The 60948-nt window shown below is 38.4% G+C and overlaps 1 protein-coding gene and 1 pseudogene across 1 annotated transcript; both read left to right on the forward strand.

Annotated features, from left to right (window-relative positions):
- The first annotated feature begins 37040 nt into the window (after positions 1–37040).
- Positions 37041–41618, forward strand: Nr0b1 (nuclear receptor subfamily 0 group B member 1). Its single transcript, XM_005080060.3, has 2 exons — positions 37041–38280; positions 40558–41618. The coding sequence occupies exons 1-2, from the start codon at positions 37095–37097 to the stop codon at positions 40800–40802; spliced, it is 1431 nt and encodes a 476-aa protein (XP_005080117.1). The 5' UTR covers positions 37041–37094; the 3' UTR covers positions 40803–41618.
- An 18514-nt stretch (positions 41619–60132) lies between these two features.
- LOC101828126 lies at positions 60133–60616 on the forward strand (annotated as a pseudogene).
- Positions 60617–60948: the final 332 nt, after the last annotated feature.

Genomic DNA, 60948 nt, shown 5'->3' on the forward strand with positions numbered 1-60948 from the left:
AAAGCCAGAAAGTCCTTGACAGATAGATATGCTGCATACACTAAGAGATGTGGATGCCAGCCCAGACTACTATACCCAGCAAAGCTTTCAATCACCATAGATGAGAAAACAAGATATTCCATGAAAAAAGACAGATTTAAACAATACCTATCCACAAATCCCACCTTACATGACTTACTATAAGGAAAACTTCAACCCAAGGAGGATAACTACAGACACAAAAACACAGAAAATAGATAAACTCACGCCAAGAAAATCCAAATAAGGAAAATACGTACACATGCTCCATCACAGTCTCTCAAAAAAAATAAAAGGAATTAACAATCATTGGTCATTATTATCTATCAATGGACTCAATTTCCCAATAAAAAGGCACAGGATAACAGAAGGATATGAAAAAGACCCATCTTTCTGTGTATACAAGAAACCCACTTCAACACCAAAGACAGACACTACCGCAGAGTAAAGGGTTAAAGATTTTCTAAGCAACTGGACATAGGAAGAAAGTTGGTGTAGCTATTCTAATATCTAACATAATAGACTTCCAACCAAATTAATCAAAAGAGATGGAGGACACTTCATATACATTAAAGGAAAAAATTCACCAAGAAGACACTGCAATTCTTTGAATCTTTGCCCTAATGCAAGGACACCCACATTTGTAAAAGAAACATTACTAAACCTTAAATCACACATCAAACCTCACACATTAATTATGGGAGACTTCATACCCCACTCTTACCAATGGACAGGCCATCAAGACAAAAGCTAAACAGAAATAATGGATCTAACAGAAGTTATGACTCAATTAGGTTTAACAGACATCTATAGAACCTTCCACCAAAACACAAAAGAATATACCTTCTTCTTAGCACCTCATGGAACCTTTTTTAAAATTTACCATATACTTGGTCACAAGTCTCAACAGATACAACAAAATTGAAATTAACCCTCTTTGGGGCTTGGTTGTGCCTCAACATAAAGGACAAGGCTTTGTTGACCCCACCCATTGGGAGCCCTTACCATGTGGGAGAAGTTGATGGGGGTTGGCTGAGCGAGAGGTGAGGGGGCTAGAGGAGAACTGTGGTTGGAATTCAAAATGAAATTTTAAAAATCTTAAAACAATAAATAACACTCTGTATCCTATCAGACCACCATGGATTAAAGCTGGATTTCCACAACAGAAAGCCTACAAACTCATGGAAACTGAACAACTCTCTACTGAATTATCACTGGCTCAAGGAAGAAATAATGAAAGAAATTAAAGTCTTTCTAGAATTTAATGAAAGTGAATGCACAACATACCCAAACATATGGGATACAATGAAAGTGTTGCCAAGAAGAAAGTTCATAGCACTAAGTGCCTGCATAAAGATATTATGGAATTCTCTTACCAGTGACATAACAGCTCACCTGAAAGCTCTAGAATAAAAAGAGGCAGAAACACTCAGAAGGAGTGGATAGCAGAAAATAATCAAACTCAGAATTGAAATCAATAAAATAGAAACAAAGTGAACAATACAATTAATCAATGAAAGAAAGATTTGGTTCTTTGAGACAAATCAACCTAAGAGACAAACCCTTATTGAAACTAACTAAAAGGCAGAGAGAGAATATCCAAATTAAAATCAGAACTGAAACTAGGAGCATAGCAACAGACATTGAGGAAATCCAAAGAACTGTTAGGTCATACTTCAAAAACATGCACTCTACAAAATTTGAAAATCTAATGCAATGGATAAAATTTTCTCAATAGATACCACTTACCAAAATGAAATATAGATCAGATAAACAATTTAAAGAGACCTATAATTCCTATGGAAATAAAAGCAGTCATTAAAAGTCACCCAAACAAAAAATGAAAGCCCAGGGCCAGAAGGGTTTAGCAAAGAATTTTACCAGACCTTCAAAAAAGAGATAACAACAACACTTTTTAAATTATTCCACAAAAGAGAAATAGAAGGAACATTGCCAAATTCATTTTAGGAAGCCACAATTGCTGTGATACCCAAGCCATATAGACACTTAACAAAGAAAATACAAACCAATTTCCCTCATGAATATTAATGTAAAAATACTCAATAAAATACTTGCAAAACAAAGCCGGGCGGTGGTGGCACACGCCTTTAATCCCAGCACTCAGGAGGCAGAGGCAGGCGGATCTCTGTGAGTTCGAGGCCAGGCTGGACCGACAGCCTCGAAAACAATACAGAGAAACCCTGTCTCGAAAAACCAAAAAAAAAAAATGCTTGCAAAACAAATCCAAGAACACATCAAGAAGATCATCCACCACTATCAATCAAGTAGGTTTCATCCCAGAGATGCAGGGATGGTTCAACATATAAGAATCTATTAATGTAATCCACCATATAAACAAACTGAAAAAGAAATAACACATAATCATCTCATTAGACACCAAAAAAGTATTTGACAAAATCCAATACCCCTTCATGATAAAAGTCTTGGAGATGCAAGGAAATTATCTAAACTCAAAAAAGGCAATAAACAGTAAGCCCATAGCCAACATGAAATTAAATGAAGAGAAATTTAAAGAAATTCAAGCCGGGGGTGGTGGCGCACGCCTTTAATCCCAGCACTCAGGAGGCAGAGGCAGGTGGATCTCTGTGAGTTCAAGGCCAGGCTGGACCGATAGCCTCCAAAACAATACAGAGAAACCCTGTCTCGTAAAAACCAAAAAAAAAAAAAAAAAAAAAGAAAGAAAGAAATTCTACTAAGTTCAGGGACAAGAAAAGGCTGTCCTCTCTCTCCACGTCTATTCAATATAGTATTTGTAGTTCTAGCTAGAGCAATAAGACAACAAAAGGAGACCAAGGGAATACAAATTTGAAAGGAAGAACTCAAACTTCCACTATTTGCAGATGATATGATATACATAAGTGACCCCAAAAATCCTACCAGGTAAGCTCTACAAATGACAAATACCTCTATCAAAGTGGCTGGATACAAAATAAACTAAAAATATCAGTAGTATTCCTAAATACAAACAGCCAATGGGCTGGGGAAGAAATTAAGCAAACACCCTTCACAACAGTCACAAATAATAAAAATATCTCAGTGTAGCTCTAACCAAGAAAGAGAAAGACCTATATGACAAGAATTTCAAATCTTGAAGAAAGAAATTGAAAAAGATATCAGTAGATGGGAAGATCTCCCATGCTCGTGGATTTATAGGATTAACAGTAAAAATGGCCATTTTACCAAAAGCAATCTACAGATTCAATGCAATCTCCATCAAAATTACAACACAATTCTTACACAATTACAGAACTTGAAAGAACAATATTCAACATCATATGGAAAAACAAAAAACTCGGGATAGCTTAAAAAAAAACAAAGAACTTCTGTAGGGATTGCCATCCCTGATTGCTAGCAGTACTACAGAGCAATAGTAATAAAAACACATAGTATTGGCATAAAAACCTACAGGCTGTTCAACGGAACAGAATTGAAGATCTAGAAGTAAATCCACATACATACAGACATCTAATTTTTGACAAAGAAGCCAGAAATATGCAGTGGTTAAAAAAAAGCATCTTCAACAAATATTGATTTTCTAACTAGACGTCAGCATGTTGAAGAATAAATCCGTATCTATAAGCCTGCACAAAACTCAAGTCCAAGTGGATCAAAGAACTCAGCATAATGCCAGACACATGGAACCTGATAAAGAGAAAGTGGAGATTAGCCATGAATGCACTAGCACACACAACTTCCTGAACAGGACACCAATAGCACAGGCACTAAGATCAACAATTAATAAATATAACCTCACAAACCTGAGAGACTTCTGTAATACAAAGGACACCATCAACAGGACAGAACTGCAGCCTACAGAATGGGAAAATATCTTCCCCAAACCCCCATCTAACAGAGGGTTGATTTCCAATATATATATAAAGAAACTAGACATCAACAAACCAAATAATCCAATTAAAAATTCTACAGATCTAAACAGATAATCTCAGTAGAGGATTCTCCAATGGCTGAGAAGCATTTAAACAAATTGTCAACATACTTAGCCATCAGGGAAAAACAAATCAAAATGACTCTTAGATTTCATCTTACAATAGTCAGAGAGATTAAGATAAAATATACAAGTGGCAGCTTGTGCTGGAGAAGATGTGGAACAAAGGGCACACTCTTCTACAGCTTGTGGGAGTGCAAACTTGTACAGCCACCTTTAGAAATAAATACAGAGGTTTCTCAAAAAAGCTTGGAATCAAGCTACCTCAAAATCTAGCTATAGCTCTCCTGGGTGTATACCAAAAGGATGCTTTACTGTATCACAAGGACTGAAAAAAAAATCAGAGAAGTATCACCCTTTACAATTGCCAAAAACAACATAAAATACCTTGGGGTAATATTAACCAAACAAGTGAAAGGCCTATATTGCAAGAACTTGGAGTCTTTAAAAAAAGAAATTAAAGAAGACACCAGAAGGTGGAAAGATCTCCCATGCTCTTGAATAGGTAGGATCAATGCAGTAAAAATGGCAATCTTGCCAAAAGCAGTCTATAGATTCAATGCAATCCCCATTAAAATCCCAGCACAATTCTTCACAGACCTTGAAAGAACAATTCTCAACTTTTTGTGGAAAAACAAAAAAAACCAGGATAGCCAAAACAACCCTACTCAACAAAGCAATGTCTAGAGGCATCAGCATCCCTGACTTCAAGCTCTATTATAGAGCTGTAGTCCTGAAAACAGCTTGGTATTGGCACAAAAATAGACAGGTAGACCAATGGAATTGGACTGAACACCCCGATATTAACCCATACACATATAAACACCTGATCTTTGACAAAGAAGCTAAAATTATGCAATGAAAAAAGAAAACATCTTCAAGAAATGGTGCTGGCATCACTAGATGCTGACATGTAGAAGACCGCAGATACCATGCCTATCGCCATGCACAAAATTTAAGTCCAAATGGATCAAAGACCTCAACATAAATCCAGACACACTGAACCTCTTAGAAGAGAAAGTTGGAGATACCCTTGAACGAATTGGTACAGGATACTACTTCCCAAACATAACACCAGTAGCACAGATACTAAGATTGACAATTAATAAATGGAATCTCCTGAAACTAAGAAGCTTCTGTAAGGCAAAGGACACAGTCAACAAGACAAAATGCAGCTCTCACAATGGGAAAAGATATTGACTAACCCCACATCTGACAAAGGGCTGATCTCCAAAATTTACAAAGAACTCAAGAAACAAGTTTCCAAAACAACAAAGGACCCAATCAAAAAGTGGGGTACAGAACTAAATAGAGAATTCTCAATAGAGGAGTCTAAAATGGCTGAGAGGCATTTGAGAAAGTGCTCAAAATCCCTAGCCATCCAGGAAATGCAACTTAAAACAACTCTGTGATACCATCTTATTCCTGTCAGAATGGCTAAAATTAAAAACCCCAATGACAGTTTATGCTGGAGAGGATGTGGAGAAAGGGGAACACTCCTTCAATGCTGGTAGGAGTGCTAACTCATACAGCCACTTTGGAAATCAATATGGAGATTCCTCAGGGAAACGGGAATCAGTTTACCACTGGACCCAACAATTCCACTCTTAGGCATAAACTCAAAAGACGCACATCCATACAACAAGGATGTCTGTCCCACTATGTTATAATGTTATAGCAGCATTATTTGTAATAGTCAGAACCTGGAAGCAACCTAGATGTCCCTCAAATGAAGAGTGGATAGAGAAAATGTGGTACATTTACACAATGGAGTACTATTCAGTGGAAAGAAACAATGGACTCTTGAAATTTGGAGGCAAATGGATGGCAGTAGAAGAAACCATCTTGAGCGAGGTAACCCAGTCACAAAAACATGGTATGTACTCACTCATATATGGATTTTAGACATGGATCAGGAGAGTGTCAGCCTACAATCCCATTGCCAGAGAGTCTGGGAAACAGATGGAAGCAGAGGCAGATACCCACAGCTCAACACTGAAATGAACTGGATTCCAATGACAGAGAGGAAGGACTGATGAGCAAAGTATTCAAGACTGGGCTGGGTTAACCCCCAGAAACAGCTGACCTGAACAAGGGGAAGCTGTTGAACCCCAGACTGATGGCTGGGAGCCCAGCATCGGACTGATCAAGACCCCCTGAATATGGATGTCAATGAGGAGGACTAGGCAATCTATGGGGTTTGGGGGTCCTAGATAATTATCCCTGGCATGTAAATGGACTTTGTGTGTGCATCCCACAATGAGGGATGCTCTCTCAGCCTGGACTCTTGGGGGGAGGGCCTAGACCCTGCCCTGAACGAAATGGCAGACTCTGGGGATCACCCCTGGATGGCCTCACCCTACTGGGGAATGGAATGGGGATTGGGTGGGGTCTGGGGAGCCTGGTGAGGGGGGCGGGGGGCAGGGGAGGAGGGGAGGGAGAGGGAGCTTCAATTAACATGTGAAGCAAGTTTGTTTCTAATTTACATTAAAAAAAAAGAATCGGAGATGGCCTCGAGAAAGTTACCAGTCATCTTGTTTATGCTTCAATATTATGGTACAATTTGTTAGAAGAGCTACACATTTCTATCACAAATTACAAGGGGCTCTTAATGGCAGTCCTGATATTAGAAGGAATGTGGAGTGAAGCTTCTTTACTGCATTCTCTTGGCATATGGTGGCTTGCTTTCTGCTTTGTTAAAAGATGGTCAGTGTGGCTGGGCTGTCCTAAGCACCTGGTGATGTTTTGTACATTCTAAGATGTTTTGCCCTTAGGTGTTAACTGGGATGGGATGTGTAATGATCTGAAGTAGGGCATTCACAAAAGTTAAAAAGGGACTTTTGCTTTAAAAAATAGGATAGGGCTGGGGATAGGACAGGAGTCTGTGGATAAGTCATGTAGAAGTAAGGGTGCATGGGGTCATAATAACATTTAAAAAATAAAAACAGTCCCAGGAATCTATGTAAATGATCCTGGCTAAGACTCCTAGAAATGCAGGATATGGAACTTGAAGAAGCAATCTCCTGTAATCAGGCAAGTCCTCCAGTGAAGGGATTTGACCCCAACCCACCCACATAACCTCTGACCTACAATTTGTCCTGCCTGAAAGTGGTGCCGAAGTAAAGGTGGCACAGAAATTATGGGAGTAGCCAATCAATGACTGGTGCAGCTTGAGACCCACACCATGAGAGGGAGCCCATCCCTGATACCTCTTGGTGACCTAAAACCCAGGGGATAAATATCCCAGGCACATAGGATAAAACCAAACATCACTGACAATTTTTATAAATTCAATGAAAGGATCCTATTGATATTCAACTATACCCATAGATTGTTGCCTAGTCCATTTGTCATCAGAGAGGTTTCACCCAAAAACTGGTGGAAATAAATGCAGACCCACACCAAACATTATGCAGAGCTCAGAAATCCTATGGAAGAGGAGGAGGAAGGATTGTGGGAGTGAGAGGGGTCAAGGACTGTACAAAAACTCAGAATCAGCTTGCCTGGGCTGACAGAGACTGAACCATCAACCAGAAAACTTGCGTGGGACTAATCCAGGCCTTCTATATATGTGTTGCTATTGAGTGGTTTGTTCTTGTGGGACTTCAGGCAGAGGGAGCTGGGGCTGTCTCTGACTCTGTTACCTGCTTTTGTGACCCTTCCTTTCTACTGTGTTGCCTTGCTGAGGCTTAATAGTAGAGGGGGTGCCTAGTCTTACCATCACTTGATATACAATAGCTGACTGATACTTCTGGGAGGCCTGCCCTTTTCTCAACAGAAAGGAGGAGGAGTGGGTTGGATAGGAGGAAGAGGGGAGGCTGGGGAGAGGGATTGGTAGGAGAGAAGTGAGGAAATGGAAAGCTTAATTGGGTTGCAAAAATAAATAATTAATAAAACATATATCATGTAATGAGAAAGCCGAGCATCTTAAATATCCAGGCAAAGGCTCTATGAAAGTCTGGACAGTAGGAGAATCTTTTTAAAATTTCCTAAAATGCTTAGGGGGATTCAAAAACCATGGGTGGAAGGATTGCAGCAAGGGATACAGATTTCCTTTTCTGCTCTCAGCAGAACAAAGCGTGGATATAGAATTTGCTGTCAGATGCACCTATCATGAGATACTGAGGTACTGAATCTAATCTTTTGGTTGCCTTTGTGTTACAGTTAGAAAGGAAACAAATGATCAAAAAGAATTTAGAAAACTTTAAAAACTGCTTGAAATGGTGAAGGAATGAGTTAATCTGAGATGGTTACTGTAGTGCACTGGTGTATTAAATCCTTGTCAGGCTTAATGAAACACACAAAAATAAAGAATATATGATTATTCGAATCCTTCTACAAAACAGTACCATCAGTATCTTCATGTTAGTCATTGTTTCATTTCCTAATGGCTATGCTTTGATATATCACTTATCTTGTAACCTTCAGTTTCTGCTCCGTTTTTCTGACCACCATAGTTTCTGATGAGAAATCCACTGTCATGGTAATCATTTCTTTTCTGTAGGTAAAGCATAATTTTTCTCTGGCTGATTTCACATTTTTCTCTTTAAAGTTTAACAATTTGGCTGTAAATATGCATGAATTTGAACATTTGTGGTTATTTTGGGTTCATTCATCTCTTAAATTTGTAGGACTTTAGTGGATCTTAGGAAGTTATGAACAAGTTAGGTTTCTTCAAATATTTTTCCAGTACCACACATTTTCTATTTTCCTTCTGGAATTTCAAAACCATAAAAGTTTGGTATATCATTAATAGTCTCATGGGTAACTTTTTCTAAGTTCCTCTTTTTTTTTAGTCTTTTCTTCTTGTATATCTTTCAGTCTTCATACTTGCTGGCATTATATTTCAGCTCTTTGTAATCTGCATTCATAGGACATTGGAGTTTTTCTCATTTGTATGTCATTTCTGTAGTTATCATTTTTAATTCTAAAATGCCTGCATCTTTTTTGATATGTTTTATTTGAACTCACTATTGGTCTTGTGACTGTTCTTTCTAGCATATTTTTTCTTTCACAATCTAGAGAGTCTATTTTGGAAAACTCCACTACTGGCGTCATAGTGTGGCATTTTCCCCCATTTTATTTGGAATTTGGTGAATGTGATATCATCTGAGTTACTTATGATTGTGATTTAGGCATGAGGCTCTAGGTCTGGTTACAATTCTCCAAAGGGTATGGTTTTTGGCATTTTTCACTGCAATGAGCACTGGAGTAAAGGACTATGTCTTGGTGAGGATATAGAATGGACACCTGTGCATTTAAACACATTTCTGGGTAATACCAGTGCAAAAACTGACATCACCATATGTGTGTGTGTGTTTATGTGTGTGTGTATGTATGTATGTATAGGACAGTATATTTGTGTTCTTCTATTATCATAATAGGAAAACCATATGACATAAACCTTATATATATATATATGTATCATAATGACAAAACAATTTGTAGAAAACTTCTGTTTTCCTGGTAATGAAATTCCCTAAAATAACAAAGATGATCAATTTTAGTTTTTACTGCACAAATTTTGATCGTGTGATATTTGAGTTAATATATACATGTTACTTTTCATAAATCACAAACTTAAGGTTATCTTGCTTTCTCTAAATTCAGATTTTAAAATCCACACTCATTTCATTACTACGATTGCGATTTTTCATAGTGTAACTCATCACAACAGTGGTTAATGCAGTGCTGTCCAAGAGAAATATGAGATACATTTGCATGTTCCGACAATGTAGAAATGACGTCATTGAAGGATGCAGAGATGCTGGGGGGGATGCTTCAACATGTAAAGTGTTTGCCTCAAAAGCATGAAGTCCTGAGTCTGACTTCCAGAGACCACCTAAAAATGCCAGGCACCAGGAGTCTGAGATAGGAGACTCTCTGGGGTTCACCGGTCAGTCAGTCTATCCTAATTAAGCAGACCAATGAGAGTCTCTGTCTCAAAGAAAGCTGATAGTGTTTCTGGGGAGGATACTCTAGGTTTTCTTCTGGTCTTCACATGCAAACACTCACATGTGCCCATGCACCACGTACGCTGATGCACCTAAATATAAATAAGCATGCACCTACATGTACGCACACACATAAACATAAAAATAAAAGGAGGTTCCAAGATGGATGCCCCAGATCTTGCTAAACATACTGTTTTATAGAAGTCATAAAATGTGCTTTGAGTGCCTCCAAGAATATGTCACAGTATGTGACACCTGAGTAGCTGGTGACACTGTGAAGAGCGGGTATTCATAGTAGTAGTGTCAGGATTAGAGTGCATGTGTCAGTATTTGGGTATTTGGGAGATCACTGGCAGCATTCTAGCAAAAAAATGCCATACTTGAAGCCTCAAGACCATTATGTGATTTCTGTTGGAGCTCGCTGCAAAAGACCCTTCTCTCGTGACAGCAGGAGAGGGTTTTTTTTCAGTCTTTTATTTATTTTTAAATTTAAATTAGAAACAAGGTTGATTCACATGTCAAATGTCAATCCCAGCACCCTCTCCCTCCCCTCTTCTCATATCCTCCCACCAACCCCCTCAGCCCCTCCCAATCCCCACTCCATTCTCCAATGAAGGTGAAGCCCTCTATGGGTGATATTCAGAGTCTGTCATTTCGTTCAGAGCAGTGCCTAGGCCCACCCCCAAGAGTCCAGGCTCAGAGAGCATCCCTCATTATGGGAACACAAAGTCCATTTGTATGCCAGGGAAAAATACTCATCTACTACCCAAGGCCCCATCAGATTGCCTAGGCCTCGTCACTGACACCCACATTCAGGGGGTCTGGATCAGTCCCATGCTGCCCACCCAGTCATCAGTCAGGGGTCCAAGAGCTCCCCCTTGCCAGGTCAGCTGTTTCTGTGGGTTAAACAAGACCAGTCTTGACCCTTATGCTCAGCAGTCCTCCCTCTCTGTCACTGGGTTCCAGGAGTTCAGCTCAGTGTTTAGCTGTGGGTGTCTGCCTCTGCTTCCAAAAGATGTACATGCATACAACATGGAGGTCTGTTCCACTGTATTCATAGCAGCAGGAGAAGTTTTGAATACCCCGTTTGATGCTTTTGCAAATACTGAAGAAGCTGTACAAGCCTCAATTCATATTAAATTGCCACTTTCTTTGAAAGAACTTCAGTCTTCAAAATGAAGGTACAGAAAAAAAAGGGAGGCGTAAATACAATCCAGATCATCTGTGTGTTCTCAAAAATGTGAAGATGAATTTGAAGTTTAGTGCTCACAGGAATCTGATGAGAAAAGACTGACTTCTTATACCATCAGGCAGACCAGGTCAGTGGCTGCAGGCCTGGCTTGCATGCCCCACCCTGGGTTCACCCCTAGCTCTGTGAGTAAAAAGGTATTGGGGTAGGGAGAGTATTTCTCTCGGAATTAATGCTAAGAATACTAAGAGGTTGCCTTTGAGTATATGTGCTTCCAAATGCATTTTATTTTTACAAAGAGTCTCACTAGGTAGCCTTGGATGGCCTGGAATTCAAAGAGTTCTATCTGCCTCTGCCTTCCAATTGCTGGTATTTAAGGTATGGGACCCCACACTTGGCCTCCCAAAGCCATTTTTAAACGTCTATATTCTGTATAATAATCTAAAGTTCAGCACTTATAAACCTGGAGACCTCCCTGGCATTCTGTTACATTCCCAGCATATTTTAGGCACTGAAAACAAAGTATGGAGAAGTAGCAGAATCTCGGGTGACCCAGTTGTTTTCTTGCTCCTGCTAGGTGCTTCTTAACTACATTGTAGTCAATAAAGAGACTTCAAACATTCATGGTCTTGAATTGTGCAAGAAAGGAAATTAAGTCATTGCTTGGTGTTCTTTAAAGACAGTATCATTTTATATTAGCTAAATATTTAACTGCTGAAAGCCTTATGTCTTAGAATTTCTATTGCTGCAACAAAAAACATGACAATAAAGCAAGTTGGGAAGTTTATATAGCTTGTATTTCAGTATTGCTGTTCTTCACTGAAGGAAGTCAGAGCAGGAACTCAAACAGGGCAGGATCTTAGAGGCAGGAGCTGATACAGAGACCATCGAGGAGTGCTACTTACTGCCTTGCTCCTCATGGCTTGCTCAGCGTGCTTTCTTATAGAACTCAAGGACCACCAGCCCAGGGATGGCACCACCCACCATGGACTGGGCCGTCCCCCATTGATCAATAAATGAGAAAATGCCTTAAAGCTGGATATCATGGAGGCATTTCCTCAGCTGAAGTTTCTTCCTCTGATGACTCTAGGTTGTGTCAAGTTGACACACAAAACCATCCAGTACACCTTATAAATTCTTTTAGATATACCAAAACCTTAACTCTGTGTGACACCACCACTAGTTTTAATTTGATATAGAGCCGAAATTAGTAAAAAGTAGTTTTGAATAGATAACTTTTAACTGAAATATAAAATAAACAAGTGAAATTAGTTTATAATTATTTTGTTATGTAATTATAGTGTTATAAAAATATAAATTAGTTTATAAAATTAATAAGTTTAATATTATGTTTATTTACAAGACAATGACTCAAAGTACTCCAAAGTCAAAAATTAAGTATTAAGAAATAATTTCATATTATATTTTCATGTTAGGTGTCATTCAAAATTCAATGTATATCTTATACTTACAGCACATCCCACTTTGAAATAAACTCATGCCAAGTGCTCTATAGTGCATATGTTGTTGTTGGAGGAAATATTAGACAACAAAAAGCTGAAGGACTAACAACACATTTCTTTTTAATATGTACAAGTAAATTTAGAAGTTTTTGTGTTTCGTAACTGTTCGATCTGCTATACACTATCTCTGAATTCATTAGGGCATGTGCTTGTGTGTGTGTGGGGAGAGAGAGAGTGCAATATATATGGCACAATGATTAACTGTACATGCTGTTTTCAGAAGTGAAGTCTTTTATAATTTTAAGTCTCTCTCACACACATATTCTTCTCTTACACACATATTCTCATATATACACATATGTATATATATATATGTGAATTGATATTGAAATAAGGCACACATCCATCTCCAGTGATGGTAGCAATATAACACACAATGACATTCAGAGAGCACAGGGATAAAATGATGCAGTATTTCTTGGGTACTTGAATCCAAGAAATTTACATATTTGCTAGGATTGCCAGAACTCTATGTGCTTGTGAGGTGGGGGTCTGAGAAAGAGAGTGCCAGAGAGACAGACAGACAGAAACAGAGACAGACACTGAGACAGAGTAGGGAGAGATGGGGGGAAGAAGGGCATGGATTATGGATTCAGGCAAACATTCCTGTTTGTGTGTAAAAACACTTGGGTCTGGAAAGATAACATAGAAGGCTTATCATGAAGTTATGCCAGTTAAAAAAGCATGCTTCTTATATTTATTTCCACTCTCAACCTCATTACTCCTTTATCTAACTCTTGATTCTTGAGATTGCATGCCTATGTAAATTATCTGCAGTAAGAGTTTACCTATGTGTGCATGTTGTGCAGAACACAAATTGAATTAAGTTAGTTTTCCAAGATTACTAGTAAGAGTTTCATTGATAGGAATTTTCCTACTCTCTGAGATACATTTATTAGGGTCTGCTGAATGAAATGAATTTAAATACCCAATCTCATAGTTCTTTTTTTTAATAGAACTAACTCTCCTGTTGTTACTGATTAGTTCTGCTATCATTGCTTGTAGTCTTCAATTAGTATTTACTGAAATTTTACTGAAAGCTATCATGTGATGAGAATTGTTTGCATCATTTCATTTAAACCAGATATAACAACCTTATGGGGTACACAATAATATATTTGTATTGCAGATGATAATATTAAGGCTTAGCTAGGTTGAACAATTTGTCTGCTTCTGAACACAGTCTGCAACAGTATTGTGCTATGCCACTTTCTTTAGTACTTTAATCTTTGTGATCATCTCCATCTTTAACACTCAGTATCATCTCATTCAATATCATTGCTTTTTGCTCTAGTTTGTCTTCAAATGACTTAGACTCTGAAGCAGTCACAAGTAAAGTATTATCTACTAAACAGTTCCTCCTCCATAATTAGGAACTCTGAATTATCCTTTCTGACATTCTTTATACATCTATCGCACCCACGTACCAAATATCTTTTTCCCTCACTCCAATCCATTCTTATTTTAAATGTTTTCAAAACATTGCTTTCACAACAATCAGGTAGCCTGGTATATTTTGGAGGTTTGGAAAGGGTAAGTCATATTTTGTTACTGTCCCAATCTTCTTAAAATTTATGACTTAGCATGTTTCAGAAAACTTGGGGGATTTAAGACAGTGATATTGTCATCACATTTTGTTGAAAATACCCTCATTTTTAAATAAGTCTAGGGAGAGATGCTTCATCCCTTTTGCTATACATCATGACACTATTATTATGGTGTAGCTTCTTTTTTAAAAAAGTATGTATTTTTGATTACGTGCGTGAGAGAGAGAGAGAGAGAGAGAGAGAGAGAGAGAGAGAGAGAGAGAGAGAGAGAGAGAATTTACATGCATCACATACATACAGGTGCCCGGAGGCAAGAAACTGCTAGGTCCCCTGAAACTGGAGTTATTACAGGTGGTTACAGCTGATTGTGAATCACCTGATATGGATTCTAATCTTCTTTATCCAAAACACATATTGAAGCACAACTTCTTTTTCGGTACCTGATTCTTGTCTGTCACACCGATCTGAAAATTCCCTCAGTAGACAGTATTCACAAAGTGCACCAGGATAGAATATAGAGGAATAACCATGCCTATAAAACAAGTGAAAGATGAGAAGTGTATAGAAACGGGAAATGCGTATTTGGAAGAGACATATGATATAGGAGAATTCAAAATCTTTGAAGTAGAACTAATCAAAAGGTGTTTTTATTTTTAAAATTTTCATACAATATATTTTGGTCATACCCTTTTCCCTCCCAAAACTCCTCTCACCAGAACCCTGCCCCACCCCACGCTTCATGTTCTTACTCCCTCTGACATAAAACAAAAAAAGAAACTTAAAAAGACACACAGAAAAAATAGCAACAAAAACCACCATGTCCTTTTTGTGCTGGCCAACTATTCCTGTTCATGAATCCTTCCCTGGAATGTGGTTGTCTACCTACTGTCACTCCATGAAAGAAAACTGATTTATTTTTCTCCCAGCTGCTATCAATTACAAATAGCTTCTCAGTTAATAATGGAAATATGTGTATAAATTAAAACATATATGTTGCTCCGATTAAAATACAAAGATTTTTCAGCCTTTATAGAAGCAGGCTTAAAGATAATAGAATGCCAAACAAGGACGAAAAAAAAACGCAAACTCTTAAGTAATGTTCTATGGTCGTGTGTTTTGAAAGGTGATGGAGGAAAGAAAACAAAGATTATAATTTTTTCCAATAACATGTTTTTTAGGCTCTATAGAGGAATCTTTACATTTCTATAGTAAATGCTTCATCACTGGCTGCATATAGTTATAGCTATAATTATTAAAATACAGCAACACTAAATGATACAGGTGATAATATAATTCCATAGTTTAGTAGACACTTATTTTAATAACTTTTAGAGTGTAAAAATTAAAAGACATAATTATAAGTCACTCAATAAGAACAGAATATTATTGCACTAAATCTAAGTGGGAAGTTGTGTCTCCCTTGAAGTAAAGAGTATGCTTTTTGTCTCTTGAGATTGATTATCCCTTAGCTGTTGGGAAAACATTAAAACGACATACATCCTTCCAGGTACAGTTAAGATCAACATTTCTTTCTTTCTTGCCTTATGATATACTAAATCTTTTATATCTCTCAAAGTTCTTTTTAAAATAGGATTCAATCCAACCAATATTTATTGAAAGTCATATGCACAAGACTATGAGGGATACAAAGTGAGTGAAATAAGTTTTGTTTTACACTTAAGAAGTGTGTAGATATCCTGGTGCAATTTATTTATGACAACTCTGCATGAAACTATCTCTTTGGTGGAGAGAAAAAATTAAAAATCTATAGCATAGCTGTCAAAGGCCGAGCTTCAGTAATGTTTTATGCACCCTAGGAACCAACTATGAAGCCTTAACAAAAGAGTCCTAAACAATTTCATATCCTAAGCAATTTTTATGATTAATTTATATTTAACCAAAGAAATTGAAATTACTGGGTCATGTTGTTCTGAGTACTTTAAAGAAGTAATTTCATTAAAAAATAAGTTCTTAATTATGAATGACATTCAACATATGGCTTGAACATATACAGTGAAGTAGTAAAAATCTGTCTTAGATTTTAAAATATATATATAGTTATCTTCGACACAGCTAGAAAAGGCAGCTGTGCCATTAATCATGTTGGGAGGACAAACACTCAATACTAATTGCCAAATTACCAGGAAGCATTGGGTCTCCTAAAGATACATAGCATTTTTAATTGCCATAACAGCCATCCTTCCCAACTCCTGCCCCAATTTGTTTACTGATTTCACACTAATGATGTATATACATATACTTTGTTACACTAACCAATTATTAGAAGTAATTGATTGCATCAAACTGTCCTTGATACACTTTATCCCTAATAATTCCTTCTTAGCCTCAGAAATATCAACCAGTCTGGAAGAGATCTCCACTTGTGTGAGACAGAGAGACTCTTCATACATTTTTTGTTAGTACCAATAATGCTTCTTTCCTTCTTTAGACTGAGAGCAGCAATCCATAGGCCCTCTGGATTGTGTCCCTATTAGTTCATTGAGACAATAAAAATAATACTGCCAGACTTAGGCTTCTTTCCAGTAATAAAAGAAATAAGCTGTAGTAGCTCATACACCCATGTAGGATAACAAATAAAGGAACAATTCCAGCAGCATATCACAGTGTAGTTTACATAATCAATTGGAAAGGTGACACACTTTGCTTTTGAGACAAGGTCTCACTATATGTCTCATGCTTGCTTTGAACTCTGTATATAGCCCAAGTTGTACTCAAGATACAGTGCTCCTGCCACGATCTCACAAGCACTGGGATTACAGTCATGTGCAGCCACGCCTGACTCAAAACCTTCATGTAATCTGACTCTTGTAACTGTCTTCAGAAGCTTATTTCTTCATATTATTTTTATATTATTCTTTTAAATTTTGTAAATTTATACACCGTATTTTGATTATATCAATTTGCCATTATCTTCCTCCAATACTCCCCAATACTCCCCTCTTGTCTTCTACCAAACTCCCTCAAAACCTCACATCCCCCCTTTTGTTTTTGTTAGTAAAAATCACTTGAGCCCAGTTATTGTTTAGTGTATGTGCATAGGTGTGAAGGCATTCACTGGATCATAGGCAAACTACCAGCAGTCATGACCTGATATGTGAGTGACCGTTGAGCTACCAAAAGCTTCTCTGCCAATGGTGGGGGACCTTCTCCATGTCTATACCCAAAAAACAATGATAGATAGATAGATTTATTGATTGATAAATTCATAAATAAAACTTTTCAAGCCAGATGCTTCTTTTTGCAGTAGATAGAGGTTAACGCAGAGAATAACAAATGATGAAAGTGCAGAGAATCAGTGACTACGGAGTGCTCATCTCTAACAAGGCATCTGTATCACATCTCTTCCCTTAAAGGCTCAAGATCAACCCAGTAAATATTTCATCATGGACTGGAGTGAGATCACAGGGCCCTTCTCTTTCTAGAGAAGGCAGTAGATAGCTACTAAGGGAGAAAAAAACTCCGTTTTCTTCAGGGGTGGGAACTTTGATAGTTTTCCCATGCTACAGTGGACAGCCTTATATCCACATGCGTTTGAACAACACTGACTAGACTCAGCAGAATATACATAGATAAATAAGAGAATATGAGTATGGGAAAGAGATGTGGTGGAGGAAGGTCATTGGAGGGTTTGAACGAGGGAGGAATGAAAAGTGGATCTGATCAAAGGAAAATGCATCCAGGGAAGAAAGGGAAAAAGATGCCCCTTCCTCCCTCGGTTCTCTCCCTTTCCCTCCCTCTATTCCTTTTTCTGTTCTTCCCCTTTCCTTGTTTTATTCATTTTTCAGGTTATTGCAAGTATATTGTTAGTAGATCTAAAATTCATAAAAATGAATAGTATTTGCAATCATTATTACTATGCAAGTCACAATTCTAGCTTTGCAGATAGTTGTTATAACTTCTGAATTTCTGTTAAAAAAGAGAAATATTGACTGGGGATTGAATAATGGCCTCACATACTCTAAGCAAGCATTCTATTCTTGAGCAACATCCCCAGTGAAAGAAAAGTCTTGATGCACAGCTTTAAATATGATACATATATTAACCCTTAGGGTATGATAGTTATCGCTGATTTGTCATAAACATAAAACACCAGGGAGATTGTCTTCCATAATGAAATAGGATTTGTGTCTTTGTCGTTGGGTGTAGATATTTTTCAAGCCAGAACTTCTTTTGCAGTAGATGGAGGCTAATACAAAGATCTTCAAATGATTAAAGTGCAAAGAATCAGTGACTTTGGAAAAATACTGCTTTCTATTTAATTATCGAAGAATATTTTCCATAAAAGAACATTAGAGAAAATATAGAAAATAGCAATCACTAAAGGTTCAGTTACTAATATCCTTCACAAATCTTTTCAAAAGAAAAATCAACAAAAGTTCATATGACTACTAAGGTCTTAAAACATTCTGCCTCTCTGTTTACTCATGACTGAGATAAGAGGCACATGTTATGTGGTGATACATGCACTCATGTGGCTAAAGCAGGAGGATCTAGAGTTTGAAATCAAGGCCAGTTTTGGCTCTATACTGAATTCTAGGACACCCAAAGATACATAGCAAAAGCCTGTCTCAAAAACATCAAATCAGAATACAACAAAATCAATGAAAAACCCATGTCTCTGTAAGTCTATGTTACTGAATGATAAAAATTTCATGTGCTCCCTTCAAATCACCTTTCTTTAAATTTTCAATTCAGTTAGAGCCAGCCAAGTCAAAAGTTGACATTTTGAAACATTAACATCATTTTCCATGCTTAGTAAAACTTATCATGAGCAATAGATAGAAATTTCACATTAGTAACAGTAAATATGAGCACATTACTACCACCATTAGAGAAACAAAAATAATTCCAAGTAAATAGTACAGAGAAGTGTACACTAACAAATCACATATCTTAGAAGAAATGAGAAAAATTCCTGGACACTCACAAGAAACCATACCTGACTCAATAAGAAATAGAACATCTAAACACTGCTAAGAGTTTGAATTTTTTATTAAAGAACTTCCTACACACATTGTATGTGTGTGGGAGTGTGGAGGTGCTATCCCCTGCCTCGGATGATATGACAGACTTTGGAGATTCCCCATGGAGGACTTCACCCTCCCTGGGGAGTGGAGTGGAGTTTGGGGGGCTTGGGAGGATGAGGGAGGTGAGGAGGGAGAGGGAACTGGGATTGACAAGTGAATCAAGCTTGTTTCTAATTTAAATTTAAAAAGAGAGGAAAAAAAGAAAAACTAAGAAGTTCCAACAAAGAATTTGTGATTAGGCAACTTCAATAATGAAATCTACTTAAAGTTTAACTCCCAGTTAATATCAATCTTTCTTATACTGTTCTAAAGAATATAAGAACAAGAAATAATTACAATATGATTCTATTTCTAGCCAATATATTTTGGGTATATTTGGCCCACACAATTGTATATAATTAAGTTCTATAGTATGATTTGATATACATTTTCACTGTGACATGATTTATACAATAAAATTAATGCATTTATCTCCTTACACAGTAGCTTCTTATTGTGGTGAGAATATGTAGGATCTACTTTCTCTCCTAATTCCAAATATACAATAAAATATTAACTATGCCAATCATATTATATATTTGCTTACAAAACCTGATCTTCTACCTGAAAATCTTTATCCTTTGACCCAAGCATAAGTCCCTGGAAATCACCACTGTTAACCCTTCTTCTTTCATTCATCTTTCTTTAAACATGGTGTCATTTTGTAGGTTAGATTAGGCTAGAACTCACTGTGTATCTCATGCTTGCATCAAACTTTTGATTTTCCCGAGTCAGCTTCTTTGGTGTTGGGATTATAAATTTGTACTACCATACCCTGGCTACTCTTCATTTCTGTTAGAGTTTTCTAGATTCCAAAGAGTTAGTAAGATCATGCAACATTTTTCTTTCTGTGTCTGAGTTATTTCACTTAGTATAATATCCTTTTTGTTCATCCAGTTCACAAATATCAGGAATTTTCTTGTTTTCATAACACACACACCACAGTGTCTTTCCAACTGAGCCACAAAACACAAATTCAAAGGAAACCTGGAGTATTTGGAGCTACAGAATAAATAGGTGGCAGGGGAGAGAAATGTAGTCAAGACTTTGAAACTAGCACATAACACTTCATGAATAAAATAACACTTGAAAATTTTTAGAACATATTCTACCTCAAAAATGTGTGTCTCCTCCAAAATCAATTTTTTTTTCATAATATACCAAGCAAACTCCTTAGAACACATGGTTGGGAAGAATAAAAATTACGTTTCCCACCTACTAGTATCATTCTGCTAAAGGAACATAGCAATAAAATAACTTCTATTGACATATACTTTTGTACCGGTAGATCAACCAGCTCTCATTAGAGAAGCTTCTTTTTGCAGTGTATAGTAATAAACACAGAGAATCACAAGTAAACAATGTGCAGAGAGTGAGAGACTTTGGAGTACTAAGCCCTACACAAAATGTCTTTATCAAATCCCTCCCCATAGGGATCTATGCAGAAGAGGAGGCAGAAAGACTGTAACATTCAGAGGTGGTAGATGACTCCAAGTAAATAACATCAACCAGGCACAACAAGACAGAGACACATAGGAACTTACAGAACTATGGCAGCGTGTACAAGACCTGGACAGGTTTAAGGCAGGTGGGGTCCCAGCACTGAGTAGAAGTAAAGACAATTCTCATCCCTAGGCAAGAAGCTCTTTGAAACTGATACATGCTGAGAAAGGGAAAATGAGTTTTCCCCAGTGAAGTGTCACTGAGTATTCAAATCACATCCAGGGCAGGTCCTAGGCCCAGGAGTAGTTGCCCAACATAAAACAAACTTTATGGAGTTTCTGCTTCTTTTTTTGTCTTATTAGTCTTTTTATTTTGATTTCTTGTTTTATTTTAGTTGAGAGACAGAGACAGAGACTGAGTGGGTGGATGGGTGGGTGGATGAGTGGGTGCATGGAGGATTTGGGATAGGGAAAATAATTTGATCAAGATATGAAAAAACGAATAAATAATTACTTTTCTCAGTTTTCCTTGGTCCAGCTATGTTTGCGACTAGGTTCAATTTAGTGAGGTGTAGAGAAAATGATGGCACATTACTTTTCTAGTAAGCATGTTAAGAGACATTTTACCACCTAATTAGTGTGTCATCCATCTTTCTATTTCTTGGAAAGGATATTTGATGGCTGAAGAAAAAGTTGTCATTATGACTGGAAGGCTGGTAACAGAATCAGAATAGAATGGTTCCCAGGTTAATTCCTAACAAATGTTGAAACTATATAACAGTCAGTAATTTGCATACAGGTCAATTGTAGGTAAAACTGAAGGGAAATTCTATTCTGTTAAAGGCACTGCTGTTTTAAATTGAATGACTGATTGTCAAAAACATATTTATCCATACCCAACTAAGTTTTTTAAAATATGTGACTACATATATGCATGCAATGAAATTAGTAGAAATGAATTTGAAGGAGAGCAGGAAGAAAAATGTGGGAGAGTATGGAACAAGAAACTGGAAGAAAGAAATGCTGCAGTTACACTATAATCTCCAAAATAAACAAAAAGGATGTGAGAAGGAGATCGAAATTAAAAAGAAATTCAGTAATTATCACAAGAAGCAAAGGGTATAAAATCCTGCACTTAAACTATCTGACTCTTTTGCTAAGTAAGATTTTCATGTAAATTAATCAGAATTCAAAACTATGTCAAACAATATTGTAATGATAGAGTACCATAACAGAAATCTACTTTACTCAGATATACTTTTTATCTTTTATGAGTGATCATGGTGTGATTATGGACATATAGAAACTCTGAAACTACTATGACATCAGCATTTGAAGCATTGTGCTTCTGCAACCCAAGAAAAATATATGCTTAAAAAGGAATTCTTTAGTCTGGCAGAAACCTGAAAACCATGGCTGACGCCATAATTGTTCTTCTGTCAGATTATTTGTTGAAGAATGATAAATTCAAAAAATTTTAATGTCTATGAACTTAAGAAAAACAGAGTCAGGTTTCTTTTTAAATACTATTGTAAAATGGCCAGGCATCCATTCTCCCAATTTATTCAGGAGATCTTGTCCCTTTCCACTTCTTGGGGGAAGGGAGGTAGGAGAAGGAGAGAGGAGGGGGAAAGTAGAGGAAGGAGGAGAACATGAGGGATCAGGAAGGTCAACTTGGGGGAAGAACAGAGGAGAACAAGGAAAGAGATGTCTTGATAGAGGGAACCATTATGGGCCTAATGAGAAAACTGACACTAGGGAAAATCCAAAGAATCCATAAGGATGACCCTAACTAAGAATCTAAGCAATAGTGGAGAGGCGATCTTAAATGTTCTTCCTCTATAATGAGACTGATGACTACCTTAAATGCCATCATAGAGCCTTCATCTAGTAGCTGATGGAAGCAGAAGTAGAGATTGACTGTTAAGCACTGAGTCGAACTCCTGGAATCCAGTTGTAGAGAAGGGGGAATGATGAGCAAAGGGGTCAAGATCATGCTGGGGAAACCCACAGAAACAGCTGACCTGAGCAAGTGGGAGCTCACCAATCCCAGTCTGACAGCTGGGGAACCAGCATAAGACTGAACATGATGTCAGTTAGGAGGACTGGGCAGTCTATGGGGCCTCTGGCAGTGGAACCAGTATTTATCCCTAGTGCATGAATGGGCTTTGTGAGCCTATTCCCTATGGAGGGATATTCTCTCAGACTAGATACAGGGGACAGGACCTAGGACCTGCCCCAAATCATATGACAGACTTTGATGATCCTCCATGGAAGGCCTCACCCTCCCTGAAGAGTGGATGGGGAAAGGTGGGGGAATGGGGGGACTGGATGGAGAGGGAACTGGGATTGGTGTGTAAAAAAGATTGCTTTTAGTTTAAATAAAAAATTTAAAAAACAAGACAAACAAAAAATGGCCAGGTTCTATTTGAGCTTTCGGCAGCTATGATGCCTTACAGAAGATCAGGCCAAGACTGGAACCACTACATTGTTTGCATGGAAGGGATAGAATTCATAAGGGAGCACATAAAGGACTTACAAGATTCCTCCTCTTAGGATATATAAGCATTTGGAGGTGCATTAATCATGGGGAGGCAGGCAGTGTTCACAACACAGACATAGACATATACAAGGCTTTCCATGGTGATTTATTCACCTAAAAGTCACACACACTCCTGTAAGGTGTTCGAATTAAACTAATTATTCCACTGTAAATGAAATTTTGTAGGTGTAGTTTTCTGCCCCACTGGAAGCTCATAGATTAAGGCTTATGTTAATTAAAAATGTTCAGTCAATAGCTCAGGTTTATTACTAAATAGCTCATACATTTTACGTTAACCCATATGCCTTATTTAAACTCTGTCCTGTGTGACAGTACCTTTATTGGGATGGCATACTCCTCTCCTTCTCCCTCTGCATCTGCTGGTGACTCCTCAGACTCTGCCCTTCTCCTCCCCATCATGCTTAGTTTGGTCTCCCTATATATGCTTCCTACCTGGCTACTGGCCAATCAGAACTTTATTATACCAATTCAAGTGACAAATCTTTACACTGTACAAGATGATTACTCCACAGCATTTCATCAAGCATCTCTTGGATGAAACAGTTTCTTTGATGTGTTTTCTGTTCACTTTCTGGAGATGAAAACACTTTTTTACATGTCCTTAGGGAAAGATATAGAGAGATAGAGAGATAGAGATGATAGAGAGAGATAGTTAATTAACTAAACATCTTTGCAATTAGCAACGGTGGTTTTTTATTTTTTCACTTCATCCTTGTCATATTCTGTTTTAGTGGCATTCATTATTTTTCAGTTCCTTGACATGCCATGATTTTTCTACTCTAAAGACTTGACCAGTTGTACATGCCATCCAAAAGACTCTTCCTTCCCCCAGGGAAAATCCATGTACCCTTCAGGGCCTAATTTATAAATGATTGTACAAAATCAATGTTACTGGAATTTTTTGAGGATATATACTTTATTTACAAGAGGTTTAAGTTGAAAGAAACAAAATATTTAGAGTGGTACCAGGAATCTATGTGCGCATATAAACCCTTGGATGGATAGAGTGCTATTATTCAATATTACACCAAAAATTCATATTTAAAGGTGCATGTGGTAAATGAATTTGAGTTTTGCGGAGGGCTGGAAGTTTAATGTGTTACTTTCATCAGTAAAGAATAAAATAATTAAACAATTTTCAATGGTGGTTACCTGCTCATATCTTACAGTAGTAACTAATTTCAATTATCAACCTGATCGGACTAAGAAATCTCTAGGGTGTTAATAAGTCAAACTATTGTGTTTGTCTGTGAGGAAATTCCCATAGGCACTTATTAGCCTCATATGGGCAACAGCGCCTCATAGGATTTCCAGGGAACTAAGCTGAGCATATCTCTCTGCTTCCTGAATTGCTCATAGCAAGTTCCCATTGCAGCGCTGGGAGCCACTCCTACTGCCGTGCCTTTCTCTCCATGATAGACTCTGTCTGTGGCAATGTAACCTAAAGTTAAACTTTCCTTCTTTAATTTTTTCTAGTTAGGCATGTAGTCACGGCAAAAATAAAGGTAACTAAATAATGCATAGTTGAAAGCCTTTGCCTAATTAACTGCGAGAAAATTGAACCCCATCGTAGCATTTGTAGGAGTGGCACAACATATGAGAGCATTCATGGAACATGTAAAGCAGAAGAAATGATAGGTTTCATGGGACTTAAATAACACTTGTCACATGTTAATAAATTAATATACTATGGAATGAATGTGTCCAAAATACAACTATGTTGCATTTAGAATGAAAGAAAACTATTAGTAGTAGTTTATTTTCCTTTATCTGTTTTTAGCATTTATGAAGCAGAGTTGATCCTTCGTAGGACAAGTGCTTATTTAGCTAACAGTAGTAAAGAAAAGGAAAAAGTTAAGATGTGTTAATTCACTTGACTGGAAAATGGAAAACAGAACCAGGACGTTGCAACTCTTGTATTGAGGAGGGGAATTCGAGAGATGCTGATTTTAAATTTTGAAAAATTTGAATCATCTAATCTGAAAAATCTCAGCATTATATTTTTATTCTTTAGAGTAATGAGAAAAACAACTGTTCATACTCTGCGGAAATGGTTTAGTGGCCATGGCAGAGTTGAACATGAGGATTATATTTTTTAATAATAGAAGACTGGTGAAACAGGAATTATTTGTGTACAGTAGGAGAAAATTTTATAAGGGTTTTCTGTTCTCTGATATCTCATATTTTTAAAGACTAGTCCTGACAATGGGTTATGGTATTTCCCTGTTCTAGTTAAAATAGTGCTACCATGAGACTTGGGCCTACAGTCTTGAAGTTAAAGTTTAGTAATGAATTTTTAATATAAGATAATGTCATTATATCAAAGTTTATGCTAATAATAGACTGTTATTAATATTTGAACAAATCGATACATTTTTAATGAAGTATTGTAAGCTTCTATAAGATACAACTTCATTTCATGAGGAGCAGAATATTTCTACAGTGTAGGTAGTACAGTGTTAGATAATATCAGATGCCTTTCTTCCACTAGGAAGCTTACATAGCCCTGTTTCATTGACATCACACTTGTCCGTGTTACCTGAGGCATCATTCTTCCTTGTAATCCCTGATACACTGGTAGAATAATGAAGATCCATGTTAAGGCAGTCATGGGATCTGGCCTTTCAGTTTCTTATGACTCCCTTAGGTGATATGTATACATATGGATGTTCTCGACAAGTTAGGAGAGCACAAAAGATCTACTTGCAGTTTCCTAGAATCTAGATTTTCCAAAGAAGATTTTAGTACTGACCTTTTTCTAAACATACTAGTTTGTTTAGTGCATTAGTCTATGACGGCCCTATGTTCTGTTATTTCCCAGTGTCTAGTTTAACTGCCCAACACTCCAAGTTTCCAAGTGTTACTTATTAGTACCACCATTTCTATCCCATCTTCTTATCATTTTGCTAATATGATAAGCTGAACAATATATATATACATATATATATATATATTTAGGTGTGGGACATAGTATTCCTATTAATTACAAGTCTTATTTTAAGGTTCATTTGTGTTTTATGAAGACTTCACAAAATAATAATTTAAAGAAATAGGATTATTTCTTCAAATTATTATAATACAAAAAATATTGAGTTTTATTTTTACTTCCATTATTTCGAATATAGCTGTTTATTGGGGTTACCTGTCCTGTCTATTTCTTACCAAACCATGTCCAAGGCATATCCTGTTTTCATGTAACCAGAGCCTCAGTAACTTTATAAGCCTTCCAGATGCTGCCAAAATTCAGCCGTATTTGAGAAGCTGAGATCTACAGAGAGGTCCTGATACATTGATGTGAATATGAACCATCTAATCATCTTGTTCAGATACTACATTGGTATGGAGAAGCTCAGAGATATTGTATTCCCAACAAGCTCCCAAGTGATACTTATTTGAAGACACTGGTTGTGTAGGCAGGACATAGTGTACTATTAATATCTATATTTTAGAGCCTTTTTAGAACATTTAATGAGACCAATAATTAAATGTATTTATGGGATAGAATATATTTCTGTGCATGCATATGATATGTACTGATCAAACCAGGTAATGAACATTTCCATCCCATCTCTAACTTATAACTCTTCATGGTAGTAACCTTGTAAATTCTGTCTTCTAGATCCTTCTAAACTCCATAATAAATTGTTTTGGATTGTAATCCTCACATTATGATGTAAAACATTAGAATATATTCTTTTGAGTAATGGTGTTTTGGTCCCTAATCTAAGCTTTCTATTTTTCTCTCCACCTACTATGCATAAATTTTAGTGATCACTCTCCTACTCTATTTCTTATAAGGTCAACATTTATGCTTCCACAAGAGGGAGAACATAAAGAATTTGTGTTTTTGTACCTGAATTACTTTACTTATTGTAGTTTCCTCTGGTTCTATCCATGTTGCCACTAATAACATCTCATTTTTATTATGAATGAATAATATCTAAGTGTGTGTGTACTACATTGCTTTCATCCATATATGTGTTGATAGCCATCTTTGCTAATTCCATGCATTGGCTATGGGAATTATGCTTCAATAAATATAGAACTATAGATATATCTTTAATAGATTGATTTCACTTCTTATAGACACATATCCAGTACTGGTATTTTAGGGACCATATGGTAGTTATTTATTCTGTTTTAGAGGAGCACAATAGCTGCACTAATTTGCATTTTCACTAACAGTATGTCAGAGTCTCCCTTTTCCTGAATAGGGTATTTATTTTTGTTTTTTATTATTTTAATTAATTCTTTGAGAACTTCACATAATGAAATTCTATAAATGCATAAAATGTACAATATTTTTAATGAAATACTATAGTTTGTGATTATAACAGAACATTTTACTTCCTCTCCCTGGCTCTAAGGGTTTCATTTGGAATTTTACTTAAGTATCCTTGTTTGGGCTTCCCTTTCAAATTATATGTAAGTGATTGAGTGCTAATGAAAAGCAGTATGTGCTCCACTTTAATAAAATACAGCTGAGGTTTGCACAGAAAGAAGCAATGCATTATACAATTTACCCTTTTAATAGGACTTAATGGCCTTGAAATGTGGAAGGCTATGCTCTACTGACCCTTAATCAAAGAAATTTAAAAGGATACCTAGCAAATCAATATATAATCATAATAAAAACGTTAAATGAACTTTTAACAGATGCTAAAGAAGTTCAACCCATTTAACAAGTTGAGCCTATTTGGTATGATCCTTTCTGTCTGAATAGAAGGCCTTTATTATGAAATTAAAGCTTATCTACAGACTTAAAAGTTCCCAGTAACACACAAGCCACTTTTTTTCTTGCACAAAAATCAAGATACAACAGAAGCACCAGAATATATTGTAGTGTTTCTAGGTTTGGGGAATTTCACAGAATTACCATGAAATGTTTTGTTTCTCATTTGCATGCATTCTCTCCTACTTGTGGAATGCCAACCTTAAATACTGATAGTGCTGAATAACTACTGAATCAAGTTTTAGGATCTAGCCTCTCTTGTTACTTCTTCTATCCAACCTTACTATAAGAAGATAACAGAAGTGTCATTATTTTGTTGGCTTGTAAAACCAATTTGTAACATTCTGAATTTTGTGGACTTCAGACTGCTTTAAGCAACGACCCATAATAGTCCATTGTACTATGCAATTGTATATCTTTTGATTTTAAGCTATGGATTTCTTTGAGACAGGGTCTTACTAACTATCTAGCTAAGTGTATTTGGCCTGTGCTGGCCCAAAATCTGCTTTATAGCAAGGCTGATCTCAAACTTGTGATCCTTCAGTCACACTACCCTCCCACAAACTAGGAAAATGAATTACAGATGCATGTCTATTGTACAGTTACCACACACACACACACATACACACACACACAAGAGAGAGAGAGAGAGAGACAGAGACAGAGACAGAGAGAGACAGAGAGACAGAGAGAGAGAGAGAGTCTCATGTTTGATAAGCTGGTATCCAGGAGCTTATGGTTCAAGTCAGAAGATAGAGCACATACATTTCCCTCCTCTCATAAGATTCTATTGATGTGATAAAGTAAATGTTACAGATGAGATAAATCTATTGTAACTATGAGACAGAGATTTGAACGTAGTCTTGAAGATAGAAAGGAGATATAGTTACATTGATAAACTAGCAAAGAAGAAAACAGACAACAACAACATACTTTTAAAAAATGTAAAGCTTGCTGAGAAAGATGCTAATGTCTACCCAGCAGAGCACTGAACAAGGCTGGTAAAGAAGTGAGGACAAACATGGAAGAAGAGCAGGGGTGGGTGCTTGATAACTGTTAAGGTGGGTAATTATAGAATTGTCCACAGAATAATAATAATAATTTGCTCAGCTATCAAGTGAATAAAAAGAAATTCCACGAATCCAGTCATGCAGAGAAGACAGGGAGACGAATGAATCAAGCCACAGTATCCGTCATGTTCCATACTCTAGGAACTGTTCTTAGTCCTAGAAATATAACGGAATGCTTCAGTCTCTATTCTCGTAGAATGTATATTCGCACAGTCAAGTTCATCAGTCCAAAAAATAATACAGTGAATATGTGTGCTCAGTAATAACAGCCAAGAAAAAACGAGGAAGGAGTTAGGCAGCAAAGATAAGGAGTGGAGAAGTGGAATTTCTTCCTAGGAGCTCAAGGAGGGCATATGTAAGAATGTATGTAGCAAATGCCTGATGGCAATAAGAAGAATGAGTGGAGTGATGAGGGAGGCTACAATTTGAGGACTGTCGGGGAAATCAGATAACAAAGGCATAATAAGCATGTTAGAGTTAGAAAGCAAAGACCAGGTCCTTTAGGATTGTGAGGGCTATACTTTTATGGGGCGCAAGTCAAGGATAACTCACATTAGAATGTGCAATCAGGTTTCCTGCACCACATTTTAGTACATAATCTGAGTAATAAACCTAGAGGAGGCTTGTGCAAAGCGCCATCTCAAAAACCTGTACATAGTGCCAAAGTATTGAGGAATTCCTCAACTCTGAATACTTCAAAGTTGGAGCTGCCTGGTGAAACTACTATTGTTTTGCTTATAAGCTGTATTTTTCATCTGTAGGAGAAGGATTGGTAAATAAAAGGAGTTAGAGACTTAGTCAGGGAAAATTATTTTCCAGTGCTGGATAAATGTCCTTGCCTGCTTCCTTTCCTCATGCCTCACATCCCTAGAAAACTGAGTATCTTAGGGCATAATGGAAACTTGGATTTCAAACGTAAACCAGGTCAGAAAAGACATGCCGAAGTGGTTATTGCATCACTCCAATCAATTGTGCCCTATCCAATTGGATTGATATCCTGGCAACCAGTTCTGGATGACAGGCCACAAATTTTTCCTGGGAGGCCTCCTATTCCTTCCCTCATGTCTTCCCTTTTAGACCTCTGATTACTAGCGCAGGTAAGGTTAACTAGTCCTCTCATGTGACTTACTTCATACTGACTTTATTTTGTACTACCATGACTTCAAATTTGAAGAGGACCTTTAGCCTTATGGGAAAGAAACTTATGGATAATTCAATGTTCTTTAGAGTGGAAAATTCTGGAAAGCATTCTGTTATACATCTGCTGTAATCCCAATGGAAATTCCGTTGGTTCCTTATAACAGTGGCCATGGTAATACGCCATCATTCCAGTGTTTCCTTGGTTCCAGTTTCATTTTTTCCTATACCGTTACCATTGTTCCAAAAATCAACTCTCAAGGAAGTTCACACAGTTCTACTCTTATAATTTGCTTCTAAGAACTTCAACTGAAGCAGCTTGTTTGAGGTATTTGGGATTAGTTTTTGACTCTTCCTTTTTTTACAACCCACTTATCCATCATGACAGAAACATCAGTTTGGAAGTGAAAGTTCTAGTTTTCTTCATTATCCACATTTTGCTTTGCTGCAAAAGAAATTACCTATGTCTGGTGATTTTTCCTTCACTTTTGCTATTGTTAGATCAAAGAAAATCGCAACGTTGTTGACACTACTAATGTTAAATGCATTTGATTCTACACTGAATGGCTTACATGAATAGCAATGATCCCTTATTGTCAAGCACATGTGTAATATCAACCTACAGAGCAGCTTTTGAATGCACAAATTTGGTATAACTGGGGAAATATAACTTCAGAAAATCTAGTGCTATTGACTTAAATCACAATCTAGTTCAAATGATTTGCATTTCTGAGGTACTGCAAATGTTTCTTAAAGATATATAATATTATTTTGTAGATTCAATAACTTTGCAGAATAAGCAAAAACTGTGTTTGCTCTCAGAGTAGTGATTGTTAAACTAGAAATTGATGTGTTTAAAACAGGTAGTTGGTATTCAACACACTGAAGTGCTGACCTGATTGTTAAAAGTCATACATTCAGGTGAAATGCATAAAGGCAGAGCAACTTAAGTTAAAAGAGAAGTAAATATGGAAGAAAGTCTTCACTCACTGCTGTATTCTGCAGTTATATGTGCTTTCAATATGCCTTTTCATGGGGCAGTGTACATGTGATGACTGTGAAGAATATGTTGCCAAGAAAAGCCAGAGGAGAAAGCAAAACCATCTCCTAGGAATTACAGCCTCATATAAGACAGTGGTCTGTCATTAACATTACTTTCAGAAACCCCATGTGCCAATTGAGTAACCCTTTTCTAACTGTCCTTTCAGCTTGGATTTGTCTCCTGGCAACCAGTCAACTCAGTGAGGTACTAATTTTCAAAACTGTGAGTTGGTCAACTTTATCAGGTAGACACTTTTATCAACATCTGATATGAATATGGACTCAAAAGTAAGTAGATTTAGTAAAAAGTAAATCAGTTTGATGAATGTTATATTTGGTAGTTGTTTCATTAAGAAAGTTGCTTTTAGAACATTTCAGAATCACAATGATTTGGAAAGTTGCAATTCCATTTCATAAACTGAAATCATCCCTTCAGATGGCTGATTACCTTTTCTATAGCTCATCTAGAAGGCAATATGGGTTTTATGAGCTACTCTTCATATATAATAATGTTTACACTATGTTTCCCTTGAAAAATAAGGAAAACACCACTGATATTCCCTGAAGGGACTGAAGCTTATGGGATTTCAGCTCTGATAAACCCAGATTGAAAATTTGTATCAAGTTCCAAATCATCCTGTCTTCTAAGGTCACATAGCTCACTGCCAAAGGTCAGTTTTACAATTTTATCCAATCTTATCCCCACCTGGACTTGACTCCTACATCCTTTAGTGAAAACTGCTTTACTTTGAAGTTGAAGGTTGTATTCAGGCAGGCAGAACAGCTTTACTCCCACCTTGAGTTGGAACAGATAATGCATTCTACAAAGCAGGTGTCCAATTGGCCAAGGTCATCACACAATGAGTCAGTATTAATATCTGAATTGCAGTTAGGGACAGACTCAGCATATGACAGGTTAATTTGATAAGTGTCCCTTTGTCTTACTATCAGAATCGTCTGAGACTAAAGAACAAATCAAATGAGAAAGGCTGTGACTGCCTTAGAAGGTTATATCTTTGCTAATCCTGTAGAGCCCAGCAGGGCAGCAAAACACATTGGTGGATTTGGATGACTTTGCTTCCCAGGAGCCATTTGTTCAGTAAAAAAATATAGAGTGGAAATATGAAGTCAGTTTTCTCCTGACATTTCCAAGGATGAATACTTCTGAAGGACAAACAGGCAATCTCTCTTTAGAAACAGTCAATCCAAAGAGCTCAGAAAGTCCTTCAGAGTTGCAAATAGAAGATCAGATCACAACTTCAAGGGAAAATGCAAAAAATTAGAAAACTAAGTTACTGGGAAAGACAAGAAACAATGAGCACATTACAAATTCATGTACCTCTCAGCGCTGTTCTCAAGTTTCAATCATAGATGCTAACCTAAAATCCTGATTCAAAAACACTAGATATATGAGGGTTATGAATGGTTAAAGTAAAACAAAACGGGTTTAAGTTTCCAGGATATTTAAAAACATACTAGATAAAAGATTTTAAGGGAAACCTTGAAGGCATTAGTTAAGGTGCACATATTAAAATTAGTTCATAAGCAGGGATGTAGCGTAATTGTTAGAGAGCTTGCCTAGCATTCCAGAGGCCCTGAGATCAGTCCCCTGTCCTGTTTAAATATATTGTGGTCATGCATGCCTATAATACAAATACTCAAAAGGCAGAGGCAGGATAATCAGAAGTTTAAGGTCATCCTTGACTACACAGCAGTTTGAGGCCAACCTGAGATACATGAGATCCTATTTCAGAACAAAACAAACAAACAAACAAAATGTAATTTGCAATGATGTATTTAAGGTGACACTCTACTAAATGGCAGAATAAATGATTATATAGTTAAGATAATATATTTCCATTTGTCCTTAACAAAGGGAAGGCAAACATTTCTATAAATCACTATGTTGAGAGGAAGATACAAAATCCTTTAAAGGTTTAACAAAGGGAGTCCATATTAATATTGATTTATTGAAATTTGTCCACATTTCACAACAGATAAAGCCAACCTAAGGTGATACATTGAATTGAATTATATACTTGACAATGGATCAATATCTAAGCTATATAAAGAACTAAAATTGTATATACCCAAGCTCCAAATAATCCAATTAAATAATGAACAAAAACAAATGATTTAAACAGTTTTCAAAAGAAGTACAATGAATATATGAATAGAAAGCTCAGTATCCTTAGATATCTGAGAAATGCAAATTAAAACCACCCTAAAACTCTATTTTACCCAGGAATAATGTTTATTATGATGAAAGAAAACAATAAACACCCGCAAGGTTGCAGGGAAAACTTAACCTATAAGGGTTGGTAGTAGTGTCAATTAATCCAACCACTATGAGAATCAATATGGAGGTTCTTCAAAAATAAAACCCTAAAAATTGAATTTCCAAAAAAATTCAGCTATGCTACTACTAGGTGTGTACGCCAAAGGAATAAAGGTCAGTGTGCGATGGATATAAATATACCCTGACACTGTAACTTGCATAGTATGACTAGTGCCATGGTCCATCACTGGATGAATAACTAAAGACAGTGTAGCACACACACACGTTGTAGTTTATTCAGCTGTAAAGAAAAAGAAATCCTATTGTTTGCAGGAGAAAAAGAATGGAAGTGAAATCATCATGTCAGACAGAATAAGCATGATGATTGCCACATTTTCTTTCTTATATGAAATCGAGAGAAGAGGATGGCTAAGGAGTGTAATACGGGAAGTGGACCTGGCAAAATATGATAAATGCATTAATAGAATTGTCACAAGAAGACCATAACTATATAATCCATATCTATTATTAATAATAATAATCAAAGAACACTTTGAGAGCCCATTATATCTTTACAACAGAGGAGCCCTATTTCTTAACTGTTAACCTGTATCTCTTGTTGCTTTGTTGTAGGGATTGTAACAATACTTGTACCAGGAGCTCTGAATCTAACAAAGCCTGCTATCTCCCTAGAAGAGTCAGCAGCTGACTGTGTAGGAATGGCCGGCCTCTGTGCTTTCAGATTGTGATGTCCTTTTTTCAAAATTCCAGTTGCCCAATAAGTACATTTTTGAGGATCTAAAACATTGAACCAATTGGTAGGTACGGAGTGACCGATTCCTTGCACATAAACAACTTTGATATGGATTGGGGGAGATGATTGATAAGTATCGTGTAACTAAGTAAACAAATAATCAGGGGCTGAGAAGAAAATAAAATTATATCTAGCACTATGACCTCAAGGTGGGAGACTTGGGTAGCCTGTTTTTCGGCTGGGATGCTTGGAAGGTTAAGAAAAAAGATCATTAAGCAGCAATAGCAAACCTAATTAATACAGTAGCTTGAATATTCAAAGTGATAAAGGAATGGACAATCACTGTCAATATGAATTCTTGGAGATCACATGACCCACAAGCGGTTTGAATCTGGAAAGGTGGACATGTAGAGTAAGTGAGGCAAATGCTTGAAGAGAGAATGAGGAAGAGCTTCAGCAAGAGACAACATTATGATAGTGTTTTGCAGTATTACTTCTTGATCCTTACTGTACTCCCTGTGGTCCTAAAAATAAAACTTATGATGTTTAATATTCTTTAACTAATCTAAACAAACTAACTCATATATAAGAACTATATCCCGGAGACCACTGTCCACTTTTTACAGGTAAAGAAGTTTAAGAATATGTACATTAAGGAATTTTCCTATGGTAGGTTGAATAATGTGTCCTCACAGATGTGCAGGTCCTAGTCATAAGAAGGTATGAATTTATTCATGGAGCAAAAGAAGTTTTGCAGATGTAATTAGGTTTGGGGATTTTGAGATAGCAATATCCTTCTGGACTATCTAGGTAGATTAAACATAATCACAAATGTCCATAAAAAATCAGAGAAGGAGACGGAGGCAGAAATGGGACTGTTGTGTCCAAGAGCCAGGGAATGCAGGAAGTTTCTAGAATCTTGAGGGGGCAAGGACATAGATTCTTCCTTAGAACTACCAGAAATGAATGGTGCTGTAATTTTAGTCTACTAAAACTGACTTCAGATTTCTGGCTTCTCAAACTGTCATATAATAAATTTGTGTTATTTGTTTTGCTGTAGATCACAACATTTGTGGTCATTTCTATAGCAATAGTAAGAAATATGTTCCTCAAGGCCAAGGAACTACAAAATAACAGAACCAGGATTTAAATGGTGTTCATCAAGTGCCAGGGCAAGGAGTTAAACCTCTGTGCCATAGGGCCTGTCACAGGCAAAAACCATATTAACTGTTGAGTACTGTGTCCTAAATGGGATATCTGTATCATGCCTCCAAGACATAGGGTGCATTATGTAAGATATGGCAAAAAGACTGTAAAAAAAAGAATGCTACTAAACTCATTCTTCTGGACATTATATAATCATTGCACTCTTGACCACATAGAAGCTATGGCTACCCATAAAAGATCTGCATTAAACAAAAATGAATGAATGAATGAATGAATGAATAATAAAAACAAGGAAGTAGGAGGGACAGACACTAGTTGGGATGAAGAATGGGAGGATGAAATTAGCAGGAGAAGGTGACTAAGCAATGATAATGGGATGAATATGATGACAGTAAATTCTGTACATGTATGAAGTTGTCAAAAAGAAAAAGGGAAGATTGAGGGTGTCTTTGATTTTCTTACATTACAGTGGCCCTATATAACTGAAAGTGGGGAGGAGAGGAACAGAAGACAAAGAGGGAAAATGGAAGAGAGAGAGGTTCCATACCAATTGGTGTGCTCTAATCCCCCTTCCTGTCCAGTAAGGCCAAACGCTTGCGCTCTTAAAGTGAGGGGGCTAATGAGTATAAGAATTATCAAGTTAGACACAGTCACATGGTTGACTAGAAAGAGCCCTCCGGTCTCATGTGTGTGTGAGACAGAAGAAAGGAGGCTCCATGACAAATGCCAGCATTCAGGCTTTCTGATTCTTCTATTTGTCATTAGTATCTTAGGATAGTTGGGAACAGGGACAGTTATCAGCATTCTGCTTCTACAAAAGTATGAGAAGTTCTCACAGCAACAATCTTGCGATTATTGTGTTCCCAAGATTCAGCTACAAGTAAATAACGTTTGCAGCCGCCCCGCCCCCCCCAGCTCCTTGATCCAAGCATCTAGGACACAATGGGTGATTGATTCAATTAAACTGAGCATTATTGCCTGCATCTACCAACGATTTTCAAATTTAAGGTGTCTATGTATAGCCAGGGAATGGATTTCATTGAAACTCACACTCAGGTAGTTTGGCTGCGGCTGAAGAGAAAGCATTTCAGCCTGCTGGTGCGATGCTGAAGCCACTACTGGTCTGTGTTTACACTTTTCAAGGTCTTAAAACGAGAGCTCACTCTCCAAACATTATACAAAATGCAAGTTATACAGATTGTGATCGTTCCATAAAAGTTTATAAAGATGCCATTGAAATGGAATGTTTTCTCGTTTAAGCACTTCTTCCGCCGATAAAGGGAATAAATTAGACGTCGGAGTTCAATGGCAAGAGTTGGAACAGAGCCCTAACTTACTCCCCCAGGTCCTCCTTCCCAGGTAGGGGAAGGAGGGATAAAATGAGGAAGGAAGGAAGGGTCCACGAACTCCAGCGCTGAGAAGTTCCCCTTGGATTTCCAGCTTCTAAGGAGTCTTTGCCCCTTTGAACTTCCGAGGTCATGAGCGCACACATTCAAGCGCAACGGCGCGTCCCCCTCTGCGCCCTTGTCCTGGCGGAGGAGGCGGACGCGCTTGCGTGTGCGCTCAGTATAAATAAGTCCCAAGCGGCGGCCACTGGGCAGAACCGGCAGCAGGAGCCTCGGGCCATGGCGGGTGAGGACCACTCGTTGCAGGGAAGCATCCTCTACAATCTACTGATGAGCGCGAAGCAGAAACACGCGGCTGCTCCGGAAGAGCCCAAGGTGCGCTTGGGGGCTCAGTGCTGGGGTTGTGCCTGCGGTGCTCAGCCGGTCTTGGGCGGGGAGGGACTGCCCGGAGGGCAAGCCATGTCCCTCCTGTACCGCTGCTGCTTTTGCGGGGAGAACCACCCGCGCCAGGGCAGCATCCTCTATTCTATGCTCACTAGCGCCAAGCAGTCAAGCACAGTGACCCAGGCGCCCAGGGCGCGATTCGGATCCCCGTGCTGGGGCTGTGCATGCGGCAGCGCCGAACCCCTGGTGGGAAGAGAGGGGCCGCCGCCCGGCCGGGCAGCCTCGCTCCTGTACCGCTGTTGCTTCTGTGGAGAAGAGCACCCGAAGCAGGGCAGCATCTTGTACAGCTTGCTCACTAGCGCCAAGCAGACGCACGTGGCTCCGGAAGCGTCCGAGGCACGTCGCGGTGGCGAGTGGTGGCAGCTGTCCTACTGTACTGAGAGAGTGGATGGTCCAGAGGGGCTACAGAGCGCACAGGCCATGGCGTTCCTGTACCGCAGCTACGTGTGCGGTGAAGAGCAGCCCCCGCAGAGCAGCATAGCCTCTGGCACTCCCGGGAGCGCAGATCAACTGCCCGAGGCTCCGGAGGAGCAGCCACCTAGGGCCCCCTGGTGGGACGCCTCTTCTGGCGTGTGGCGTCCTTTGACACTCAAGAATCCACAGGTGGTGTGCGAGGCAGCATCAGCAGGCCTGCTGAAGACGCTGCGCTTTGTCAAGTATTTGCCCTGTTTCCAGATCCTGCCCCTGGATCAGCAGCTGGTACTGGTGCGGAGCTGTTGGGCGCCCCTACTCATGCTTGAACTCGCCCAGGATCACCTGCACTTCGAGATGATGGAGATCTCGGAGCCTAGCGTGCTGCAGAAGATGCTCACCACCAGGAGGCAGGAGACCACGGAGGGCGATGAGCCCTCAGATCCCCTGGCCAAAGAGCAGCCACAGATGGTGTCCTCCGCGGAGGCTGGACACCTGCCTTCGGCCTCCGCGGTCCAAGCCATAAAGAGTTTCTTTATCAAGTGCTGGAGTCTGAACATCGATACCAAGGAGTATGCCTATCTGAAGGGGGCCGTGCTCTTTAACCCAGGTAAGAATGGCAGCCTTTTGCACTGCCCCTTTATGTCACAAAATCACCACTCCTACACAAGGCACTTAGGAGTTTTCACTGGCTGTAGGGGTGTTGGAGCACACATGGAGCCTGGTGACAGACTCTGCAAAGCTAATGGACACATCCCAAATACCCCGCCAAGTGGGTGAGCTTCTGCCAAAAACTTGTTACTGGATGGGGTGGGTGAAGAGAAAGATTTTCACTTGGCGCTCTAGTTTTATCATGTGCTGATACTGAAGTTTCTGCCTTCGTGGGACATGGCTCTCTCTTCCCTCTTTAGCTGTCCCTGAGTTCCAGTAGCATAACTTTAAAAAGAAAAAGGTTTTGCTCTTTTCACACAAGTTCTTCATAAGTTCCTATTTTCCCAAATTTCCCTTTAAGAAGAGCTTGGTGCAGGGTGATATGCCTTCCTAAGCTCCTCCCCTCTGGAGTTAATAGTTCAGCCCAATCCAGATTCTGCAAGTCTGCAAATACAAGTGGCTCAGGTGATTCTTGAGACCATCTGACAACCAGTTTTCTCATTCTTTCAGCCGAGTGTTAGTCCTGCACTATTAAGATTCAAAGTGGAGACCAAGCTGAGAAGCTTTCAGAAGGCAGTATTTCCAGTAGTTTCCCACTTGCCTTGACCCTGTTTCACATCCTTTGCCTCCATTAACACAAACACACACACACACACACACCTACCTCATTCCCCCCTCCCTCCTTCTCTCTTCCTCTCTTCTTCCTCATTCTTCCTCTATTTTTTGAGTCCTCTCTCAATATTTATCCCACCAAATTGTGTTTTTAAATAGTAATGCAGCCACATTTGGGCACAATGTAGCATCTGTAAAATGTGTGGCCTCTCTTTCCTGATTACCTTTCTGCATCCCCTTGTCTTTATATATAACAAAGATGCACAAAGTTTTATGTTAGCTATAAATACATGCGGAGATAAGTAAAGGATAAGGAGATATGTAAACTGGGGAGTCCATCTGCCTTTTTTCTGGCGTTACATTAAAGGGAAGTTTTGTGTGGGTGGAAGGATACAAGTGGGGGGGCAGGAAGATGTGGGACGTTGGAAAGGGGAACCAAACAAAACCTCTTAGTTTGTATCCTAAAAAGAAATTTTAATGCAAAGACAATATTAGTTACTTTAAGGAGAGGGCCAGGGGCTGTGGTGTGAAATATAATGGGTGCCTTCACAAAATGAAGCTTTGGCAGACCACAAGTCTGTGTAGACCTAGAGAAACTTTCTCAGTGGGATATACACACAATCAAATAGAGATGAAGCCTTTAGTATCAGCATACAAATAGAATGGAGGATGTTACTACATGGGCTGTTATGTTATAATCTAGATAAGAAGTGTTTCTTTGTTGTGTTGCTTTTTATGATTTGTTATTTGCCTATAATAGGAATGCTTCTTTTCTATCAAGATTATTGTTTTTAAAGCATGATGCTTTTGAAGTAATCATCTGTTGAATTTTGTAGAAAAGGGAAGGAAAAATATATCATCATTTAAATCAAATCTGTTTCGAAGTTGATTTTGAATAATCTTACACTCTGTTATGTTTTTATATTTATTTTTTAACATTTTAATATCATTAAGATGTTTTTTTAAAAAACAAAAGGCTTCTGTCTGTATTTTCTTTGGAACATTCATTAGACTTATTTTTAAAACTTTTTTCCAATTTGAAAATCATGATTAGTGAGTAAATCAATAATCCTTAGCATTTAACTCATTATGACCTCTAGAGTAATATCAGCTTGGAGTCCAATAATGTGAAAAACAGACTAATTACAGTCTATGGCTGCAAAGTTTACAATATAATGACTAGACAGTATAATTGTTGGAAAGAATGGCAAAATATTTTTAATCTGGCAAAACTTATCATTATCAACTGGTATATTTCTCATAGGTATATTTCTCTTGAAACAACATCAGTTTATCATTTCAAAGAACATGAACTGGAGTTGTGACACATTCAGTTCTATTCTAAGTGTTCTTTTGTTGGCTCACCGCCAGTGTTTTCCAAATGTGTGTTCACAAACCTACTGAATATTCAATGGAAATGAGTGTGTGTTCTTTCATTCTGAGATGTGTTGCTTCTGAAAAGTTAGGACTGTTTTTAGAATGTTATTCTTGCCCCCAGGAAACCCTCCTCATGAAGAAGCTTGAGCACTTTTGAATTGGGAAGGGACAAAAACTTAATGTGATCTAAGAACATAAAGATCTCTGTGGTGAGCTGTTTAAAATAAAGAGATTTTTCTACTTCCAGACCTGCCTGGCCTGCAGTGTGTGAAATACATCCAGGGCCTTCAGTGGAGAACTCAGCAGATCCTCACTGAACACATCAGGGTGATGCAGAGAGAGTACCAGATCAGATCCGCTGAACTGAATAGTGCCCTTTTCCTACTGCGATTCATCAATACTGATGTCATCACTGAACTCTTTTTCAGACCCATCATTGGTGCAGTCAGCATGGATGATATGATGCTGGAAATGCTCTGTGCAAAGTTGTGAAGGCATGTGGGCTACTCAAGTGCAGTTTACCATAGAAGAAGGAGAAAATGTTAGCTATAGGCAGAAGAGTGCTAACTATTGTGAAAACAAACTTTCTTGTATTTTTACATGCATAGTATATTTGTATTCAATCGAAGAAATACTTTAGTTACAGACAATGTAAAAACTTCTCTGCTTCATACTGGTTCCTTGTAAAGGAAAGCATTTGCTAACAAATAACATACCTCCATATGTCTATCTTTAAGATGGGGGTACTATGCTTACTTCTCTTTCCATTGGCCCTGCCAAATAACATTTATAATAGTAAGTTTTAATAAAATTTAAGGTGTTAACCATTAAGTTGACTGGAGAGATTTTTCTTGGGGTGTAAATCTTCAATTGTTTTTAATCTAGCAAACATAACTGAAGGTATATTTATAAGTAACTTCGTGAGATTTAATGTTACAGTATGTCAGTGCCAATGAAAAGTTATTCTGTCTAGATTCATTTCTACATTCAATAATTGCATGAAATTTTGTCTTTGTTCCTACCTGAAACCCAAAAGGCAATTTGTGTTCTGAAAAGTGAAAAAAATATTTTCATAGTTTGAATTTGGAATTTTTATTTATACAATTATGGACTTGAATTAAATTTCCATAGTAAACCCAAATTCTATCAGGGGGCATCATTGTTTCAGAAAGTTCAACATGACCATAAAACCCTAATTATATCCTACTTTTTAGGTACACTGTTTAGGTGACTGAAATTAAACAATCTTGAATTGTAATTATGAAGTTGTGTCCTGCAGCCCCTTTAAATAAAATCTATAGAAATTTTTCTTCCTTGTGGTAAGATAAAACTCAGAGTATATAGTTATCTTCACTTAGAAGAAGCAACATTGCCTATTAGTAATTAGCTAACCTAGTCCAATGTAATAATTCATTTCTAGGGGTCTTTTTAAAAATTTGAGACAGGGTCTTACTCTGTACCTAAGACTGGCATGAACTGATTATGTAGCCCAGGTTGGTCTCCATTTCATAGACTTATTCCTGTTTACCTTCCCAAGAGTTGGGATTATAGGTATATACCACTGTGTCCACCTCAAGAGGAGTCTGAAACATCTTTTTTCCCTAGGTTTACCACTATGTATGTATGTATATATGTATATATACATATAATTTTTTATTTAACTTTTTACCCATGTTACTCTCAGTTCCCTCTCCCTCCCTTCCTTCTCAGGTCCTTCCTCCCAACCACCCATCTGAAACATCTTTATGTGAAGATCTAATTGGCAGTCTGGTGAATCTCACTGGCAACTTGTCAGAGTCAGGCACACAGAGCAATGTAGCAAATGGAATACTTAAGATTTCAAAGGAAATGAATTGTCTCCAAGAACAATATTAATATTTAAATATTTAATTATTTTACATGTGGTATAATACATGTGCTTATTATCAACATGTTACATAAGAAAGAAACTGGTAGCAGTTGTACTATCTGACTTAATTTAAAAAGTGTAATTGTAATTTTAACACATGCATATTACTAATGTAATAAGAAAAATGTAGCCAAGCCCAGCACATAGTTATATTCAGGGCTAAGAATTAATAAATGATAATAGTAAGGCTATATAATATAGCTCAGTCATAAGGATAATGGGACATAGGCAAGTGTGGAATAATTCACAAGAAGGCCTCCTTTTGCCCAGGGAGTATCATAGGTTATATTCTTCCCACAGCAATGAAAACTCATAAGTATATCTGAAACATCTCAGTATTTCTTCCCCAAGAAATCCTTTAATATTCAGAAAGGGAGTTATTTGTATTTTTTACTGTGGCTAGTTATATAGGATTCCTCTAACTAGAACACAGCAAAATTCCAAACATATAGAAGAAAAAGTGATTTGTGTGAATCACTCTGCAAAAAATCATTTAGGGATCAGGTCACTCTTATGAGTTGGAAAAGAGTCAGAATGTTTCCTAAGTCAACTTTCTCAGTTGTCAGCTAAGAGCCTACCCTTTAAGAAGGCCCAAGGACAACAATCAGGTTGACTGCGTTCACTCTTTTTTGTGTATTCTACCCCTTTGATCCATTGTCAGAAAGACTTTAAGCAGTAGAACTACAAAGCGGTATGACATCAACCTGTAACATTGATCCCACACTCATTAGGAGGTCCAGACTTAGCAGCTTAAGTAAACCCCATCAATTTAAATTTAAAGTTCTAAGGTGACCAGTGGCCTCTTTCCTTGTTTCTTTCTGGATCTTTTTTTTTTTTTCACCTGATCCCTCTCATCTGTGGCCAGTAGGTTGAAGTTAACCCCGGCATCTTCCAAGGCTGAGGGAATGGCATGATGGTTATGGACCACATGTAAAATGTACAGTCTCCAAGAGTTCATATGGATCACAGCTTGCAAAGACAGCATGGTAAGTTTCCTTCTCGCAGACAAAAAGTGTAGTCAACAAAGCCTGGCACATCAAGTTGAGGCAGGGTTTCTCTGTATTGTTTTGGAGGCTGTCCTGGAACTCACTCTGTAGCCCAAGCTAGCCTCAAACTCGCAGAGATCCACCTGCCTCTGCCTCCCAAGTGCTGGGATTAAAGGCGTGTGCCACCAACGCCTGGCAGACAGTGGAATTTCTAAAGGTAGAACGTTCATGTATGAGTAGTGAGCGGATAGTGGCTATTAGAAATTACTTATTTTTCCTACCCCCTCTCTATCCCCGTGCTCCCAATTTGCTCAGGGGTTCTTGTTTCTTTCCCCTTCTTCGGGGGGCCATGTGTTTTTCTCTTGGGGTCCTCCTTGTTTCTTGGTTTCTCTGGTGGTGTGGAGTGTAGGCTGGTAGTCATTTGCTCTATGTCTAATATCCACATATGAGTGAGTACACACCATGCTTGTCTTTCTATGGCTGGGTTACCTCCCTCTGTGTTTTCTTCCAGTTCCATCCATTTGCCTACAAATTACGGCTAAACACTGAGTCATACTCCTGGAATCCAGTTGTAGAGAGAGATAAGGGATGAGCAAAGGAGCCAAGACCGTGCTGAAGAAACCCACAGAAACAGTTGGCCTGACCTAGTGAGAGCACAGAGACCCTAGTTGTAAAGCTGGGGAACCAGCATTGGACAGAACCAAGCCCTCTGAATACGGGTGTCAGCTAGGAGGCCAAGGCAGTCTGTGGGACCTCTAACAGTGGAGCCAGTGTTTTGTCCTAGTGCACAAATGGACTTTGGGAGCCCATTCTCTATGGATGGATACTATTGCAGCCCAGATACATGTAGGAAGAACTAGACCCTCCCCCAAATGATGAGACAGACTTTGTTGATCCCCCGTGGAAGGTCTCACTATCCTTGGGGAGTGGGTGGGGGTGAGTTGGGGGGCTGGTGGGGGACATGGGAGGATGGGAGGGCAAGGGAATGGGGGGTGTTGATATGTAAAATGACATTGTTCCTCAAATAAAATAAAATAATCTACCCTAAAAAAAGAAGTTACTTATTTTTGCCTTTGTCCTTTTCAAAGACTGTTAAAAATTAATGGAGGTATTGAATACTTAGCTTTTTCTCCATAAAGCATATGAACTTCCTAAGTTCAAGAACTTCCACATGAAGTGCATTTGGTGGCAATCAGATACGTGAAGTCATCAAGCCAGAGGTATTCCAGTAGAGTCAGCTCTGTGCTCTTCCACGGTATAACTTGTCACCACTTAATAGTTAGATGTTAAATACTAGGTATTAAAGGATAACACTGTCATGATGAAATAATAAACAGTATGTTCCACTTTACTGTTAGTCATGCTTTTCTGATTTTTTTTTCTATGTGACTTTCTTTAATTGAAATTAACTTGTAATTGGTACAAAATTATAAGCATATGTCACTTTGTATCAAACACTCAAATGCAATATCAGAAATACAAAGCTGTAAATGAAAATTCCCTTTCTTGCATAATTACAAGCCGACTCAAGTCACTAGTGGATCCATTTGCCATTTACAGGGGTCAATCAGTGATAAAGCCAAGCTGCAATAGAAAGCAGGGGTGGGGAGCCCTAGCAGCAGAAAGGCTGAGTAAGTGCTAGAGTAGGTTTTCTATAACCTTTCTTCCCTTGTGCAGAGAAAGAGAAGCACAAAAACAATAAAGTCATCATCCAGATTGTAGGCTCTTCCTCTTGCCCTCACTTTATGTGGAGTTAATACTTTATGTACTAAATCATTTACATACTAAATGATGAGAGCTACCTCTCCGGGCATGGATCTATTTATTTTTATTTTTCTGCTAATTTCATAAGTGAACTGTACGTATGGCCAGCCACAGGCAACAGATCTGCTGCTGTCCCACACTATTAGTCACATCCCAGGTTTTCAGCATGCTCTCCCCTTGTCAGTCCTCAAATGACACGGGAGCTGCATTTAAAGAAACAGGGTCATTCTATGAAACGCCATCGCCGTGTGGTCATCCCCACAGTTACCTTCACATTAGGATGCTTTTTCAGGATCCCACATGTGTTCGTACTCAGATCGAAGATTTATTACAGAGATGTGACAACATGTTGCAGACTCCTGTCAGGAGAGAGGAAGAATGCACAAGAGTTCATGTACAGGCTTTACTCTGCCGCCCATTCAGGGGCATAGAGAATGAACTCTTCCCTTGGCAACAAAAATGCATCAAGCTGTAAGTGATGAATTTGTCCAGTGAAATCATTAGAGATTCTGCGTTTAGAGGTGTTTACTGAGGCTGATCACATTGGCACTCACTATCTGTCATGTATCAAAGTTCCAGATAGACAGAAAACAAGCAAGTGTTCATTCCAAACCACCTGTGTGTAGTCTAGATACAGTGAGTCACTTTTATGAGGTAGGAAAGGAGAAGATGATACCCAAATTAGAAGTTTCCAGATATCAGGGAAGATCATGCACACTTAGACCTGCTCTGGCATTCTCTGCCAGGACTGCTGTGTTATATTACCTACATTTATTATTAAAGGATAGAAAGCATAGTTCAATTGAAGGATAGTTAAAATAAATAATATTTTTCCCAATTCATTTTACTCAGTCCCTGATTTCTATTTACCATCTTCTTAGTGAGGACGTACACTGATTATTGATTTAGAACCTATGAAATTCAATAGCTTTTTCCCCTCAGTATGATAGTTCCTAAATTGAATTACAATGGGACATCAAAGAATTCTAAGTATATCCACTCCACCACACTTTGGACTTCCACCTTTTCATAGTGTATCGTGTTTTGTCCTGTCTGCCTGTTACATATGCTAGGGGGGAAAACCTTCATTACAGCTATATGTGTGTCAAAGTTTCAGTATTTATCAAAACAATGTTAATTAAAGCACACTAGTAACTGGATGTTACAGCAAGATCTGTTTGCAAATTCCTTCTGAGGCACAGAGAAAATAAGACTCTAATTGAGGGTTGAAGTCATGATGTAGGAGCTATAAAGTTTCCATGTTTTTAACTGAAAATAGATTTTTCTCTCATGCAGTACATCCCAACCACGCTTTCCCCTCCTCCACTCCTCACCTCCGCCACCTCCCCTCTCCTCCATATCCCTTCTCCTTCCATTGCCTCTACACAGAAGACATGTGACATGCAAAGAGAGTGGGCAGGCTAAAGAAATGTCTCATCAGGAAAGAGCATTTGCTGTTCTTCCAGAGCATCGGAGTTCAGTGTCCACATCAGGTTCTTAAACCCATTTTAACTCCAGATCCAGGGGATTCTATTCCTTTATCTCCTTGGGCACCTGCCCCCAGACATGCATATACTACATACAAATTCACACATTTACACGGAATTTTTTAAAATAATGCAACTCTTCCAATCTTAAAAAGCAGAATGAGAACTACTAGACTAGACGGAGAAAGAGAGCCAGCAGCAGGGGTGGGAGAAAGTGTGAGAGTGGGGAAGTGGAAGCAAAGAGGATGAGCGATGGGAAAAAAGCACCCGTGTATAAACACCACAAAATAAAACCGTAAGGGGCTCCAGGAAGGGCTCAGTGCTCCAGAGCACTTATTGCTCTTATAGAGGACCCTGGCTTGACTCCCAGAACTCACATGAAGCATCTCACAACTGCCTATAACTCCAGTTCTATGTGATTTGATGCCCTCTGGTCCTGAAGGCACCTGCATGTACGTGATAGCCATAAACTTACAAAGGCACGCACACATAAATATAAAAATTAATAAATAGGCTGGGCAAGGTGACTCATTTCATTAATCCCAGCACTTGTGAAACAGAGGCTGAAGGTTGTCTGTGATTTCAAGGCCAGTGTGGTCTACAGAAAAAGTTCTGGGACGTCCAGGAGAAACCATGTCTCGAACAACAAAAACACCACAACTAATCAAATAGGTCTTTAAACGGAAAAGAAAAATATGTCAAGAGAAAAGGCTAATGTTCATTGAGCATTGAGCTGAATATTGTCTTGAGTGCTGTTCGTAGAGCATATCTTTCAGTCACTGCAATATGTTTCACAAGTTAAATATGCTCTTTCTGGGTGAAGAAATAAAAGTGTCATGACAAGGTATTTTTCTAAGACTCCTTCAACAGCATGAAGCTTGGCTAGAATTTCAAAGTAGGCTTAAATGATACAAGCCTCTGTGTTCCTTGGAAACCACACTGTTGTCCAGTTGAGCTACAGAAGCTAAATGAGAATAAGCACATTTGTGATGTTTCGTGGAATAATATTCACACATTTAAAATTTTAAATACCTAGGCAAACATGACGTTGCTTTGTATAGCTACAGTAAACACAGCTTCTAAATAAAAAAATGGTGATTTATCACTTCTCAGAGTTTCAGTATTTGCACACAGGTTTAAATGAAGAGGCTTAAGAAAGCATTAAATAATCAGGAGGCAGAGGTAAATGGATCTCTGTGACTTTGAGGCAAGCCTGCTCTATAAAGTTTCAGGACAAGCTCCCAAGCTACACAGAGAAACCCAGTCTCTAACACGAAAGAAAGAAAGAAAGAAAGAAAGAAAGAAAGGAAGGAAGGAAGGAAGGAAGGAAGGAAGGAAGGAAGGAAGGAAGGAAGGAAGGAAGGAAGACAATGTGGCTATAGAGGAGAAAAAACACAATCAAAACAAAACATAATAAAAAGAAAACATTAAATAAAATATGCATATAATTGTATTTACCAAATCATCTTAATTTAAAAATGAAGTTACATGAAATAAATGACACTCAGTTTGAAACTAACAAGTAAGTTGTAGAAAACATTCTTTGTCATGTTGAGTCAAGTATTTCCATTGCCTTCAGGTTTAGCCTTTGACCTTTACAGCTTTAGTGACAAACCTTGTTTACCTAAGTACTCTGAAACCATTTCATGCTTCACTTCATAAAGGTAACTAATGCTAGGATTTAGACATTTAGAAACACACATGGATGATTTAATAACATTGATGCAATTACAATGTTTTAAGTAGTTATTTCTTTTCTTACCTCCATAAAATAATTGTGGTACAATATGATGCTACTATTATCACTGCTGTTTAAATTATAAACAAAGGAATTGCCAAAATGGAAACTGCATGTCAGCTCAAATTAGGCATAACATATAGGACATCCTGTATTGTGTTTTTACCAATACAAAACGAAAATTCTTGCTTTCAGTTAGCCCAAAACTCACTCAAAGTCATATCTTCTTAAATACTGTGGGTCATTTATTTGGGAGTCTTTCTGAAGGCAACATTTAAACAGTGAATAAATCCTTTACGTTCTATTGGACTGATTTCATCTGTGTTCCCACAACTAACATGAGAATGGAGATTTTTACTGGTTGCACAATACAAAGAAACAAAGTAGTAAACAAAACCAGATGAAACGAAGTTCTCATTAGGCAGCTTTATAATTTTAACTCAGCATTATGGTATCTCTGTAACAGTCACAATCAATCTGGTTCCCTGTGCAGACTGGGAATATATTATCTATGAATTAAATCATTTTTGGAAAGGGTGTCATGGCTTTTTTCTACCTTATCTTTGTACATACCTTTCCTTATTATTTTATAAATCTCTATGCTACTAGTTTGAATAATCTAGACGTTCTTTATTATATCAGTAGTTTTAAATAGAAGGTAAGTTATAAAAATATTGATAATTATGTAAAACTTTTAGACACTGCATTAATTATCACTGTGTCAAAAATACCCGAGAGAGCAATTTGAGGGGGAGAAGAGCTATTTTGGTTCATGGGTTCAACACGTTATGTGTAGGAAGGCATGGCTGAGCAACATCATTTCTGAAGGTGCAAGTGTGTAGTAGAAGCTCATCACACGGCTGAGACCAGGATGCACAAAAAGCAGATTGAAGCCAGGGCTAGGTATGACCTTCTAAGACCCTCCCCCAGTCAGGTCCCACATCCTAAAGGTTCCATAGCCTTCAAATTAGTGAAACAGGCTGGGAATTGGATGGTCAAAACAAAAGCCTGTGGATAGCATTTCACATGCAAACAATAATGCATTCAGAAGATAGATTCATCATCTATGTGAAGATGTCAGTTAGGAATTTCTCCTTTTTTGCCATTTTCTTGTGATATGAGGAGTACAATTGCCACACTGTTGGTTGCAACCAATGAATCCTCTTGAGGAAGCACTGCAGAATCAAAACATCATGAACATTCTGGCCCCTTTTCTTTTTATTTATTATTTTATCTGCATGGGTGTTTGGGTGTTTTGCCTTCATGTCTGTGTATCATGTACATGCAGTGCAGTCTGAGGCCAGAAGAGGGAGACAAATACCCTGTAATTGGAGTTACAGATGACTGTTAGCTGCCCTTTGGATGCTAGGAACATAACCAAAGTCTACTACAGAGCAATGGGTGCTCTCCACTGGTGAGCCATCTCTCCAGCCCAAAATCCAGCAGCACAGGAACCTGCATCAGCTCTCCATAGTTAGACTAGCAAGCCATATGCTATCTACTTACTAACCTATCAGCTGTGGTCTGTGCTCTCTGGCAATTGTCTCTGCCCATAGAGACTCCCTGGTCAAGAACACACTTTCAGGAGACGTCAGTCTTGAGAGAATCAGCTGTTCATTTACTGTTACATTTTCTATTCTCCTTGACCTAGATACTAGGACAATTCCTTAAGTACTTGCTCTCCCTATACACTTTAGAGTGTAATTTTGCCCTTTCGGTATTTGTTAGTCATTTTAGCTCAATCTTCTCTCTTTAAAATACTGGTGTTAACACTAGAGAGATAGCTCATAGTCAAAGAGTGCTAACTGACCTTGCAGAGGACACATTTCACTTCCCAGCACCCAGCCTGTGTAGCCCTCAATCTGTTTGTAACTACAGATCAGATGGTCTCTTCAGGCCTCCAGAGTTACCTTACAGACACCCATCTACATGCATGCATAACTGAAAACAAAATAGATTTTTAAAAACAGACACTGGTGCTGGTCCTTTTCCTCAGAAGACACTGAGTAACTGAGATACAGAAGATTTTGTTCTATATAATATGCATCAGATTTTCTTGTTGACAAAGCTGACACAGTGAAATAGTAAATACAAAGCAAAACATAATCAGTTTATAAAAGTTCTACTCTTATTTATGAAAATTAATGTCAGATCCACTTTAAGAGACACTGCTTAAGTAGTGAACTATGGTGATGTAAGCATGTAATCCCTGTACTTGGGAGATAGAAGCAAGAAACTCAGGAGTTCAATACCAGCCTTTGTTAAGGAGACACCATTTCAAAAAGTATAATCTAATATCAGTTAGCTTTAATGAATAGTAAAAGCAATGAGAAATTCTTTACAAGAAGGAGACTAAAAGCCAGAGCCATGGATTTTTATTTTCAATATAAGACATGTAAGGTTATGTAGGGTAGTAATTTGGGCAAGACAAGCAGAAGGAAAAGAGTCCATGAGAAGGAACTCTTTGGCACACCCAGGAGTCCCATAAAAACACAAAATTGGAATACTCATAGATCAGTGTCTTGATCCTCCCTACAACCAGACATCATGCCGAGAGTGATCAAACTAAATAGTACATCTCCATCAAACTCCTCTCCTGAGGAAGCTTGAGGAAGAGTCTAAGAGATTTGGAGAGCATGAAGAAAACAAGGCCTTCTAAATCAACATGATCAAAGCTCATATGAACTCACAGGGACTGAGGTAGCATGCACAGGTACTCCACAGGTCTGTACCAGGTCCCTTATGTATATGTTATGGCTTCCAGTTAAATAATATTTTTATTTATTCTTTTAAAATTTCATCTTTAGGCCGAGTGGTGGTGGCACACGCCTTTAGTCCCAGCACTCGTGAGGCAGAGGCAGGTGGATCTCTGTGAGTTTGAGACCATCCTGGTCTACAAAAGCTAGTTCAAGGACAGCCTTCAAAGCCACCCTGTCTCGAAAAACCAAAAAAATGTTTTTCATCTTTTGTACAATATATTTTGATAATATCCATCAGCCACTTCCTTTCTCTAACATTTCCTAGTGTTCCCTAGACATCTGTCGCTCCCAACTTCACCTCCATTCTAAGTGTTATTAATAAACCCCTAAGGGTGGTTAGCAGTGCCCATGTATGCCTGTATGTGGGGATATACACTGGAGAATGATGTTTTCAATTTTTCAGATTTTTTTCTGTAGCCAGGGAAAACATATGTTGAAAAGGTGAATAATTCTGGAAAAAATGTAAACAGAGATATGATTCTTTGGAAACTATTTGAATACTTGTCTCATGCCGGTATTATTTGACTAGTAGATATTATTTGTCAACAGAGGAATGCCAATTCGATGAATGACAAATTGATGAATTACTGGTCCTAGACCATTTTCGTCAGATATTCTGACTATGATGTGCTGATGGCCATCTTTATCGTTTTCTTCACAGAGGATGTTTACCATTTATTATGGATCACTTCCTCACACACACACACACACACACACACACCATCATAAAACATGAAATTTTCAAAGACTAAAAATGGTATTTAAAAGTTTTGTATTTTTATTGTATTAATCCAAATGTTGTGCTTTAAAGCCTCCATATTAACTACCAGCAGATGAGTTTATAGGATCTCCGTGAGTGTGTGTGTAGGTGTGTGTGTGTGTGTGTGTGCGCGCGCGCGCGTGCGCGCTGGTGTTATAGGGTGGGAAGAAGGGAGGAAGGGAGAGAGAGAGAGAGAGAGAGAGAGAGAGAGAATTAAACAGGCATAATCACAGTCAAATCCAAGACACAGGAGGCAGACCCAGGCAAGATCTCTGAGTTCAAGGCCAGTGTGGTCTACAGAGTGAGTTCCAGGACAGTCAGGGTTATGTAACAGCAAAAAAAAAAAAAAAAAAAACAAAGCCAAAACCTGTGTAACAGCCAAACAAAAACAAAAATAGAAAAGAATCTTATTCAACACTAATATCTCAGAATAAACTTAATTAATGAGGGAAAAAGTCTTATCACCAAAAACTATAAAGCACTAAAAGAAATCACTGAAGACATTAAAAGACAGAAAGACCAGCATATGGAAAGACTTATACAGATGAATTGACTGAATTAATATAGTGAAAATGGCTACATTACTGAAAGCAATCTACACAAGACCCAGTGTTATCCCCATCAAGATTCCCATGAAAATGCCATAAGAAAATCCTGTTACTTTGTAAGCAAGTTAAAAATATACATTTTAAAAGGAAGCAGATTAAAGCATAATTGCATCACTTTTCTCTTTCCCTTTCTCGCCTCCAGCTCATTTCAAGCCCCTTCCCTCCCAATTTAAAAATATATCAAAAAGAAAAACAAACTACCCAGAGTCCGTGGGAAGGATTAGGTCTAAGTTTTTCATGGGCCCATTATACTAGTTAAGTCAACTAGAAAATGAATATGCCAAACCTAAAATGGGCAGCTTTCCCTTTACCACCGTGTTAATACTGGTAGTTGCAGATCACTACTAAAACAGACAATTTGCCTCAGTAAAAGTTGTTGAATGTCTGGAATTTAATAAAACCAATGAAGTTCCAAATCAAGAAAAATGAAAAATAAATAAAAAAAGGTAAAAAATGTTTTGAAAATTAAATGTTAAGAAAGTCCCATAATATACTCCATCCATTTGGTCTTGGAAATACTTCTAAAATTCATAGAGATGCACAGAAAAACGCCAAGTAGCCAAATAAGTCCTAAGTAAAAAGAGCAATGCTGGGGGTGTCATGTCAGATTTTAAGTTATAGTATAGAACCATAAAATACAAATACAGCATGGTATTGGGGTCTGGGCAGACACAAGAACCAATTAAATACAACATAGCACTCAGGATTAAACCAATGAAGATATGCCCTCCAATTCAGTGGAAATGTGCCAAAAATGAACTAGAAGAAAAACAGCCTTTTAAATAAGTGGTGCTGGGAAAATTGGATATCTAAAGGAGTGAAAAGAAACCCCTATCTCTCACTATCCCTCACCAAGATTAAGGCAAAGTGGATCAAAGATTTTAATGTATGACCTAAGACTTAGAAACTGTTCAAATCAAATACTTGAAGATACAGGCATGGGAAAAGACTTTCTGAATAGCATGCCAACAACTTAGAATATAATAAGAAAAAATAATATATTGTATTGCTTGAAATTTAAATAGCTTCTGCACAGGTCAAGAAACAATTATCAGAGTGCCAGACAGCCTCCTGAATGAAAATAAGATCTTAACAATGCATCTCACAGGTTATTATATAGAGTATATAAGGGACAAAAACAAGCAAGCAATAATCAATACTAACACCACACAAAGCTCCACCAAAAGAGCAAATAATCCAACAGTAAACAGGCAGTGATAATGTGCACACATGTCTCAAGCGAAAAATACAAATGACTATTACAGGCATGGTGAAATGTTCAATAACTTTAGCTATCAGAGAAATGCAAATCAAAACTGCATTTAAATACCATTGTGTTTGGCAAATGCCTGTAATCCCAGTACTTGGAAGGTTGAAGTAAGAGTGTTGTGAGTTTAAAACTAGTCTAGGTTAGCTGTCTTAAAAAGCTAAACAAAACAAAACCATAAAGAAAGAAGGGAAGAGGGAGGGAGGAAGGGAGAGATGGAGGGAGGGAGGGAGTCAAACTATGTTGAAATTCTATATACTAAAAGAAATAAATGCTGGTGATGATCTAAGGGAAAGGGGATCATTTCATAGTTTTGACAGAAATGCAAATTAGTATAGACACCATGGAAAACAGCATAGAGACAGAAAACAACTAAAAGTAAATCTACCTGCCATATGATTTAGCTACATCAATCCTCTGTTATATGTCTTTAAAAAAACAAAGTAAGCATATAACAGAGAAACGTGAGTGTGAATATGGGCTAACTGATAACTAAGTGGATAAAGTGCTTGCCGTACAAGCCAGTAGACCAGAGTTTGGATCCTCACCACCCATTAAAAAGCCTGACATGGCCGGGCGGTGGTGGCACACGACTTTAATCCCAGCACTCGGGAAGCAGAGGCAGGCAGATCTCTGAGTTCGAGGCCAGGCTGTACCGACAGCCTCCAAAACAATACAGAGAAACCCTGTCTCGTAAAACCAAAAAAAAAAAAAAAAAAAGGCCTGACATGGCAACACACGCCTATTACCCCAGAGCTGGGAGACAGAGAGAGAGGGATCCTGGAGGCTTGCTAGCCAACCAGTCTAGCCAAAATGGCAACCTCCAGGTACTGTGAAAAATCTGTCTCAAAAATACAGTCAAGATTGATAGAAGGCATTTAAGTTCAATCCCTGGCCTTCACTTGTACACATACATGTAAATATCACATACACACATACAAACACACACACACATGCATATCTATGCTTATCAACACAGCATTTATAATAGCCAAATTATGCAACCATCCTAAGTGCCCATCAACAAATGAATGGCAGAAGAAAATATGGTACATCTATATGACACAGTATTATGTACTTTCTGCACAGTAGAGTATTATTTAGCCAGAAATAATAAGATCATGTACTTTTCAAGAAAATGGTTGAAGATGAGCATCATCACAATAAGTGAAATAAGCCAGACTTATAAAGACAGGTATCGCACAAAACTCTCTTACATGGAAACTAAGGGGAAAGGGGCATCACAAAAGTACAAGGGAATTTACTAGAAAAGCAGAAGGAGATTAGGAGTTGGGGGTGGCAATAGTTACCCTAATGGAGTGAATAGAACTCACAAAAGTTCTTTTCATATTTGAAAACATCACAAACAAGTTACACTATATAATTTATATGTATTAATAATATTTTCTCGTGTTTGGGGTATTGAAACCAATTTAGTACAAACTAGTGAACATTTCTAGTAGTCGTATGGTATTAGCCACAATTTAGATCATCTTTTAAAAAATTCTAACATTTTAAAAGAACTTTATGGTTTTTTCGTTTGTATGTTTTTAGTATATTTTCCTTGGGTGTCCTGCTTTTCCTTAAATTTAATCAGGTAGTTAAAATTATGTCCACCATGAAGGTCATTTTAAACAGTATTTTCTCTAAGAAACAGTTTTATATGTCAAAAGAAGATAATTTTTGCTTCTCTATCATTCTCCCTATGCTTTGTTTGTAAAGTTTTACAACATCAAAGAATATTCTAAGGGTAAATTAAATCACCTTCTTCTGTTTGGGTGTTTGTTTTTTCACTAATGTAACAGGAAGATATCAAAATGTTTTATTGCCATTAATGAGAGGGAGAAAGGAGGTTAACTGGGATTATACTTCCTCAAGATAAGTGTAATTTGTCTTTTAGATTACTTTGAGAATGAAGCCAAAACTAACTGTTTTTGTTACGAAAATCATGAATGTGGAAAACCTCAGAGATTTACACGCAAAATTATCTGCCTTCATGCTATGTTTAGAGCAACCAAATACAGGATTGGATGATTCCCTCCTTTGTGGAGTTGGGATGGAAGTATAAAATAAGGAGCCATGTCCATTTATTGTTGTGTTCTTGTCAGTATAGTGGCAGCTCTCCAAGTCTCCCATGGAAACCTCTTCTCAAGGCTTCACAGAGCACAGTGACCATGCAGCAGCTGTAAGTAGTCAGGCAGGGGAATCCTTGTTTTCCTTGACAGGGAGCAGCCTCTCTGGCTCCAGGGCTGTAATCTCTGTGGTGTGTCAAGTTTGTCCTGGTGTCTTTCTTCAAGTCTGAGAAGACACCTTGACAATGTGCACACAGTGACTTTCCTTCTAATACTAGAAAATCAGAGCCCATTCTCCCAGCTCCAAGAGACTGTGAAAAGGAAGACTGTCATATCTAATAACAAGGTCCAGGTAATTGAAATTTGTTCACATTAAAATTTTCCTTCATCCCTGGTATTTGGGCAAAAAAAGTTCTCCAAAAGTCAAATATTTGGTTGGTATGCTTCTTTGTAGACTATTTAAATATCCTTTGGGCAATTCCAAGTCAACTGGAGCTGCCTTAACTGTGTTTTCCTCTGGCTTATAATTCCATCTTCTAGTTTGCCTTAGCTGAAGATAGCCATCCTGTTAGTTAACTGAATAGGCATAGTTACTAGTGCTGGCATTATGCAAATCTGCTAACAAGCTTTGAGTCCTGAAAGTTGTATTGTAGTATCTCCATTATTGACTTTTTCACAAAGGAGTGTACAAAGGTATATAACATGTGTTGGATAACACATTCAGTAAAAGATTAAACTCTTACACAAAACCAGACCTAAGTGTTCTGTATTCTATCCTTTACCACATAACAAACTTAAAATAAATAATTTTGTTGTAAAATTTTAAGTCCATTAAGACTCAGTAAATTGGGGGCTGGAGAGATGGCTCACAGGTTAAGAACACTGGCTGTTCTTTCACAAGTTCTGAGTTCAATTCCCAGCAGCCACCATAACCATCTACAATGAGATCTGCTGCACTCTTCTGGCATGCAGACATACAACGCCAGCAGAACACTGTATACATAATAAACAAACAAACAAACAAGCTCAGTAAATTGTAGTAGATAATGGAATTATATTCAGAAATCATGAGCTCCATTCCTCCTGTAACTTTTTACTTGAGTGACCCTGCAATAGTATTCTCAACTCTCTGTGACTCAGTATCCTCTTTTGCAAAATAATGGAGTCTACATCATAGAGATGGTGTAAGCATTAAGCTGTCAAAAGTCTGGAAAGTTTTGGGCACAGAGGACGAAACTTGGTTTTTCTGCCAATCCAAACAAGTTAGTTAACAAGTAAGTATTCAAACGTAGCTACAGATAATATGATTCCCTTTGACAATTTTGATTAAGATAAAGTTCCTGTGACATTTAGCTGCATAGTAGTGTTTTTTGATATCTCTCATTGATCAGTTTAGTGTTAATTACATGGCTGCAATAGATGTTCAATATTAACATTGATAGGTATAGGATAGCAAGCAATGAAAGGTAGTTTTACAGTTCATAAATAACATCCAGCTGGGGTTGAGCATTAAATGAGAAAGTTCCAGCTAAATGGCAGAGGCTAACTGACTTACCACCAAAAAGCCATTCACTATGGAAATGATTTGGTATTTTCCTCACTCCTCATCTTCTGTACCTTTTCATTACAGACCCAGAAATGTAAGCTCTTTGGTACATTTTCTAATAATGTTCCCATGCCTAGCAAATCAATTCACAACTTCTACCAAGAACCAGTATTACTATTTCTCAGTTTCTCTGCCCCAGGAATCAAGAAATTCAGCTGGATGGCTACAGGAGCAAGAATATTTCTCTCTCTCCATGTAGACTCAGGCCTTCACACAGCCCTCTCTAACTTTACTATGTTATGGTAATCTAACTTCTTTTGTGGTGCTTAGCACTCCAAGAGTGAATGTCTCAGAAGAAAGAGGCTTTTGTCAAGGCTGTGACCACTACTTTATGAGAAAAAGAAGTCACGGAACTTGTGCGGATACTTTGAAACTACCAGTTTTCCACTAACCTGTTTATAACAAAGCTCACGGAAGCATCAAATAAAATTAGAAATCTAATTTGCAATGAGAAATGAACTTGTCAATCGTGTCATAAACAAAGGCTAGTTTGCTATACATATTTTCACCATGCAATATACTAGATACCAAAATACCATAATGCCAGTGGCTAAGTCCATGAGACAGTAAAAAGAAAAATGTTGGAAATGTTTAATGTCACCAGTGATGTGGAATAGAATATTTTTAACTGTGTAAAGATATGTTGCATTGGCTTGTGTTGCAGAATAATTATTTAACTATGCAAAGATGTGTTGCATTTGTTTATTCTGCATTTGTTTCACTATGTAAAAACAAGTTGCTGTTTCACCTTACTGGCCTAAGGCACCTGATTCAACTAATAAAAAGCTAAAGTATCAATAACTGGGCAGAAGAGGAATAGGCAGGGCTGGCAGGCAGAGAGAAAAGGGAAATCAGCCAGCCAGACATAGAAGAAGTAGGACAGCAGGATGAACAGTATGTGGATGAGGTAAATGAGCCTCAGGGCAGCACATAGATGAATAGAAATGGGTTAAGTTAAAAAAAAAAGAGAGCAAGTCAGCATTATTTGTAATAGCCAGATCCTGGAAGCAACCTAGACACCCCACAACTGAAGAGTGGATAGAGAAAATGTGGTACATTTACACAATGCAGTACTACTCAGTGGAAAAAAAACAATGGAATCCTTAAATTTGCAGGCAAGTGGATGGCACTGGAAGAAACCATCCTGAGTGAGGTAACCCAGTCACAAAAAGAGAAACATGGTATGTACTCTCTCATATATGCATTTTAGGCATGGGTCAGGGGAATGCCAGCCAACAGTCCCACTGCCAAACCTTTATCCAAAACTGATGGAATCAGAGGCAGATACACTGAACTCAACTCCTGGAACCCAGTGACAGAGTGATGAGCAAAGGGATTAAGACCATGCTGGTGAAACCCACAAAGACAGCTGACCTGACAAGGGGGAGTGCTTGGACCCCAGACTGATGGATGAGAGGCCAGCATGGGGCTGATCCAGACCCCCTGAATGTCAGTGAGGAGGCCTCGGCAATCTCTGGGGCCTTGTGTAGCAGATTAATATTTATCATGGCATACAAATGAACTTTGGGAGTTCATTCCACATGGAGGGATGCTCTCTCAGCCTGGACACATGGGGGAGAGCCTAGGTCCTGCCCTGGATGAAATGACAGACTCTGAAGATCGCCCATGGAGGGCCTCACCCTCCCTGGGGAATGATGTGGGGATTGGATGGGGATTAGAGGGCTGGGGGAGGGACAAGGGAGGAGAGGTGGGAGAGGGAGCTGGGATTGACATATGAAGCAAGCTTGTTTCTAACTTAAATTAAAAAAAAGGAAGAGGCTTTGGTGGTACACACCTTTAATCCCAGCACTCGGGAGGCAGAGGCATGCGGATCTCTGTGAGTTCGAGGCTAGGCTGGACTGACAGCCTCCAAAACAATACAGAGAAACCCTGTCTCGTAAAACCAAAAAAAAAAAAAAAAAAGAAAGGAAGGAAGAGGAATAGGGAGTGGCAGGAGTAAGACAGCCAGTGAGAAACACATGTAAGTGGTTGTGAGGGCTATGTTGTGATGGGTAAGAGATAGATAAGTAAGCAAGATAAGTGAAATAAGTAAAATGGATGGTAGTCAGTTTTAAAAAAAGAGCTAGTTAGAAACAAGTCTAAGATAATGAAGGGTATTAATGATTAATAATAGGTCTCTGTGTTATGACGTTGGGGCTGGCAGTACAGTTAAGCTCACTACACACAAGAAATTTATATCCTAATTTCTGTGGAGAGTGTGTAATGTTTGGCTTTTCTATTTTCCCGCTAATGATGCACTGATGCGTTCACATTGGTTTATTTATTTATTTGTTTTTATTTATTTATTTATTCGAGACAGGGTTTCTCTGTATTGTCCTGGAACCCGCTCAGTAGACCAGGCTTGGTCTCGAACTCACAGAGATCCACCTGCCTCTGCCTCCCACCTCGATGTTGGATCAGGACATCCCAATGGTGTAGCAGCTATTAAAGGTTCGTTTGTTCAACGATTAAAGTCCTACGTGATCTGAGTTCAGACCGGAGTAATCAGAGTGCTGGGATTAAAGGCATGCACCACCACCGCCTGGCGTCACATTGGTTTATTTTGTAAAACTTCCTTTACCAGTAATATCTGTTGCTAGTAATATTTCCTCCAAACTGAACATTTAACAAATCATGCAAGTAGCATATCTGCCCTGTGTTGATCACCTGAGAAGTGTCATGCCTTTCAAAATGTTATCCTTAGAAGACAAACACACTTTTGCAACAGTTATGAATATCAGTCTAAAATTTAGTTAAGAAACAGTCCTGGTGTTTTTGCAGCATCGGAGCGGCCACGCGAGCCAGACCACAGCACTGCCTGGGCGGCTGCAGAGCTGCAAACGTGAGCCCAGGGCAGCCCAGCGCCATGTAGGTGAACACTGATGAGCTGTGGCACCAGGTGACGATCAACCAGTTCGTGCTGGCCACGGGCTACACGGCCGACCAGGCACAACAGCTACTGCAAGCGGCGCACTAGCAGTTTGAGACCGCCCTCGGCACATTCTTCCCAGAGAGCAACATTCCCAACAGCCACCACCACCATCAGATGACGTGTATTCCCAGCAACACCCCTGCCACACCATCCAACTTCCCTGATGTTCTCCAAGCTTCGAGCCTGTGAGGGCCTGCAGAACAGCAAAAGACCCATGACAGCTGTGACCTGCTCCCCCGCTGCAAACTTCATCCCCTTCTGGGCCACCTCCCCACCCAACCACCTGACGCCCTGGATCCCACCCTCTTTCCCGGACTCCTCCCATCACCTCCACTGTCCACAGCTCACGTATAGCCCCCTGGAGCATAAAGGGGGGGGTCAGCAGAAAACCATGGCAAAAGTGGATGGCCAGAGATGAGACTGGATGGCACCGGGCTAGAGTGGGGGCAGTCCCAGGGTCGTGGAGACACAGAGTAGGGCTGGGGAGGGGGGGAACACAAGAGGGTGAGGGTTTCCTGAAGATCACACTGGAAGATTTTATAAGAGAACTTTTATGGGGGGGCAGTAAACATCCTGAACCACTTGGGTTCTTGAGGAGTTTCTCTTTGGGAAAGTTGTTCCTCTTTTTAATATATTACAATAATATCTATGAATTTAAGTTTAATGTGTGTGAGTGTGGGGCCCACACACCTAGGGTGTTGGGGTCAGAAGGGAATGGCCTCAAAAATCCCTTTCCTTGTCGGCACCTCT

The sequence above is a fragment of the Mesocricetus auratus genome, unplaced genomic scaffold (assembly GCF_017639785.1).
Source record: "Mesocricetus auratus isolate SY011 unplaced genomic scaffold, BCM_Maur_2.0 Super-Scaffold_100003, whole genome shotgun sequence".
Classification (NCBI taxonomy): Eukaryota; Metazoa; Chordata; class Mammalia; order Rodentia; family Cricetidae; genus Mesocricetus; species Mesocricetus auratus.

Bases quoted from the DNA above. Each gene is read 5' to 3' on its own strand.
- Nr0b1 (XM_005080060.3), top strand. From the start codon at position 37,095: ATGGCGGGTGAGGACCACTCGTTGCAGGGAAGCATCCTCTACAATCTA. The intron at 38,281-40,557 runs GTAAGAATGGCA...TTCTACTTCCAG, and splicing joins GGCCGTGCTCTTTAACCCAG to ACCTGCCTGGCCTGCAGTGT.